At 58.9% G+C, this 69,745-nt stretch overlaps 1 protein-coding gene across 10 annotated transcripts; it reads right to left on the bottom strand.

Moving 5' to 3' along the window:
- Positions 1–47,069: 47,069 nt before the first annotated feature.
- Positions 47,070–68,239, bottom strand: FAM53A (family with sequence similarity 53 member A). 10 transcript variants are annotated; one of them, XM_064488876.1, is made up of 7 exons: positions 67,234–67,878; positions 58,837–59,047; positions 58,309–58,353; positions 57,959–58,208; positions 54,216–54,270; positions 52,173–52,867; positions 47,070–47,811 (listed from the first exon to the last, which is right to left on the bottom strand). In XM_064488876.1, the coding sequence occupies exons 4-7, from the start codon at positions 58,034–58,036 to the stop codon at positions 47,533–47,535; spliced, it is 1,107 nt and encodes a 368-aa protein (XP_064344946.1). In that variant the 5' UTR covers positions 58,037–58,208; positions 58,309–58,353; positions 58,837–59,047; positions 67,234–67,878; the 3' UTR covers positions 47,070–47,532. The 10 variants fall into 10 exon arrangements, with proteins under 10 accessions (XP_064344946.1, XP_064344944.1, XP_064344934.1 ...); XM_064488874.1 differs by having other exon boundaries at positions 58,935–59,047; XM_064488864.1 differs by adding an exon at positions 68,114–68,239 and having other exon boundaries at positions 57,959–59,047; positions 67,234–67,417.
- Between the last annotated feature and the right edge of the window lie 1,506 nt (positions 68,240–69,745).

Below are 69,745 nucleotides of genomic sequence, written 5' to 3'. Positions count from 1 at the left end.
TTGTGTACATGTGTCACATCTTCTTTATCCAGTCCTCTGTCAGTGGACAGTTAGGTTGCTTCCATGTCTTGGCTGTTGTAAATAGTGCTGCAGTGAACATGGGGGTGCGGGTGTCTTTTCGAATTAGAGTTCCCTCCAGACACATGCCCAGGAGTGGGACTGCTGGGTCACATGGTAAGTATTTTTGTTTTTTTAAGGAATCTCCATCATGTTTCCCATAGTAGCTACACCATTATTGTTTGTTCTTTTGGGGAAGTGAAGAAATCTTTTCCTACCCAAGGTCACAAAGACATTCTCTGATGTTTCCTCCTATAGTTTTACTGCTTACATGTAGGTCTCCAGCCTCTTATGCAAAGGTCCCCTCTGTACACGGCATGAGATAGGGGTCCCCTGTGTACATGGTGTGAGGTAGGGGTCCCCTCGCTTGTCTGCTGGTTACAAGCAGGTCACCAAGACTAGTCTGGGTTCAGGGCAGGAGACACAGACCCCACCTCTCGGTGGGAGAGTGTCAAGGTATTTGCAGAGCTGAGTTTTAAAAGCACAGTTCTTTTAAAAAAAAAAAAAAAAAAAAAAAAAAAAAAAAAAAACAACCTCCTTTCCCAAAGATGTCCTGTACCACCCTGGTCACAGATCGGCTGGCCACAAGCCTGTGGGTTTGTTTGGGGAGCTTATGTTTAGGGTTTGGGGTGTGTGCTTGTCTGGCCCACCGTTGTGCTGTTTTCTTCCCATGTCTTTGTATTTTAATAGCTGTAGGGATGCCCCAGGCTTTGTTCCTCCTTTCCAAAAAGGTCTAGGATGCTCTTGTATCATCCCTTTTTAATGTCAACTTAGTGTTTGTTACATTTCTCAAACACCTTTGATTTGAATCATATTTAGTTCATAGAGTAACTGCAGGAACACTGGCGTCTTCCTGATGTGAAGCCAGCCACCCACACACGCACGACAGAGTTCTCCTCTCACTCGTGCCTGTCGGCCGAGCTGGGGCTCCCAGGTTTCCGCATAAGTGTCCTGCGCGTTCCTCTTAGGGTGACTCGCAGGTGCTGCGCTGCTCCGCACTGCGGCAGCGGGGCCTTGCCTTCTGTGTTCTCCAGCTGGACAGCGCTGGCGCAGGGCAACACTAAAGATTTCTGTAAGGTAATTGTGATAGTTTTACAAACAGGCCCGCAGAGTCTTTGAGTCTCCTCCCCTCAAGACTTGGAGCTTGGCCGTCCTCCCCTGGCGTGTGGGGAGCGCTTAGCGACTCACTCCTGACTAGCCTGTGGCGGAAGCGGCAATGCAGCCCTGAGAGGAGACCACGGAAGGCCTTAGGCCACCCCTCCCCCTCCTCCTCTCTCCATCTTCCTCTCTGGTCACTGGCTTGGTGGGTGGCCAGCTGCCATGTCCTCTGGACAGTCAAGTAGCCGTGTGGACAGATCCACATAGTCAGGAAATAAAGCCTCCTACCAAAGCCAGCAGGGACCCGAGGTCCCCTGACGACAGCTAAGTGGTCCACCATTTTAGAAACAGATCCTCTGGCCCCAGTCAAACCTTCAGATGACGCCGCCACAGCCAATGCTTTGTCTCCCCCTCATGAGAGACTGACCCAGAAGCACCCAGCTAAATTGCTTCCAAATTCCTGATGCACAGAAGCTGGGAGATGACCAGTGTTTGTTGTTTTGAGCTGCTGGCTTTTGTGGTAACTTGTTATGCAGCAATTGGCAACTAACACAATGACCTTGAATCTGCCAGTTGTGCTAACTTCTCTTGATTCTCTAATGACTTCCCTGTTGGTTTTGTTAGGTTTTTCTTTGTAGGTAATCATATCGTCTGCATAAAATAGCAGTTTGTTTCTCCCTCCCCGATCCAGTGAACTTTTCTTTTTCATTATCTTATTCTATTCTTCTTGGTGATAGTTTGAGCAATAGAAATGTTACGTCCTTGTCATGTGTTTAACAAGAGATTTATTATCAGGCACTGACTCATGCAGGGGTGGAGGCTACAAGTCCCAAGAGCTCCACTCGGCGAGCGGAGACTGGGAGAGCCAGCGTGTCGTTCTGGCCCAGGATGGGGTGGGGTCAGCGGGCAGTGGTCAAACTTCCTGTCCCAGAGCTGGCAGGCTCAAGAACCAAGGTAAGGCAGATTTTCAGTTTGAGCCTGAAGGCAGGAAAAGACCAATATCCTAGCTCAAACAGTCAGGCAGGAGGACTTCTTGCTGACCCAGTAGTTTTGTTCTGTCCAGGTCTTTGGCTGATTGGGTGAGTCCTACCCACACTGGAGAGGGCAGCCTGCTTCACTCGGTCCACCAATTCCAGTGCTAATCTCACCCGGAAACACCCTCGCTGACACACCCAGAGTCATGTTTGACTACATGGGCACCCCGCAGCCTGGTCGGGTTGATGTGTAAAATCAACCATCACAGTGATCAGATCCTCTTTTTAGGGGGTGGAGTGGGAGGATCTGTTCAGACTATAACAGAATTCTTCTTCTTTAGTCCATTTATGAAGGCAATCACATTGATAGATTTTCTGATGTTGAACCATCTTTGCATTCCTTGAATAAAGCCATTTGATACATTTTTAAATATCAAAAAAATTTAATTATGCACTTGGGGTTAGTTACATTTTATTTATGATTTTTTAAAAGGCTTATAATTATCTTTTCTGATTTTGGAGTAAGTGTTTTACTAACCCACAAAATGAAGTGAGAGGCTTTATTTTCTATCCTCTGGAAGTGTTTTCATAAGAAATAATTTATCTTTCTTGAAGGTTTTTAGTGGGGATTTTTTTGTCTCCTATTTCAGGTTCTTTAATGGATTTTGGTCTGATTAAATTTTCTATTTACTCTGGTGTCAATTCCAGTATTTTATATATTTTTAGAAATTTATCAGTTTTATCTATATTCTGAATATATGTGTGGTCATTTGTAGTTTGCCTTTATTATTTTTTCAGTCTTTTTCCATTGTTCATCCTCTGTTTATCTTCTTTTTCTCTCTTCTCAGTCTTGACAGAAGTCTGCCTGTTCTATTATACTGATAAGAACTGATTCAGTTTTAGTTTTGTAAATATTTTCCGGCTTTTTAATGTTAAAAATGTTCTCTACTTCACTGATCTCTGCTCTTTGTTTCTATCTTATTTTTAGATATATACTTTAGTTTTTCTATAGCCTCGTGAGCTGGATGTTTAGCTCACTTATTTTCAATCATTCTATCTTCTAATAAATATATTTAAAGTCATAATTTTTCTTTAGTTGTTGCTTTAGGTACATCCCACAACTCATAACTTGCAGTACTTTAAATATTTTATATATTTAACTTATGATTTTCTCTTAACCCAAGGATTATTTAGGGTTTTTTCTTCCTGGACATCTGGAATTTTCTTCACTATTCTTTTCTTATTTATTTATTTATTTATTTATTTATTTATTTATTTATTTATTTTATTTGCATTACTGTCAGACAACACAGTCAGTATTATGTTGATTATTTGAAATTCATTACATTTTCTTTTTGTCTGTAGTTTTGGTGTCTTCCTCCAATTTTGGTGTTTGACAGCTTTTAGCCTCACCCCTCCCTCTTCCCTTTGTGTCTCATATCTGGACAAAATGACAAGAAAGCCTGGGTGCTCCCTCCTCTGATGCTGATGGAACATGCAGACCATGCAAGCCTCTGCCCACACATGGGAACTCTCACCCCAGCCCCAGCCCCTAACCTAATAAAAATATCTTTTCTTGGTCTCTCCTGATTTGCTTGGGAAGCCTACGCTGCTCTCCTCAGAAACATGAATTATTTAAGTAATCCAAACTTTTTCATACTCTCTTGGGGTGTGTGAGTGTGTGTGTGTGTGTGGCTTCTTCAGTCTCAATATTTGAACCAAATTTGGGGTAGGATCTGCCTGCCTCTGCAAGTAACCATAATGGTGGCCTACTACATAGCCTATTTTTGTGAATAATTACACACAAAAGAATTGACATTCTCCATGAGATATGTAGATTCATAGAGAAGCAATAGGTATAATTCAATTAATTTACTATACCATTCAGATTTAAATATCCATACTTACTTTTTGTGTATTTCATCTATCATTTTATAAGAGGAGTTTGTTCAAAGTTCCAACTCCCATAGTTTAGTCTTATATTTCTCCTGATAATTTTCTCAGTTGTAGTTTTATATTATTTTAAGATTATATTATTGAATAATACATATGTATGATCAATATATCTTCTTGATCTGTTGTTCCTTTGAATCAATGTCTAATATTCTTCTTTGTCCCTTATTATTTTTTTGGCCTTAATTCTATTTTGTCCAATATTAGAATTGCTACTCCATATTCCTTTTAGTATCTTTTTTTAATCCCTTGATTTCTCTTTCTTTCTCTTTCTTTCTTTCTTTCTTTCTTTCTTTCTTTCTTTCTTGTTTTTGTTTAGTTTTGTTTTTGTTGTTGTTGTGTGTGTGTGTCTACTTTATAATTGTGTATTTTATGAAATCTTGTAACCAGCATGTATTACTTTATAATTAAGTTTTTACAGTTTGTCAAATAAATCATGGGAGGAAACCACACAGAGAGCACTGTATTGTTACTGTTTTTTCACATGCATTTCCCAGGAGGAAACTCTTTTTTCTAAGAAGAGCCAGTTTTCCTCTCATAAGACTAAGACACTGCTTCATGCCCCGTGATGGCCAGTGTGGGAAGGAAACACTCTGCAGAGCTGTGCTCAGCAACCCTGGGTGGAGCTGCTCCATCCAAAGATGGAAATCTCCAGAATCTTTGAGGAATAACTCTATCTGCTAATGCTCAAACTCTGACAAACGGTTTCAAAGCTGGAGGCTCACAGACACCAGGTCATCCTCAAAGGTCAGCACATGGCATTCAGATGCTCACCTGTGTGCCTTTAGAGCCTGTTGACAAAGGCCCCATGTCCACAACATGCTGGCGCCCAGCAGCAGCTGTCAGCTAAGGGGAACCTGCTCAGGCACAGGGTCACCCGGAGGCTCTCCAGATCACAACAGCTGGGCTTCAGCTGTTGGAAGTCCTGCCTTTCATGGGTTGCTTTCAGGTGCATGGAGGCCAGGTGGGTGTTGCAGTGTCTGTCACAATCAGAGCCTCCTTGGGGGGCTGGCTGCTAGAGGCGGTATAGCTGCCACCCTGGCAGACCATGCTTCGTGTACTATAGGTGCTGCTCTGGTCTGTGGAGTGGAGAACCTTGCAGCAGCAACCCTTAAACCTCCTACCCAAAAACTGCTGTGTTGGGGGGGTCCTTAATATTCTTGTATTTCTCCTGGGATAGCCTGCCTCCAAGGGAGGCAGTGCCTGGAGCAAGGGCTGGGCAAGACCTCCTTTGGACAGAGAAGCTGCTTTAGAAGTTGAAAAGTCTGTTTTGGGGGGGCACTCTTGCTACCTGGGTGCCTGTTCCATCCCTTGATTTTTAACCTTTCTGTGCCTTTTCCTGTAAAATGTTCCTTCTTTAAGCAACATACTGCAGCATCTTGCTTCTCATCCCATTTATGAGTCTCTGCTTTCAGATCACTGAGTCTAACTCATTTACATTTATTGTACTCCTTTTATATTAGAGTTGATTTGTGCCATCTTGTGTGTTTTCTAATTTCTCTACTTGGTTTCTTTTTTTCTTTTCTTCTTTTCTACTTCTCCAAGGTTGCAAAGACCCTGCCTCTCCCTGCTCTCCATGCAGGCTGGTTCCTCTCTGGACACACTGTGGCCGCTGCTCTCAAGGATCTTTGACCCACCTAGAAAAGCCAGCCATCACTGCACTTGCCAGGAATGGAGCTGAGAGTGACCATGTGCCACAGGATGCCATTCCTGCATCAGGTGGGCTAGCAAGGATGTGGTGGTGGTCAGTCTTGTTTGCCAGGGCATCTGCAGTACAGTGCCCACACGCACACCTAAGGCCTCAGTTTGTATATCACAAGTGAACAAATGAATGAATGAGTCCTCATTCATTTTGGACATGCGACATGCCCTGAGGGCCTGTGTCCACCCCACTTGTGGCTCCTCCAGGTGTAGGTTCAGGGTCCATTCAGGGGCCTGGGAGTCCCTGGAGGAAAGAATGTGAACCCTCCAGAGGTGGCCAAGAAGGGGTCTCAGCAGAGGAAGGAACCAGCACCCTGGACGGGGACCGCAGCAGAGGGCACCCTGAGGCCACCATTGGGCTCTCCTTGTTCACAAGTGGGGATGCTTGGCCGGCAGCCCCCTGCTCCACACCCATCCCTGCCTGGGAGCCAGCACAGGTGTTCAGAGCCTCCCTCTGGGGTGCAGGACAGAAGGAGGGACAGTTAGATGGGAGAGCAGACATTTCAACCCGAGGCAGTTGGCCGTCCCCAGCCCCAGGCGTGAGCCTAGCACCGTTCGCTGGATGAAAAATGGTGCTATTTTTAAAGGGAGACGCAGCAAAGACCACTTCTATTTGTTTCTGTGGGGCTTCGTCTGGGCTGTGGTGCCTACGCATTAATGCTGCTCTCCAAGGAAGACAAACGGGAAAAAGCTGAGCCCTGAACCCACCTGATACCATCAAGCACCACAGGGAAGAAATGCTGCGTAATAACCTCTTGAAGGTTTCCTAAATTAATACCAAACTGATGACCCTCGGCGTATCGCCCCCATCAGCCACGTCCCAAGCCGTGCTGCCATCCATCTCCAGGACAGTGATGGCTCAGTGAGGCGGACTTGCCCCACATGCCCAGGGCGTGTCCAGCGTGGAGGAGAGACCACACAGACCGTCCCCAGACTGACCAGAGGGGAGAGGCCTGCCTGGTCCCGATTGGCCTTTTGCTCTTTCCCTGAATGCTCTCTCAGTGGGGGGCGGGGGGGGTGTCCTGGAGGGCTCCAAGCCACTTGGAGACAATTAGCCGTGTGACAGCCCCCAACACAGCACCTGTGCCCCTTGTGCTATACTTGGCCACGTTCTTCCCGCAGCCCCGCGTCACCCAAGTTCCTGCACCCCCGGGCCCAGCTCCCCTCACCAGACCCAGCCAGGCTGCAGCACCCAGACAGTCTAGAGGCCACAAGGTCAGAGGGGCAGGCAGGCACCAGCCACCAGTTCTCAGGCTGCCCAGAGGGAAGAGAGACCTGCAGCTGTAGAGACGCCTGAGGCAGAGGCAGAGCTCCCTCTGCCCTCACCCATGTCTGCGGTCAGGGCTGCCCTCCAGGGGCACCGGCCACAGCTGTCAGCCCAAGGGCTATGGGCCGGGGCCTGGCAAGAGCCCACCCTGCCCGAGGGGTTGGCCCGAGGCAGGCAGACAGAATGAAGGCTCAGAGCTGGTGCATCTGTGCAAGGTTGGCCCTCGGGTGGGGCTCTGCAGCTGGGAGGCGCCCAGGAGCCTGGACACCCTCCTGCCTGCCTCTGCACCCTGACCTCACGGGACCCCAGGGGGAAGCCAGGAAGATGATAATAGTAACCCAGAAAATGCAGACACCAGCAGCCTTCTCCAGCTACTGAGGTGCCCAGGCCACGCCCACATCATGCCAGCCCTGTCAGACACTCCTGCTCACTCTCTGCTAAACCAGGTGGCTCTGCAGAAGCCACCCCCATAGGCCAGGACCCAGGCCGGTCCGTGTAGTGAAGGTGAGTGAGTGCCCTGCCACCTGGGACCTGGGTCTCCAGGAGAGCTCATTGCCTCAGTCCCCGGCCTGGCAGTGTTCCCACCCTGAGCCCGCCCGGAGCACACATGAGGTAGAAACCGTAGGGGGACTTGAGTGGGAGCATTCCGGGGAGCGGGGAGGATGGCCAAGGGCTGAAAGAGGCTGCCGGCCCACCCTCCTGCCACCCCAAGGGTCAGGCCCTGCCTCCGGGCTCTCCCTGCCCTGGCCTGGCCCTGCCTCCTGGCACTCCCTGCCCTGGCCTGGCCTGGCCCTACCTCCGGGCACTCCCTGCCCTGGCCTGGCCCTGCCTCTGGGCTCTCCCTGCCCTGGCCAGGCCCTGCCTCCGGGCACTCCCTGCCCTGGCCTGGCCCTGGCCTGGCCCTGTCCTGGCCCTGCCTCCGGGCTCTCCCTGCCCTGCCTCCTGGCACTCCCTGCCTGGCCTGGCCCTGCCTCTGGGCTCTCCCTGCCCTGGCCTGGCCCTGGCCTCGTGGAAGCAGCTGTTGGGGAAGCTTCAGGAGGTCCGTTCTTCCTTCCAGTCCAGCTGGGAGCAGGTAGACAGGCTCTGCCAGGGCCGCTTGTCATCCCAAAGACACTGGCCCCAGGGGACCCAGGGCAGTCTGCATGCCACCCCCACCACCAAGGTCCTGGGAGAGCCTGGTTGGATGCAGAGGCCCAACTCAGAGGGCTGGGAGGGGCGGGCCAGGGGCACGGGTGCCCCATCCCATCCTGGCCCTGCACATGGTCATGACGCTGGTGGCGGCGGGTCTGCTGTCACACCTGTGTCTCACAGGGGCTGCTCCACAGGCAGGGGTCCCATCTGGGCCTGGCAGGGCAGTGAGGGAGGGAGTGGTGGGGACACAAGGGACCCTCACCAGACACCTGTGCCAGGCCTGTCAGTGGGCAGAGCCACATCAGCCCTGCCTTTGCCCCCAGGGTGTCCCCAGGTGGGCGGCACCCCTCAGTTCCGGCCTACCCCGCCTCCCCATCAGCACCCCCTCACCCACAAGAGGGAGGGAAGCCTCCCCTGTGGCCGAGGGCCGGCGCCTGCAGATGGCCCGGTGGGGGCTGCAAGGCGGCCCCCTTAGGGGTCTCCAAGGTTGCCCCTCGGCACCCCACCCCGCACCCTGGCCCGGCCCCCCTTGGTGGATCGATAGCTTTGGAAATCCAAAAAGAGCCCAAACAAAGCAGTGGGTTTGTAAGCACCCGGCTTGTATCAGCTGATAGATGGGCCGCTCTTTAAAGAACTTATCTCTCAGGGCTCGCGGGATGAGGGATGGTGCCATTCGTCCTGCCGGCGCGTCCGCACCAGCCAAGCCGGATCTATTTAAAAGATAGTGCGATACTGTCGACAGCAATAGACAGGGTAATTGCAGAGCGCCTGCCGGGGTATAAATTACACGGCTCTAAGTGGTGGAGTGGCCGCGGGAGAGTGGGGAAATTCCTGACAATTTACGTGTCCCTCTGCCCCACCGCCTGCTTATCACGGGCCAGCAGAAGAAACACGCTCCTGGTGAAAAAATTAAGTATTGATCAAATTAACAGTTTTTACTGATCTTTTTAAGGGAGAAAAGGAGTGCGACAATTAAACTTAGAAACAAAGACGGGCGGGATAACTCTCGACCCCAGCGTGGCAAAGTCGGTGACACCAACAAGCAGGAGACACGGTCTCGGCAGCACTGCCACCCCCGGAAATGTGCGGGACGGAGCGCACCCGGCTGGCAAGCCACCAACACTGCGGCCGCCCCAGGGCCCCGGGCGGGAGTGGAGGGCCTGGCCACGGGGGGTGCCTTGCACGGCCCCTCACAGTCCCCCTGCAGACCGGCAGAGCCAGGCGGGCAGCACAGTGAGAGGAACCTTTGCTGTCCCTGAGCCTTTCCGGGGCAGACGCCCCCCTCATTCCCTTGGGTGGGCAAACACAGGAAATTACAGGACTCAGCACAGCCTGGAAGGCTTCCTGGAGGCAGAGGTGAGCAGGCTGGTGGCTGGTCTGGAGGGGCAGACAGATGGGGTCGGGGTGAGGGAAGGAAGGGAAGGGATCCAGCACACCCCCTGCTCGGACGCAGCCCTCAGGCACCCTGGGGGCCAGGGCTCTGCTGAGCCAGTGACTCAGCTCCGGTTTCTGGCCTGAGAAGGAGGCCCCGCCCAGGCGGTGGAGGCTGTCGCTGCACAGCAGCCTCACACGCCCGCGGGTCTGACCACACAGTTAGGGAGGGGTGGGGTCCAGAAGGTTCTCGCCCCTTTCTCCAGCGTCCACTGTGGCATGGGAGGCCCTCGCTGGCAGGAGAACACTCTTCCTTCTGCAAGCGGCCCCGCCTCACCTCTGGGATGGAGGCGGCCTGGCCCCAGGAAGCCCAGCCGGGAGGAGCACGCAGGCGGCCACAGGACCCAGCACCTACTGGGGGTCAGAGGGCAGGACGGGGTCACAGAGTGGGGAAGACTGAGGGAGGAGTAGGGGTGGAGCAGGTCCACAGCCACCAGGCCCCGTCCTGGGCCAGGGGCGATGCGGCAGTTCGGTCCTTCTGGTCGGTCACCCCTGGAGCTCCCACCACAGGACGACCCACACAGCTGCGCCTCCCACAGCCTCTGGGGCGCTGCTGTACCCGGAGCCAATGGACATTTTAAGGGGCTGTTGGGGCAGGGCGGGGAGTCGGGTGGGGCTCTGGGAAATAGCTCACTGGTATAAATTAGTGGCACTGAGAGGCAGATAAATAAATGGCTCCTGTCAGACCCCAGCCTGGCACCAGCCCTTCACGACACCACAAGCTACTCAGGGCCCTGGAGTTCAACCTTCCACCCGGGAGGGAAGTGGGCCGCTCCCAGGGGCCGGCCCAGTCCCTACCCAGCCCAGCCAGACCGTGAAGGAGCTGAGAGGCCTCGGCTGGGCCCACGAGCGGCGCCCTCGGGAGCTGGCTCCTCTTCCCCTTTGACCTGTCAAAGAAGTGCCCCGCCCAGCGACGAGGCTGTTCCTCTGGCCACCCAACGCCGAGTGGGGCCCCCAGGCCTGGCTGTGGCTCTTGGGCCACTGTCAGTTGAGGCCAGGCTGAGCCCAGCAGGGGGCAGGAGTGGGCAGCTGTCCCCGTCTACTGCACCATCCCTGCTGATGTGGCACGTGAGGCCCCTGCTCCTGAGCCAGGTTCAAGGTGTACTTGGGGACAGACGGACAAGAGAAGGGAGGATGCCCAGTGGCTCAGGGCGCCTCTGGGCTACCCCTGGGCCACCCTTACAGGAGTCCCCAGGGCCACATCCCAGAAGCCATACCCTTGGGCCTCGTGGTGAGGGCCGCAGCCAAGGCCGCAGCAGCAGGGCGGGAGGGGACCCCATGCTCTCTATGCCCCCCTGTTCGGGCCTCGCCCCCTCACCCATGCTCCTCCCACTGGCCTGTCTGGCCTGACCAGGTCCCGGCTGCTCCCCACAGAAGACACAGCCCTACACTCCCCACCCATTTTCCCTGCCCAGCAAGGGGGTCCTGGGGGCGGCCTGGGCAGGATGGCCAAGAGTCTGCCCCTCATGGAAGGGAAGGGCTCCAGTGTGGCCTGGTGGAGCCCTCCCCACACTGGACGCCCGTAGGCCGGCCTCTCCCCGGGCCCCCTGGCTGCCTTGGCCTCAACCACCACCCATTGCCCACTCTGGGCTCCCACGCTGCCTCTGGGAAAGGGGTCCAGGGGCTTCAATGCACATGAGAGAGGCAGACGCCAGCAGGGATGGAGATAGAGGGGCCCAAGTTCCCCCCACCGTGACCGCAACGGCGCCCAAGCCCACGTTGTCCACCCTGGGGACCAGCCGCAGCAACCAGCCCAAAAGGCCCCCCTGCGTGGCCGAGGGAGCGGCCAGGCCTGGCCACACGCCTGCCCCCGTGGCGAGCTCCGCACAGAGGGGCCTGCAGCAGGTGGGACGAGGGGTTTGCTTTCCCTCTACATCTTTCCATGTTCGAATTTTTAAATACAACTGCTGTAAAACTACTTGTTTTTAGGTAAACTCTGATTTGGAGAAAATTACAGAAGCACGTGAACTTGTAAGAAACTGTACCAAGAGACCCCTCGTACCCTTTGCCCACTGAGCCCAGCACTGCCAGCACAGCCAGCACACCGGCTTCGAAAGCCGAGACCGACTCCCCAGACCATGCGTGCCCTTGAGGCCCCCCAGCCCCCCGCCCCAGGAGCACTGAGCCCACCTGCAGTTCACGCATCACCGAGCAGGTGCCGGAGGCCGAGGGAGAGACGCAGGCGGAGTGTGTCTCTGGACCCGGCTCATGCTGCCTGGCCCCCGGGTGCTCCCACCAACCTTCACACTTCCGTTCACAGGATATTGACCTTTCACCACCAAGGGACACCAGCTGTTCCCAGCCCTTCACCTGTGTTGCTTCTGCGATAACGCTTCTTTAAAAAGGAGAGACAGAGACAAAGGCAGACAGAGAGAGAGACAGAGACCAGCCAGTGGCCCTAGAAGATCTGTGCTGGGATCCGCCCTGGGCAGCAGTCTGCCATCAGCCGGGCACTCGGCCCAGCATCCATCACCCACACGAGGCCCAGAGCGGGCAGGGAGGCTCCTCCAAGAACGTCCACAGGCCCTGTGTAAAGCGGGCACCCCGCCGGCTTCCTGGGCCCTCGAGGTCCACTGGCCTCTGCATGGCCCCACGTCCAGCAATGCCCAGCTCCCGTGTGACATCAGCAGAACTGCAGCCAGGCCTGGGCCACTCAGGTCCAGTTAGGGGGTTGCTCAGTCCCTCTCCCATCTCCCTCCCCTCCTCTTCCCCTCACCCCTCTTCAGGCATCTCCCCACCACTCCTGCAGGGGCAGGGACTGGAGGTGGGCTTGCTAAACCCAAATCCGGCCTCGTCCCTTCTGCCACAGACCCCAGCTCACTGTTCTGGTGAGGCCACCCGTGAGGGCCGGGCCAGTGTCCTCCTCCAGCCCCACTCCTAACACTGTACTTCAACCAACCTGTCTGTTGCAGGAGTCTGGAGACCCTGCATGTGGCAGAGACTGGCTTGGTACTGATCATGGGGCCCACGTGGGGACTGCCCACCGGCTAGCCCTGACCCCAGCCCCGTCCTTGGAACTTCTGAGCAGGGCAGGTGTGGAGGAGGTGTGGGGCACTGCCCCCCGCCCAGGGCCTGTGCTCCTACAGAGACCCCAGCGTGCCCCCCTTGCCCTCCAGGACAGAGTGACCAGGGCAGTGCATGGCCAGCTGTCTCCAGCAAAGCCGAGGCTCTTGCGTGGCTGAAGAGGGCCAGCTCCTCGGCCCTGGGGCCCTCCAGCCCTGGGCCGTTCCTGCATCCGGCGGGGCGATGAAGGCAGGAAGGAGATGGAAGGAGATGGGGACACTCCCTAGTGAAGCTCCGAGATGTCAGTCCCATGGCCACCGGCCTGCCCACCGACCTCACAGAAAGAAGCCCCAGGGAGGGCGGCCGCATTCGGGCATGTCTGAGAGGCGTGGGAGCAGGCTCCCGGCAGCAGCCCCTGCCACCACCTCCCCGGCCCCCCGGGGTGCCGACGGGCCCTGACCCCAGGGCGCCCGGCTCCCATCCCTCAGACCCGAGGCTGGTGGGGCCTGATGCACCCCAGAGAGCGAGGGAGAGAAAAAACACTGGGAAAACCCACAGTGGGGGGGAGAGGGAGAGGGAGGCGCACGGAGAAGGTTCAGGCCTTGCATCCCCGGAGCCGATGTTTAAGCGTGAAGAACGGCTGCTGCCGGATCCTGCTGGAAAGCCCCTCCTGCGTTTGATGCCTTTTCTCTGCACAGTGATGTGTCTTTTAAAAAAGACCCCTGCTATATGTTACAAGAAGTGTATCTCTTTCACCGAGACAGAGCATTTTAATTCCCCGACACCTTTTAGTGATTGCTTCAATTTCCGAAGATTTTGATAAAATCATGCGGTTTAAGAGTCGCGGGCTGGAGCGCCCAGCGCGGCAGAACGTAATGAAATGCTCCTGTTTCATAGCCTTCATTTGACACAGCCCAGCTCCGGGGGCTAATAACGCCGCGTGATAAATGTCGGAGCCACGATTGTAAAAATATACTTGTAATTGGGTTAATATGCCTTAAAATACTGCCCATCACTTACCTTTCTTCCCTCTGTGGCACGCGTGGGGGTGCGTACGGGCACGGGGGTGCCTCTCCTTCCGCCCCTGCCCTGCTTCCTGCAGCAGGCCCTTCTCACCGAGAGAGAGGACCAGGGGCCTGGGGACAGAGGCAGCCGCCCAAACCCCACCTGGCCCTCGGCCGGGAGCAGGCACTCCACGCAGCAGGACACGTGGGGTAGGTGTCCTTCAGGCGGGGTGCCCTCTGTGCTCCGATGTCCCCAAGGACCGTAGCAAGCTCTCTGTGCCCGTGGGGTCTCAGAAGGGCTGGGGCAGCCCCCCTCACTCAGCCCCCGTGGGAGGCTCATGAGGCAAGAGGGAGCAGGCAGAGGTGGAGTCACGAGCCTGGCCGTATTCTCCAGCGGCTGAGACCCAGAACATGCCAGCTGGGTGTCCCCAGGGCCCAGACCATGGCCTGGCCGCCTCCGTGTCCTGTTAGTGGGCTCACTGCTCAGAGGGTGGGTGGGGGTGGGGGTGGATCTCTGGGTGGGAGGGTGGGTGGTGGAGGGCAGGAGGGTGTATGGATGGTACAGAGCAGGCAGGGTCGGCTGGTGCTGCAGCAGGCTGGGGGATCCCCTGTACGGAGTGTTGGGGGGCCTGCATTCAGACCAGGAGGGGCCCCCTGTCCCTCGGGCAGAGGCCTTCTCCCTGAGGGCTCATGCCCCCTCTGGGAGGGTCGGTTCTGCCCGGCCCCCAGCCTGCCGGCACACGGCCCTGCAGGCATTGCTCACTCCACCGGCCCTCTGCTCCCTGGCCCCAGAGGAAGCGGACAGGTGAGCTCTGAGCCCAGGTAGACTGGCAAGGACTGACTGGGGCACCCAAGGGGGTTCAAGGGCTCAGGCCGGCTTTGTGGGAAAGGGGCTCGCTGGTCAGTAGGGCAGGTGGGCAGGAGGGGCAGTCCCGGGCCACACAGCAGGGATGAGCGTGGCCAGAGTGAGGGTGAGAGGGGTCAGCAGAGCCAGACCTCTGCTGTCTCAGCACACCACCACCATCCCTGGGCCCCAAACAGGCCTTGGAAACTTCTGGATGCTCCAACCCTTGGGGGATGGGCTGACCAGCCAGGAACTCCCTGCCTGGCTTGCCCCCTAGACCTCAGAGGGTCGCTGATGGGCACACACGCCCACTTCATAGATGAGAAGACGGGGCCTAGAGAGGCCTAGCGAGTGACCTTGGCGACCAGAGCTGGGCAGGAAGGTGCGCTCAGAGCCCCACAGCAGGAGGCCAGCTCCAGAATGAGCTCTGAATGAAAAGAGTCGTGCAGGTGGCGCAACATTTGAAAAGACTGCTCTGGCCTCACCCTGGGGGCCCCCACCCCGCTCGCCGCCCTGCTCGCCGCCCCTCTGCCAGAACCACAGGCAGCCTCGGCCGGCACACACAGCCTGGCCCAGCTGGGAGGCCGTGCTCCTGGCACAAAGACGCCACAGACACACGTGCGCACACACCTCCCCCAACCCCTCATTGCAGAGCCCCAGCTCCGTTCCCACCGTGCACACCTACCTGCTCTCACCCAGGCCTCGGCCCCTACGATGTCCAGGGGTCCGCCTCCCGCCCAGCCCAGCCCAGCCCACCCCCACCCCCCCCACCCAAGCCTCCAAGCAGGGATGTTGCACATCTTCCCCTTCTTCAGCTAACTTCTGGGACCCCACGGTTTCCCACAGCACGCCCAGAAGGAGAAGCTCCAGGGGTCCCTGAAGCAAGGAGCCGGGAGTGGGTGGGGTGAGTAGGGCGGGCAGCGGGCAGGAAGCCAAGGTGAGGCCGCCTGGGGGGCACAAGGCACCAGGAGGGGCCCCACTGGGCCTCCTTAACCCAGGCCGGGCGGCCTCTAAGGCTACCCCTTCTGCCTACGTCTCATCGCTGCCCCCCGCCACCGACGCCACCCACCCCCTGAGAACAGCTCACAGGAAAACTCCCACCCGCCTCCCCAGACCACTGGGCACTGGTGGCCGGCCTCAGAGACCCCAGGTGGCCCAGGTGACACTCCTTCGATCCAGAAGGCTAGGCCCAGTCACTACAAGACGTGGACGATGTCAGCGGCCTGGCCAGGTGGTTGAGGCTGCACTGATCAGCTCCTCACTGGAGGTGAAGGGACGGTGAGGGTGGTGGGCTGGTTCCCAGCTGCAGGAGGCACACCCCATTGGGGTGTCAGGGGATTGGAGGGCGGGGGCAGAGAGGTGGGGAGGGACAGGTGCGTTACCCTAGAAAGGTCGGAGCCGGGGGAGGCGTGGGTCCTCTGCAGTGGGAGGCTGTGCCCTGGGGGTGGGAGGGCAGGGGCTGTGTGCTCACCTCACCCTCCCAGGAGCCCATGGGGGTGGCCCCTCGTGTGAACAGGCAGGCACGACAGCCACCCAGGCCGCAAGGAACAAGAAACACCACGTGGGCGGGCAGGACAGACAGACAGGGCGGGAGAGGAACGACCCCATCACCCGCCCCGCCCTGCCCAGCCCTGCATTGAGTCCAGGAGTCCTCCGTGAAGGATGTCGGGGCAGTGCTGGGTCTCCAGGTCCCAGTAGCGCTGGGGGCCAAGGCTGTCACCCACCAGCCGGGCGAGAAGGCCAAGTGCAGCCAAGCCGGGCAGCCCAGCCCCACCTGCCCTGCGGCCCCCGCCCCTGCCGTGCCCCTTCGGTTGTCACATCTTCCTGCCTCAGAAGCATCTACAAGTGTTATGCTAAGTCCTCCTGGAGCAGGGGGGCGTCAACAAGGCCCCTAGGGCCACTCCTGGGGCAGCCAGACAAGGGCCACCTGGGTCTCAGGGCTGCCTGTCCTCCGGGGCCAGAGACCCCTCCCAGCCCCGGGCCTCGCATGGGGCTGCCAGCCCAGCCTGGCCCCAGCTGCCACAAAGACACTGGGATTCCACCAAGCCTCTGGGGAGGGCTCCCCGGCCCCCCATCCACCTGTGCCAGTCTCCCAGCACAGCCAGCCAGGTGCAGGGGGCAGGGCCTGCTCGGGGTGGGGACCTGGGGCCAGGGGGCCTGCAAGACTTCAGTGTGGTGGGGGACACACAATTGGATGATTCCATCTTAAGAGCCAGCCTGGGAAGGCCTGGCTGGGGCCCAGCCCCTGGAACATCCACTAAGTGAAAGTGTGTTTGAGGGGGCAAGGGGAGCCCGGAGCCGCAGGGTGCAACCCACCCACGGGGGTGACCGCCTGGCTGTCGATTCCAGGGCCAGGAAGGAGGCGGCAGGCGGGGCCCCGGCCACACAAAGGCTGCGGCAGATGAAATGGTGTCTGCCTGCTTATGTGAAGAGTGATGAAACTTTAAATGAGTCGCTGACCTTTCTGGAATGACAGGTGACCCGAGCCATATCTGAGGTGTGTATCGAAAATTGCTGCTGCTGCCCGAAAAGAAACAATAAGACAGAAAATGCGGTTTGAAAAAATTGAACGGCTTCAACACCGAGGGGAGTGGGAGTGATTTCGGGCCATGGCTCAAGCCCACAGCTCTGCCCTCCCCCGGGGCTGGCAGGCCGGCCTCGCAGGACCCCCCAGGCTGCTCCGGCTCTGCCAACCCCCGGCCTCCCTGACCAGCTCCTGTTTCACAGGCTGGGTGCTCGGGGCAGAGGCAGTGTCCTCCCCAACAACCACGTCCACTGGAGCCCAGCTCCCCAAGGACAGGCTGGCACTGGGGAGCCCCTGTGCCTCAGTTTCCCCGAGTAGGACATGTGCCAGGAGTGCAACGCTGGGGCTGGGCAGAAAGTGGTGGGCAGAGCTGTGCGCTCGAGCCATGTCTCTGTCACATCTCAGGCAGAGGCGGCTCGAACCCAGACCTGCCTCACCTGTGAGTGCCACCCAGCCATGCAGCCCAGAAACGGATACCCTCCTCAGGGGAGCAGAGGGCCCCGCGGGGCCAGGGGCCACAGGCACAGTGGGCGGGAGGCTCTTCCCCCTGCATGGACCCTGGCCAGCCAGGGAGGCTGAGGCAGGCGCTGGCAGGTGGAAACTGGACGTCCCGGCGGGCAGGGCTGAGCCTAGACCCCCTCCCAGCGCGGTGCCCTCCCTCCCTGCGCCTCCTGAGCTGGCTGGGGCTCCCTGGAGCCAGGGAGCCAGCATCCAGCATCATCCCCAACTCCACCTCCTCCAGGAAGACCCCATTCTGCCAGCTGTCAGGGCAGGGTGAGGCCAGGCCTGGGGGTTCTGGCAGGGGAGGGTCTCCTGGAAGGGGCCCTGTGGTACCAGGAACCCTCTAGGGGCAGAAGGGCCGCAGCCTGGAATTCACTTGGACGAGGACACAGTGCTAGTGCGGTCAGGAGGGGTGAGTCCCCTGTGCCGAGCGGCCAGGAAGGCAGGGGCCCAGGAGGGAGGAGAGGCTTCGTCTGGGGAGAGAGAAGGTGTGGGCCGGTCCTGGGGTCGAGTGAGGCCTTCAGGGGAGGAAGCAGCTCCCCGAGGGGAGTGCATCCTGGCTGGACCTCAAGGAGACCCCATGAAGCACCAGACAGGCCCTAGAATCTCTGCCTGAAGCCTCACAGGGAGCAGCCCCCACAGCCCACACCACACCCTGGCCCTCTGTCCAGCCCCTGGGGTGAGACCATGTCTTCCTCCCACTGAACACACTCCTCTGGGCTCTGGGCGCAGGTCTGGTTCTCACCCGCCTCCCTGTCCCCTCAGCCAGACCTACCTCCTCCCGCGAGTATAGACAGCTCCCCCAGACCCGGTCTAGCCCCTCCCCTTCTCTATGCACATGCCCTCTGTGGGGTCCCTTGTCCGCTGCAGCGTGACAACCCTACACCTGCGGCACTCGCCACGGTTCTGCTCACAGACGCTCAGGTCAGGAGCTCGGACAAGGCCAGCAGGCTGGCTGACCTCCTGCCCCCATGTCTGACCTCAGCAGGAGACACTCAGAGGCTGGGCTGCCTCCCCCGTGTCCCCCCACACCTGTGCTCGACACTGGCCGTGGCCGGGACCTGCCAGCCGGGACCCACACGGCCTCTCCGAGTGCCCCGAAGGAGTGGCCTCCCTTTCAATTAACTTGGAAGCCACCCTGCGTCACATCCGTCTGCTTTGAGGGGTGGGAACACAGCCCCTCTCCTTGGGTAGGGCGTCCATGCCCACGGAAGGCCTCCTTGTGGCCACCTGGAAAGGTGACCCGGCAGTCCTACCCCAGAGCCTCACCCAGGGCAGCAGAGGCCAGGCTCGGCACATGCTCGTCCCCTCTGGGTCCAGGTGCGGGTCAGACTCCCTGGGGCAGCCTCTCGGGCAGCTCCAGCCTCCTCCCTGTGGACCCGTCCACCTGCCCCACATGGCAGGCACACAGACCCTCTCAGCTCCCAGTCAGCCCTCTGGTCGCCCCTTGTTTCTGTAAAATGCATCCTCTAAAGGGTTTCCTCACCTTACTTCCTCCTGTGAGCCTGCACTGCCCTTTCGTCCAAATCGAAAGTGTTTCCTCTTTTGGGGCAGCTTTACTGGGGCGAGGCTCCACCCACCCAGGGCTGTGACACCCAGACCTGGAGCCCCTGAAATCTGCGGCCCAGGTGACCCCTGGCCCAGGATGCCCTCCCGTCCTGCGGGCTCCAGGTCCTCGCTCCCGGTCCACCTCCAAGTCCCCGGGCCCTGACCCAGGAGCTGGGTCCAAGTTAACGTACAGACCTACCTGCATGCGCTTTCCTGAATTTTATCAGGATGTCATTCCCACGCCTTGCAGCTCACCCGTTTAAGCTCCGCATACGATGGCTTTGGTACGTCACACTAGCATTTGAATTGAGGTGAGGTCTATTTATTTATTTTTAGCAGAAGCGCTGGGGACCAAACCCTGGACCTCATGCACGCTAAGCCCACGCTCTGCCACTGAGCCACACCCTCCCCCTTGAGCTGAGCTAAGATACGTAATGTGGTGTCTACATCGTAACTGTTTTAGGTGTGCGCGTCGGGGCGTTACATACGTTCCCACCACTGCACAGCCAGCGCTGTTCGTCGCCAGGTCTCTTCTGTCACCTCCTCAGAAACTCTGGGCCTAGTCAACACGGACTCCCCATCCCCTCACCCCGGTTCCCACCATCCTGCTCTCTCCTCTGTGGAGCTGACTGCTTCAGACACCAGAGCAGAGCGTGTTCAGTGTTCATCCTTGCTGTAGCAGGTGTCAGAATTTCCTTCCTTTTTAAGCCTGAATAACATTCTGCCGTGTGGACGGACCACGTTCTTCCATCCATGGACACTTGAGAGGCTTCCACATCTTAGCTGTCTTGAAGGATGAGGCTGTAAACATGGGTGTGCAAGTATCTTGTTGAGACCCCACTTTTAATTCTTTTGAACACATACCCAGGGGTGGGATTGCAAGATCATATGGCAACAAAATTTTTAAATTTTTGAGGACCCTCCGTACTGTTTTCCTCAGTGGCTGCACCATTCTACATTCCCACCAACAGTGCACACAAGTCTCCAGTTTCTCCGAGTCCTCGTCAGCACCTAGTATTTTCTGGCTCTTCCATAGTGGCCGACCCCATGGGCGTGAGGGGGTAGCTCGTTGTGGTTTGATTTGCATTTGTTTCCGTTATTGTGGAAATGTGGACACAAACACAAACGTCGACAGGTCTGTGTCAAGGACCCCAGGGACCCATTGCCCCTCAAGTCACCAGTTCAGGAATCTGGTTTCATCTCTACCTCCCCTCGCCCCCAGGTCACCTAGAAGTGGGTTCTCCACACAAACCCTTTCATCCACTGTGTTTCAGGGCATATTTCTAAAAGATAAAGGGGCTTTGAACAAGACCACAGTGCACCATTCACCAAAAATGACCCGACCAACTCCCAGCAAACTGAACATCCTGGTCGTGCTGGTCCCCCGTGTCTGCGGGGTTTTCCTCCCAGCGTGTTGACATCAGGACCTCTGACCAGGCCTCTCCTGATGCACAAGCCACGGGGAAATCAAGTCACCCCTACTGTCATCCTCCAGGCACCTGGAGAACAATCCCACTCCCCACCCCACGCCCCGTCCCCTGTCCCCTCTGCCACAGGCTGGGACGGACCCTGGAAGGCTGGCCAGTGGCGGGGGAGGGTGGACGGAGAGAGGCCCCTGAGCTGGCCATGGGTGGGACTTGGCTGGTGGGGGAGGCAGGGGGCAGGTGGGCGGACGGCAGAGCAGGACTGGATGGGAAGACTGGGTGGTCGGCCAGGTTCCAGGGTGTGGTGCACTTGCCCCCACGCTCCACCTACAGTCTCCTGGAAGGCAGCAGAAGCCCCTGGTCACAGTCCCACGCCCAGGGTCTGGCAGCACCCTGCCCTGCCCTGAATCCCAGTCCCCTCCCAGCACTCACCTGGCCCGCTCGGCGCCCGGTGGCCTCCAGGAGGCGGGGATGTGCATCACCCGACGTCCTTCCCTGGCCCCCGCTCCTCGCCCGAGGGAGAGCCATTTGGACCTGCCCAAGCTGAACAATACAATATTTCTGTTGAGCTGTGAAGTTGATTAATAATTTGGAAATGAAATCAATACGCTCTGCTTTTCATTCCCCGAGTGTCCTGTGCAGAGGGACGCCACCCAGGCAGCTGCAGTCCCCGATGGGGCTGGGGTGGTGTGGCTGACGCAGACCTGCTGACCTGAATTCACCTTGAATTCTCTGCAGAAGCAGAAGCACCGCGGGCTGCAGACCCTTGGTGTCTCACCTCGGAGAAGGGCACCTGTCCCGCCTTCACCCCAGGGCCCCTGCAGGGATGGTATGTCCCTTGTCTGGGGTCCCAGTGGGCCTGGCCATCTCCCCTTGTCCCTCACTCCCACAGGGAGCCCTGGGTCTGCACCCACCCACCTCCCTCTCAGTCACTGAAGCCGCTGAGATGGGTGCTCAGCCACGTCCCCTGCAGCTTCCCTGGGCTTGTGGTCCCCCACGACCCCCCGATCATTGCTGCTGAGCTTCCTGGCTGCAGCACGCAGGGGCTGGGGCTGCTTCCACACTAGCTCCTCTGCCCTCCCCCAGGACCCCCCCAGTCCTGCCCACTGCCCACCCCCCAACCCCCGTGCACAGAGTTCAGGCGCAGCAGCCCCCACGCTGCTCCCAGGAAGCCCACTCCCCACCCGGCCTGCCAGCTCCTGTCTCGGGGTTAGAAGGGTGGCGTCGGTCCTGCAGATCCAGCCACCAGACCCAGAGCTGGCCCTGCAGGTTCATCCCAGGGCAGAGGGAGTGAGGGGATGAGTGAGCGAACAGAGTCTGCAGAGACACAAATGCTTCCAGGGTTCACGGGGGTGGTGACCTGAGGACACAGGGGAGCCCCAGTTTTAGGGGCCAGAGCAGCAAGGCACGCCCCAATGCTAGACAGGGGGAGGGGTCTAGGGGACCACAGAGAGTGCAGGGGGTGGGGGCAGGAGACTCAGAACAGGGAAGGGGCTTGGGCGGGCAGGAGGCCCCCAACGGGCTAGGGTAGGTCAGGGGATAGGGGGACAAATCCTGAAGACCCATCCCCAGGGCTCAGTGTATCAGGCCTTCAGCGTTCACAGTCAATGGTCAGTGAGGAGGCCACCCCACCGCCCCACCATCCACCCCCTCAGCTGTCCCAGAGCCCCGCCTGGACATGCCCTCCCAACTGCATGCACTCCGGCCATGTGGGCACAAGGCTGACGTCCTGCCCTGCCCTGCCCTGCCCTGCCCAGGCCTGCAGAGCTGCCCTCCGCTCCACTCCCCTGGAGCCTTGCTCCCGCAGCAGCAGCAGCGCCCAGCAGGCCCCTCTCAGGCCTCCCAGAGGTCGGAGCCCCTGCTCGGCCCCAGAGCATCGGCAGGGCTGCCGTCCTGGTCACTGTGACCAGCCCTGCGGCCCCTCCTGATGCCACCTGTGTGGCTTTGAGCTCTGCCTGTGACCTTGGGCAGGTCCCTGAGGCCCAGGCACCTTGCCTGGAATGTGGGGACACAGGACAGAGCCCCGGGCTTCTGGGTGAGCAGTCTGGCCCTCAGCCCGGCTAGGTGCGCGGTGCTTCCCTCACTGGGGCAACAGAGCGCACGCGCGCACGCACACACACACACTGTTCACTTGCTCAGACTGGGCCAGGTGTGGGGCTGTGGGGTCCAGCCCCTGGGCCCCCAGAGACCCTCTTGCTGGCAGACTCCACTCAGGGCCACCCCAGTCTGATGCCTTGACACCAGCGGTCAGGCCACTCCACCGTCTGCCCCAGAGACCAGCCCTTAGACCCAGGCACTGGCCACAAAGGGCAGCTCTGGCCTGGCCCCAGATGCCTTTTACCAGCTCCTAGGGTGGTGACCCACTGGCCTGGCCAGCACAGTGGCCAGTGCCTCTCCTGGGGGGCCCTGGGCGCACGAGAGGGCAGCAGCGGCCCTGGCTGTGTGCACCGCTCTGGGCCCTGGGACAGACGGGCCCCAAGGCCCGGGTGGGCACGGCTGCCCCGGGCAGAGCAGGTCCACCGTGGAGGCCTGGCTCCAGAGCCCAGCAGTCTCGCCTGCTCTGTGGACAGCAGGCCACTGTGGGGCGGTGAGGGCCCCGTGGCCGGCAGGCCGGCGGCATGCACGTGCAGAGAGGTGGGAGGCCGCCAGCCGCACTGTCTGTTCCAGCAGCTCCCCAGAAGCCGGAGTGCCTTGACCCACGCCGGGCGGGGGAGGCCGTTTTATAGGAGCCATTGACCGGGCGCATTGATCCCCGAGAATGTATCGCACAAATCATTTTGCACTAAACTGCGGAATCGATGGAGAAATCTCCCGGAAAATTTATATTAAAAGTCTCTGTTTGCCTAAATGAGTTCCCTGTGCCCCATATTGAATATTTGGCTGATGAATTGAATGGGTTTAAATTTGAACATTGCAGACCCATTAAAGAATGAATTCTTAAATCAAATCCTGCCATTTATGATTGAAATGAGATTTCCTCTGCGATGGACCAGCCGCTATATAAATCAGCTATGCGTTTTATACTGAACCATAAACAAGATATAATTCTTTTAAATACACAACAGGTGCCTTAAATCTTTTGATGCATCTTGTATTTATCTGAAGTGGGAATTGCTGTATTTACACCAGGTCGCGTGGGGCCTTGGATGGCATTGCCAGGGAAGGTAAAGGTCTCCATGCGTGGGCTCCCACCTCAAGACCCCTCCAGAGAAGCCCACCAGGGGCCAGGGAAGCCCAGCCCATGCGCCGGCCAACGCCCGCAGCCAGGGCCCCTCTCCGAGCGAGCTCAGCCCCTCTGACACTCTTGCACGGAGCACAGAGTCATGCCAATGTGCACACGTGAAAATATACACAGCATACATGTGCTCATGAGGCTGAGCGTGCTTGAGTGACTCGTATGTGTGCAGGCGGGCATGTGTGAACAAACGTGCACACACTAGCACTTGCACATGGCACCGGCACTTCACACACTCCCACCTGGACACCCATGAACACACATGAGCGCACAGCAGCCACAAGCACACATGCTCTCCTGCAGCACACACACCGGACACAAACTGTGCACAGCAGCACAAATCCGACAACACAGGAAAGCACACACTCACACGCACTCCCCTCGAGGCTCTCCCCAGGACCTGAGGGCTGAGGCCACGTGGGGCTCTCTCCCCACGTCGTGGTGCCTTCTCAGCGCTGTGGGCGCCAACCCACCTGGCCCAGTTCTGGGAGCAGAGAGAAGCCTCCCCATCATGGTTCCATGTCTGGCATCTACACACAGGTGCCTCCCAGCTCCCTGTAGCTCCCACCTTCCTGCACACCTACAAGTTCTCCAGGAGGAACCGGGCCAGGCACTAGGAAACTCTGAGTCATTGACGATGCCAGCAGGGCATCCAGGAAGGCTTCCTGGGGGAGGCAACCGTGGCACTGAGCCCAAGGTATGAGCAATCTCCCCTCCCCGGTTTAGGTTCCTGTCCAGCAGGCATGTCTTGCATGGACCACCCTTTCGAGAAACTCTCTCAGGCCTGTCTGTGCTGCTCGCCTCCATCCAGGCCCATGGGCAAGCCTCAAGGGCTCCTGGCCCTCAGCTGACCACTTGGGCTGGAGGGGGCTCTGAGGCCTGCCAGAAGCAGAGTCCCCTAAGGAAGGGGACCCGGTGATGTGAGTGTCTAGAAACGTCAGATGAGGAAGCTGAGGCTGGAAGGGAGGAAGGGTGGAGCCAGAGCTCCAGACTCTCATCCAGAGCCTGGAACCTCCCCCAGGAGGGGCGGCACTCGAAGTTCCTCCCGTCAGCCCCCCAGGCTGCACTGCTGCCCCCGGCTGCCACCCATTCTCTCCTGAGCCCACGCCCACCGGCCCCTGAGTCCTGGGGGTGCTGCATCCTGCCTGCCTGCCACCTTGGGCTGGTCGCCCTCTCCCAGGCCTCCCAGCCAGTCATCTGCAGACTCAGGGCCTCCCACTACCTTCCTAGCTCAGGCAGCATGCAAAGATCTAGGGGTTGAGGTCACATCAGCAAGTTTGGGGAACTGATGTGAAAAAGTTGGAGAACCCAACAGAATAAATGGTCAGGCAAATCACAGAGGGGAGAGCCAACAGGCTAGTGTGTTCATGAAGAGGTCGGCCCTGATAGGAGTCAGATAAATGCAAAATCAGACACACCTGGTGCCCCACGGAGTAAGGGCTTCAGAAGGTCAGCTCAGAGCCAGTGTTGGCAGAGCCCGGCCGGTGGCAGGCAGTCTACACAGCAGGTCCCGGAGCCCAGGGAAACGGGGCGCATGCAGACTCCCAGGGCCCACACGGCGAGGCTCCTGGGGGCCACAGATAGGCTCGTCCTCTGTGGAGCTAGGCCAGCCAGGCACCTGCCGCCAGGGGCTGGGGGAGCAGAAGATGCCCCCAGAGCACGAGCGGGAGCCCCAGGTTCACAGTGGATCTCAACCGCCAAGGTTCTGTGGGAAGCAGGGAACCACCGCCCAAGGCCACACATGAGCCGGAGCGGCCGTTCTCACCACTCACTACCTGAGGCTGTTTTGCTTGATCCAGTGTCACCGAGAGCGCAGAGTCCCTGAGTCCTCGAGTGCTGATCAGCCGCTCCGGGGAATCCGGGGTGGCTTCCCGCCAGCCTCTGGTCACAGCGTGGTCACCGATGGGTCAACATGGAACCCCGCTGCGTGCATCTTCCGTTCAGGGCCGCCTGCTGGACGCACACTGTTGACTCACCAGCACTGACCCCCCGGCCAGCGGCGCTGTCCCTGGTGCTGAACGGAGCTCACCCGATGCCGGAGCTCCTCTGCCAGGCACGGCCCAATCTCTTGCGCAGAACGCTGGGTGGAACGAGCACGAGGCTGGGGCCGATGTAAGCAGCAAAATCACTAGCCGAGAGCACAGGAGTGGAAACTCAGCACCGAACCGGCGGGAGGAGGACACGGTCACAGGTGAGTGGACGCAGGAAGGCCAGGCCTCGGTTTCTAATGCTCAGCACACAGCCACAGGTGACCTCGAAGGTGTCGTGAGGGTGGACCGTGGGGACAGTGCATCTTTGCAAAGGCAGGACCGAGGAATACTGAAGACCAGCCCTCCATCCAGAAGCAGCGCCTTGCCCTGTCCACAGAGCCACCCACACAAAAAGACACAGGTGGCAGGCGGCAGGCTGGGAGGAGCAGGGGAGAGGGCTGGGGGCCGATGTTTCAGGGATGTTCATCTGTTGTTTTAACGGAGACCAGCTGACCGAGACTCAAGGCTCAGACTGCTGGGGTGCCAGCCATCGGGCCCAGGCTCCTGGGCCTGCCGTCCACCCTCCTTGGGGCCCAGGGCCTGGAGGCTTCCCACCCAGCCCCCAGGAAGCCAGGGAGAACCTCAGAGCCTGGGCCACAAACTGCAACTCAAGGCCTTCTGTTACTAAAGGGAAGGTGAGCCTGGCTATCCTTGACAAAGGGGCTTCCAGACCGAGCAGGGGCCTCCAGAACGTGCGAGCTGGCTGAGCGCCAGGAGGGAAGGTGGAGGGAGTGGTTCAAAGGTGTTCATTACTTTCCTCTTGTGTTTAATTTAATACCCAGATATAACACCCAAGCACCTGAGTTCTGATGTGTAATCATCTCAATATCACCATTTTCTAAGTTGCCCTAATGACTGGGCTTCTGTTTCCTCTTTGAATCAATGGATATTTAAGGGAGAAAGGAAGAGATCACATTTTCAGATGGTGCCAGGATGCTCAGCCGTTTCAGCTGCTGCGCGTGACTCTCAGCACTGTTCCACCGCAGCCAGAGGCTGCGGACGGAGTCACCCCTGTGGGAGGACTTGACTGAGATTTGCCTCATGGGCCATTAGACACCTGTTTTTAAGAAGTTTCCCTAATTGCTTAGCATAAGGGTCTTCTGAATGTAGAGGAGGAAGTCTGGTGCACACACACAAGCGCATGTCAAGTTACCTCTGGATAGCTTTACTCAAACCCTATGCACACGAGGGGACTTCTATACCCTGGTCTGTTCAAAGACTTTCCTTACAACTGTGTCCCCGTTGCCTTTGCTTTGCTGTTGGAAGGTTTTCCTCTAAAACACTTCATATTGCTACACATTTGCCACATGAAAGTTTCCCCTCTGATCTCTTTACTGTGCGGTTCACTGCTTGTCAATGTAAATTTACTTTTTCTCCGTTTTCACGCTTTCTACATCTAATCTTACTTGATCGGTGGACATTTGTAAAGGCCACAGACACTCCTGCTCAGGACGCGGCTCCCACCTCCCCTCCCTGGAGTGTGGGCTGGATGTGGTGACCGACTCCTCAGAGAGCAAAAGACAGGGACGGCCTCCTGCCCCTGCAGGGGCCCACGTGGAAGGGAGCCCCCCACCAACTCGAGCCTTCAGATGGCACGGCCCCTGCCCACAGCCCGACCTCGTGAGAGGCCTGAGCCAGAACCTAGGCTGCTCCCAGACCCCAGACTCACAGAAGCCGTGAAGTAGTGGATGTTGGTTTTTCAAGCTGCTCAGATTGGGGGAGATCCTTTACACAGAAAAAGATAATGAGTCCAGCTTGACAGCATTATTTGCACCCGACCACCCTTCCTGGCTCAGTATTTACCTGGCGTGGTTTCACCCTCCTTCCTCTGTGACCTCTCCACGGTGTGAAGGTCAGGATCCCAGCAGGAAGCAGGTGGCAGCCCAGCCCACCGGGAGGACCAGGGCCAGGGCCACACACAGGCGTGGGGGCAGCCGTGGGGGCCGAGGGGGGCTCCCAGCTCGGGCTCCCTCCTGCAACTGCACGCAGCGCTGACTTCATTCACAGTCACAGCCATTTTCACAGGGCGTGTAGCTCACTTACCTTTATTGTTGTAGCGTGTGTTTGCAGTATGCTTTCACACTTGCTTCCTGCTCTCTCTGCTCATATCCCTGGCTTAGGAGTTAGTTCTCTTTGTTTTTCTCTCATTCATGATTTTTAAAGTAAACAGGCACCCTGTGCTTTTAAATGTATTTGCATTAAAAACACGAACTTGAGGCCAGGGGACCGAGGCTGAGGCCAGGCCAGCACGACCGAGAGCAGAGGCCCACCTTCCACCCCCGGCCGCGCCGCTGGGGTGAGGACGTGTCTCCAATCCCCATGCCACACGCCGAGCCTCACCCAGACCTCACTGCCCAGCCCCACCGACATCCTCCTGCACTGGCCATGGCCCCTGGGGGCCCCGCCGTGAGTGGACATCACCAAGGGCAGGGCAGGGACGTCCTGCGCACTTTTGAAGCAGAATTACAATGGAGAGGAGACTGCTGGCCAGCAGGTCATTCCACCCGGAAGCCCTGAAAACAGAAGCCCAGGGACCCAGGGGCAAGCGCGTAAGAGCTCTGTCCTCGGGTGCCGTCACTGCTGCTAAAATCAAAGAGTAGCTGAACCCAGAAAAAAACCATCTCTCCGTTTCTTGGTTATTCTTATTTTGATTCATCCCTCAGGAGGACACCTCTCAGTGATTCTAAAGGAAGGACGTAGTGGGAGGGGTGGCCTCAGAGCCTCCGTGTTTGAGGATGTAGTTCAGTATCTTTGTTACCGAAAACAGCTCTGCCTAGGAGGACCACAGAATGCTGTTTCCAAATCTTATAGCTTATTCCCTGATGAAATTCTTTAAGCAGAAAACCCTCCCCGACTAGGGTCCTCTAAGCCTGCCCCAGAGGCACGCACCTTCAGGGCCGGCTGGACCTGCAGACGAGGATGACATCACTTCCAGGATTTGCCATAAAAGCCTGGCCTCCATCCTGGGACCATCTCTGCCCTCCTCCCCCCTGAACTGGCCCCTCACCTTGGGGGGCTGCTGCCAGGCACCAGGGGGGGCCCAGGGGAGGGGGTTGGAAGTGGATCCCCACCCAGCCCGGTGGAGCCATCAGCTGAGACCACAGCCCACAGCCGGACTACAACCTTGTGAGCCCTCGAGCCGGAGGCCCCCAGGTAAGCCACACACAGACTACCGGCCCTCAGAAGTACGGGATGGTAAATAGCTGCTGTTTTAACCAAGCAAGTTTGAGAGCATTTGTTATACAGCAATAGATAATTAATACAGCAAGGAACCCAGAAAACCACTCCTAGAACCAACAAACGGACCTGGCGTGACACAAGGAAATGCACAAAACCCGATTTTTTTTCTGTAAGCTGCTAGTAAACAATTAAAAGTGAAACTTTAAAATCTATTTAAATTAGCGCTAAAAATAAAATACAAAATACATGGGCATAAACTTAACAAAATGTGTGTGACTGCCACACCAGTAACAGGGAAATTAGAGGCGCAGCGGAGACACAGACCGCATCTCTGGGTTGGAGACTCAGCCCCGCTGGGACGGACGTGCTCCCAGACTGGTGCACGAGTCAACACAAGCCAGTCAAAACACCAGCAGCCTTTTTTGTAAAACTTGCTTGAACGTGGCCTACAATTTTTGAAAGGAAGGGAAACTGGAAGGCTCACATAGGGATCTCAGGACTTACTGTAAAGCTGCAGGAGCACTAGTGGATAGACAGACAGCAGGACAGGACAGTGAGTCCAGAAGTAGACATGTAGACACGTGGTCTGTTTATTTTTTTTAATATTTTATTTATTATTGTATTATTTAATTATTTTACTCTGGCAGTGGGGGAGGTAATTAGGTTTATTTATTTTTTTAGGGGAGGTTCTGGGGATTGAACCCAGGACCTCCTGCATGCTAAGTATGCTCTCTACCACTTAAGCTATACCCTCCCCCCTTATTTTTGACAAGACATCAACTCTCGTTAATGGAGGAAGGAAACGTTTTCCAAAAACAGGGCTGGGACCAGCAGATCATCATATGGGGAAGAGGCGGACCGCCATCATGCTGCCCTGACCCATCCTTCCACAAGGTCAGAGACACGAGGGGGCCTGGCAAGGCCTCACGGGCCCCCACCCACTGCCACCGCTCTTCACCCTCTGAACTCCCAGCTCCCTGGTGTAGATGGTTCCCCCACCCACAACCCGCCCACCGTGGGTGAGCAGCAGGGAGGGACCTGCCCAGGGCACCATCCAGCGGGCTCCAGAGGCAGCACCCCCAGGTGAGGAAACGGAACAAGGGGGAGACAGGGGAACCCCATGCAGTAGGGCCGGGACCACTGTCCGGGCAGCTGGACCCTGGGGTGCCGAGGCCCCGTGACTGTTAGAGGGTGTGGGGTGAGGGATGCGGTGAGGGCAGGACCCAGGGCGGGGCGGTGCAGGTAGAGGGCCAGCCATGCGAGGCTGGCTGGGCCTCTGCACAGGGTTCCTGGCCCTCGTGTGACCTCTGGCGGGGGGAGAAGGGGGCTGCTTCCTCTGAGGCGCGTGCTCCTCCTGCCCCCATGCTGCTGGCTCTGCTGTTTTCCCCGCAGCTCTCTGGGCCACCCACCCTGCCCATCTGCTGCAGTCCAGACCCTTCTCAGCACCTCTGGCCCTAACCTCTGGGGCCACACGGGGTGGCCACCCCACCCCCATCCCAAATCTGAGTGAAGTTCTTTCTCACAGATTCAAATTCTGCTCCTACATTTTGTGTGTTTGTACCAACTGGGGCCCCACAGCAGCAGGCCTGCGTTAGGATCAGGAAGAAGGGTTTACCGAGGGGGGACCCACCGCCAAGATGCAGAGGAGTAGGGGTTGCCCAGCTCAGGGCCCTGCGGGAGGCAGCAGGGAACACTGAAGAGCAGAGCGCCCTTCGGCAGGATGAGCCCCGGCAGGCGAGCTGGGCGGAGAGGCCCAAGAGGACCCTGGGGCAGGCCCAGCAGCCCCACATCCCTCTCCCTCCAGCCGGCTTCCAGCTCAGCGCCACATCCTTTCATACTCTCCTCCCCATCACCCCAGCACCGTCTCTTGTCTCTCGTCTCCATGTCCCTTACATTATACCAAAAACCAAATCAATGCCTCATAAAGGGTCACTTTATTTTCCCATAATAGATCATTGCCGAGCCTACTTGTCTACTGCTGTTGGATAAACGTCCCACAGGGTCCTCCCTGAGCCATCCTCTCACTCTGTCTGTCCCAGAACAAGGGAGGCCTCTCTGGGAGCTGCTTCCACATACGGTGGGTTCTCCTTAGTCCCGGCCTCGGTCAGGGATTGTGCTGGCTGCATACACACCACCACCACCAAGAAACCGGGGCTGAGTCTGGGCTCCACAGTCATTCAGAGACCCAGGTACCTCTGTCCTTCTGCTCCACCTCCTTGCACATGGCTTCCCACTTCAAGATCATCTCATGGTTCACATGGCTGCCAGAGCCCCAGCCATCACACATCTGTTCAGGAAGCGGGAAAAAAGAAATGCAAAGAACAAGGGTGCTTTTCCCAGGTGAGTCAGCTAGTTTTAAGGAGCCTTCCCAAAGCTCTGTCCAGCACTTTTACTCACATCTCGTCAGCCAGAACTTTGTCACATGGCCACAACCAGCTGTAAGGAATATCGGGGAAAAGGGTCCAGGGAGGGTGTCCGGCTTAGCCAGGACAAGCGAGGGCCCAGCAACTTGGGGAAGGGAGCCCTGTGGGGCAAGTCTGCCCCTCACCCAGCAAAGAGCAGGTACAGGGGCCAGGATGAGCCCCACAGAGTCCCAGCCAAGGACCAGGACCAGGACCAGGACCAGCCGCTCCCTCCCAGACGTGGACAGACTCCATACCCTCTCCTTGGTTATCCCCAGGCCCCACCTCTGCTGCTCCAAGAACCCAGGAGGCTCTTCTGGGACCAGCAGGGCTCACGGATTGGAGCAGACATCTGGTTTCCCACGGTCTCAGTCATGGCACCCAGGGGCAAGGTCTGGCCAACCCAGTGGGCTCAGGACACCAGACCAGCCTTGGGTTGCACGGTCCACCCCACATGACGGTCAAAGCTAGGGCCTGGGTGCCTGGGCCAGGGCAGATCTGGCTGGAGTGGCCCTTCAACGGGGGTTCCCTGTTAGCCCCACCACCTCTTTCCACCGGGCCCCTCGCCCCTGGCCCAGGCCCTACTCCCTGACCCAGTGGGCCCACAGGGCGGCCCTGCAGATCACAGACACTCCGCCCCATGCTGGCCCAGCCTGGACACCAGTCCTCGGGGTCTCCTCCACAGCCCATAGCACATTTCTGAGCAGAAAAGCCTCCCAGCGCCCCTGCCCAGGGCTGAGGGCCCAGGGAGGGGCCGGACGGGAGCTCCCACCTCGCCCCGCAGGGCAGCACCCGGCAGGAGGGGCCTGGTAAGCAGGAGCAGGTGGAGAGGCCCACACGGGGGCCCAGGGTGCCCGGAGGGACTCACGCTTTGCCTGCACCAGCTTCTCTGCTCTTCCCCCAAACCAAAGAGGGGGCACCACGTCACCCACTGTACCGATGGGGAAACTGAGACATAGGGCACGAGCCAGGCTCCATGCCCTGCAGCTAGACAGCCTTCTGCATGGCCACTGCCCTGCCCTGAGAAGCACAGGTAAGGCAAGTCCATCTTGGAACTGGTGTGACCGGGATGGGGACATGCAGCTGCAGGCGGATCCCCGCCTCCCTCACTGGCTCAGGGGCACCGGCCAAGCTCTCCGGGATGTGCTGATTAGCGCTGGCCAGGGACAAGGCCCCCAGCCGGCCGCCCCACCGAGGGGCTGCTGTGGGTGCCAGCAAGGGTGGGCTTCTCTGTCCCTCCAGGGACAGCGGCTGGAGGTCCGGCCCCACTTCCCTGGGGATGTGCCCTCCTGTCCGTCAGTTCTCAGGAGTCCACTTGGCCGCCCACCTTCCCCAGCGCCCAGGCCCAGCTGGCCCCTCCCGCGGCGGGTGGCGGCTGCGCCAGTGACCTTGTGATAACCCGAGTGCCATCCGTCAGCGGCCGGCCGCCAGGCTCCGGAACACTGCGGCAGCTCATCTGAATTCAAATTACCCTGGGAGACGCGCGCGGTGCCAGCCATAACTCAGCACGGCGGGAGGAGCGGGCCGCCCGCAGATTGGACATTACCATACATTCCTGGGGCGTCGGACAGGGCTGCTAATGAAAATATCAATCAAAAACTCAGCTGACTTAATGGTCAATTTAAATTAATTAATTGGGGAGGAGAGAAAAGTCGAGGGGGCAGCACTGACGGGCTCCGACTCTGCCGGGCGGTGAGCAGCTGGGTGCCCGGCTGGGCGCCACCCGGGCCCGGGAGACAGGGCATCCCCTCCCAGGGACCCCCAGGACATCCGAGGGCCCCTACCTGGGAAGGGGTGCGAGGCCCGGCATTCCTGCCTCAGGAGCTCCCAGCCAGCTGCGGGGCAGCCTGCCCGACTGTCCAGCTTCGCTGTCCACAAGGACATCGGTCACTCCTGCCAGGTCCCCCCCCGGGTCGCTGAGGAGCAGAAAAGCCCTGTGCCTTGCAGGATAGGGGGGAGGGGGCAGGTAGGGTGACGACCACCCTCCACTCAGGTCTCCGCCTGGATGCCTGCTCGCCCAGCCAGGCCTCATCTCCTCGCCCGTGAAAGGGGATGGAGGCATCCACCGCCCAGGGTGCTGCAGGCCGGGCGCCCCCAGGCCCCTCGGCCCCTCGGGAGGGTCAGTAAATGGTCCTCAGCACACAGACAGAGAGGGCAGGTCCCCAGAGGGTGGCCCCACACATCTGACTACGCGAGTGGCCCAAGACCCGCCCCAGAGGAGGCTCCGGAAGACCTGGCCCAGGGTCCCGGCATAAGCAGAGACTCAGCCTCTGCTTCACATTCCTCCCACAAGGTAGCTGTCCCTGCAGACCAACCCTTCCCCCAGGCCTCCAGGTGACAGGTGCCCAAGGGCAGGGGCCGGCCGGGCAGCTGTGGTTCGGCCTCGAGTGGCCCCCAGAGGGCAGAGCAAGACCCCGCAAGGCTGAGGGAGGAGGGATAACAGGTCACTGGCAGCCCCCACCTGGGCCGATTCCACCTCCAAGTCCTGAGGCCAAAATCAGGACGTGGGCGGCCCCCAGTGTGGGGCCGAGTCCCAGAGCTTCACCGTTAGTCAGACTAGCAGAGCTGGCTCCTATGTGGATGGGCCCTCGGCCCTTGGACAGCAGAGGCTGGGGGCAGGGGTGGGCAGGACCCCACGGGCAGCAAGGAGGCTGTTGGTGCCAAGTTCACGTGAGTCAAGAGGAGTGGGGTGTCAGGCGGGTCAGGGTGGGGCTTGGGGGTTGGGGGTCCTGCCCTCCCTTTTGTGGGTGGGCACCTCAGAGTTGGGGATTTGGGACCAGTGGGGGCTGTGGCTGGGCTTTGGGCTCAGGTGGGGTTTGGGGTCAGCGCTGGGGCACCATGTGCTGAGACTGGGGTTCCGGGGAGGCCGTGGTGTCCATCACTGGGAGGGAAGAGAGTGGGGCCACGTCTGCCCTTGGGCTGTTAGGCCCCAAGCTCCCGAGGGTCTGCCCACCCGGTTGTTACCTCTGGTCCTGCCAGGCCTTCTGCTCAGGGCCTGGCCAGGAAGCCCACCCCAGCCTGCCCAGGTCCCCATAGGCCAGGCCTGGGGGAGGCCCCGGGGGTACAGGGCCCGCCTGGCCCAGCAGGTGCAGGGGACACAGCTCTGCCAGGCACCAGGGGTACAGGGTCCGCCTGGCCCAGCAGTGGCGGGGACACAGCTCTACTCCTCAAGCCTGGAGCGCTGCGGCTGATCTGGCCAGACCCTGCGGAAGCCTCAGCAGCAGCGAAGGCCCGCGGGGAAAGAGCGGGAGTTGGCAGAGGGAGCCCAGGCAAGGGGGCCTCAGGCCCCCACCCCTCCAGCGCTGGTCCCTGCAGTCACTCCTGCTCCCAGGGTTTCACTCAGCAGCTGGCTCCTCCCAAGGCCATGCCTCAAGTCCGTAGGAGCCTGGGGCTTAATCTCAATTTCCCAGAACCCCTTGGAACCCACCCACTGAAGAATGACTCCCTGGGGGATTCGGGCTGTGTGAGCTGTGTGGGCTCGGGCAAGTCCCTGACCCTCTCTGGACTCAGGGACCCATCTGTACATTGCAGTGTCCAATGACCTGGGCCACACCCACAGCTCCCCTTGCCCTTCCCAACCCGGAGCCCCCACACCCATGACAAGCCCCTGGAGGGCTGGGCCTCCCTGGGGTGGGGCACCTCGTCCTGTCCGCATCCCCCAGCACTCTTCTGGGAGTGCCCTTGAACCCCTCCCAGGACCCAGCTCTGACTGGTAAGAGGAAGGAGCCACCAGAGGCCCAGAGGGCCCAGGAGTGGGTGGGGCCGACAGGGGACACCATCACCACCACCTCTGGGCCCCAGAATCTGCACCCCTGCCCAGGGCTGCAGACCACTGCAGGCCTGCCCACCCCTAGGAAGGCTGCTGTGTCAGCCACTGTGGGGGCGATCTTTGCTGCCACCCAGTGGCCACCAGGGGCAGTGCGGGTAGAGCCACAGGGTGCGACACCAGGGGCCTCCTGGAACCGGCCAGCAGAAGCAGAGCCCCACTCTGGGCCTGGACTGTGCGCCCCAGAGACCCAGCCAGAGAGCACCTGGGGCCACTGAGGGTCTAGGCAGAGCAGTCAGTGCCTCAGTTTGGCCTGGCTCTCCAGCTTTGGGGAGAAGGGATCATCATTTCTCCGACTCCTGCCCGTGGGAGCTGACCGCCCCGCGAGGCCCAGACCCCAGCCCCTCATCACTGGGAACACTTCATGCCTCCGTGCACTCAACTGACACTTGGCATCGGCTTCAAGCTGAGAAACAGGAGGCCTCGATCCGAGCGCCGGGCTCTCGGAGCAGAAGCCCCTGCCCAGCCTGCGGGGCCACGTGGCGGAGCGCACGCACAGCTGCTGCCCCTCCAGCCCTCGGGCCCCAGTCCACAACCTCAGGAGGGCGGGAGGGAGGTGCCCCTCCCGGCCCCAGCCCTCGACCCCGGCTGTTCTGGCCTCACCCGCATCTGGGCCTGAGGGGCTGGGATGTCACCGAGTGAGCATCTCAAGGGCCCTGCTGGCTGCAGGACCCCAAAGGGACTAAGCCCGCCACACCATCAGCCCCTCCCTCTCAGTGGCCCCTTTGTGCAGACATCCTGACTCCAGTCAGGACCACCTCCAGCCTCACCCACAGCCCCTGCTGTGTGGCCTTGGCCCGGCGTGGATGGCCACCTGGGGCCTGGCACACAGCGGGCCTACGGCAGCAGAAGCCCAGTGCTCAGGGCAGGCCCTGCCCACGCCCAGCTTTTGTGGGAACATGCTGGGGGGCTCCCCAGATGGAGTAGCAGGCCCTCAGGAAGGGGGACCCAGCCCTGAACCCCAGCCAGTCCCAGGGCTATCCTCACACAGCAAACCCACCTGGGTCCCCAAGGCAGTTCTAAGCACCAGGCCCCAGCACACGCAGGGACCACCACATAGGGGCAACCAGCACAGCCGTTGGACACCCTGCCCCGATCAGCCCACCTCACCCTCACAACCCAGGTTCATTCAGAGGAGATGGCCATGCTGGGAAGTGGAGCCAGGCCCTGGGGCCTGTGTGAGGGCCCCCCTCCCCCATGCCACCCACAGCCCCCACAAGAAGGGAGGGGCCTTGGTGTACGTTAATGAATGGGTCGCCCTGCCCACTCACCTGCCAGGCTGATGATGGGCTGTAACTGGACACCAGCACCACGTGCAGGGCTTCAACCGTCCCAGGCTGAGCTGCACCATGCAGTCAGTGCACAGCAGACTGGCCACACTCCCAGGAGGCCGGCAGAACGGGCATCCAGCCCCACTGGATAGACATTACATTGGGGCCCAAAGAACTGGGGCTCCAGCCCTTGTCCAAGACCCTGCGTCCAGCCAGGCACTGGTGGTAGGGCTGGGTGCCAGGGCGCACAGGGCACGGACTAGGGGGTAGCAGACTCTGTGAAGCACCAGGGTCAGTATCTCCTTTTGTGAGCCTGACAGCCCCCAGCTCCCTCTTGCCTCTGCCATCTGACACTCCACTTCAGAGGCAACAGTGGGCTGGGCGTGGCCCAGGGGCCATAGGCTGCTGGCCTTTGGTCACGACTCCCACCTCCTGGGTTCAAGCCCAGTGTGGGCTGCACCCAGTGGCAGAGGAGACAAGAGGCACTTCCAAGATCAGGCTTCCGAGACAGTGCCTCTGCCTTGGGAGCTCGGGGCTGGCTGGCCCACCCACAGGAGTCGGCTGAGTGCCCACTTCCTCAGAGAGGCCTTGGCAGAAGGAATGAGGAAACATATGCCCTGCAGTCCGGGTGGGACATATGTGGGGACACCATGGCCACTGACTGCACACATCAGAGCTGTCCACAACCAGTGGGTACAATGAGCCTGCCCACACACAACAGGACAGAAAGCCAGGAGGGCAGGGCAGTGCCAGGGCCACAGAGCACTGGTGTGGGGGTGCGGGAGGTAAAGACCTGTGTGAGTTTCAGACTTTGCAAGGCAAGGCCTCGTCATGACAGCTGGGTGCCCATTTGCAGAGCAGAAACAGAACTCACAGCATCGCAGCCGGGAGGAGGCAGCAGGAGGCACAGAATCCAGTGACAGAAGACTGACAGTGAGTGAGACACACCAAGCACTCCAGGTAAAGTGGAAAGGGGAATTAAGAGAACCACTCCAGTCGGTTCACCAAAGGCCTGACAGCCAAGGCTGCAGAAAGATTCAAAGCAGAATGTCACAAAAACATACACCTGGTCAGAGTGCAGAGGACGTCAGAGCCCTTGGCGCCTGAAGAGAACACGCATCACACTTACAGCCAGGGGTGCCGGAAGGGCAGCGTCTGCAGGGAATTTTCAGGAACTGACGTCCACGTAAGATGAGGCTTTCCTAGTGGGCACCTGGGGTGGGCGCCTGGCTGGCACAGTGGGTCCTCCCCCACGGACCAGGGGAGGCAATGGGCTTGGTCCACAGTCCAAACTACCACACGTCTAATGTGTTTGGAGCTGGAGGCCCAGAGGGCAGGAGAGAGAAGACTGCAGAACAAAGTCTAACAACCCGTCGAGTTCACAAGCTGGCTGAAACAGCAGCAACCAAGCACGATAAATATGAAGAAAAACCACTCCTAGGTATGTCACGGCCAACTCCTGAAAACCAAAAATAAAGCACAAATCTCAAAAGCCGCCAGGGAGGAAAAAAAAGAAAAAAAGACACATTACATCCAGAGAGGCAACAATAAACTCACTTCTGATCACTCACCGGAAACTATGCCAGCCGGAAGACAATGGAACGGCATCTTTAAAGAAGGAGACGAACTAGAATTCCACGTCTGGCAAAACTGCGCTTCCACAGTCAAGGCAAAATGAAGATATTTTCAGACAAATGACAGCTGAGTCATCAGACTCAACTACAAGACCTGCTAAAAGGGGGTTTTCAGGCTGGAGTGACATCCAGCAGAAGCTCAGGTCTACTGGATGGCATCAAAAATGGAACCGCGGCCGCCGAAAGGTGTTACAGCTAGATTAATGTCACACAAAACAGAACTTAATCAAAACTATCACTAGAGATAAAGAGGGTCAATTTGTAATTATGAAAGATTCAATTCAACAGAAATAGATCATCAACCTGAACGCACCTACAAAAACCACAAGGAGAAACAGCCCGTCAGCCACTGTCAACTCCTACACGGCTGTCACTACTCGGTGTCTCAGGAGACGAAATATTCAATAAGGATGTAGAAGATTTGTGCAATTAGCCTAGGTCTTACACACATATACAGAATGCTACAAACATCTGCAGAATGTATGTTCTTTCCAAGCACAGGTGGAGTATCTAGGAAAAGTGGCTGTATGTCAGGCCATAGACTTTGAGCAAATTTCCTGCCTTAATGCAAGGGAGTTAAATGTCAGCAACAGAACAGAAAACAAACTCCACGGGCACGATCCCAGCCCACCAGGATTGACAGCCACCCAGAACAAGTGTCGGTTCGTGGGGAGCCTGGACGCCTTGTGCGCTGCTGGTGGGAACACGAAACGGCGCCGCTGCTGTGGAAACCAGTAGGTGGTTACTCAAAAATTTAAACAGAGAATTACTACAGGATGCAGCTGTTCCATCTCTGGGTATGTACTCAAAAGAATTGAAAGCAGGGTCTCAAAGAGGTATCTGTAACCCCATGTGCGTAGCAGCATTGTTCACAACAGGCAAAGGGTAGAAGAAACACAAGTGTCCACCCACACAGTGGAACATTATTCAGCCTGGAAAACGAGGGACATTCTGACACCTGCTACAGCGCAGATTAACCTTGAAGGGTGTTATGCTGAGCAAAATAAGCCAGGCACAAAAACCCAAACACTGTCTCATTCCTCTTACAGGCAGTCCCTAGAGGAGTCAAATCCATAGAGACAGAAAGTAGGGTGGTGGGTTCCAGGGCTGGGGGAATGGGGAGTCAGTGTAACGGGGACACTGTCATTTGGGAAGATGGAGAAGCTCTGTGCACGAGTGGTGGTGACGGCTGCACAGCAGTGTGAATGCACTTAATGCCACTGAGCTGCACACTTAGAAATGGTTAACATGGTAAGTTTTGTTATATGTACTTTACTGCCATTTAAAAAAATGGAGATGGAGTCTTTAAAGAGGTGAATAATGTAAAGTGAAGTCTTTAGGGGGAGCCCTGATCCAATCTGACTGGTGTCCCTATGAGAAGAGGAGATTAGGACACAGACACACACAGAGGGATGGCCGCATGGGGACACAGGGAGGAGATGGCCATTACACTCCCAGGAGAACACGCCTGCCCACTCGTGGGGCTGGAGCTTGCCGCCTCCAGGCCTGGTTTCCCCCCAGCCCTCGATTCCTTGTCTTCATGGTTCAGGGAGGACCTGGGGCCACAGGACGACCCCTCTGCCCACACAGGAATCCCCAACAAGCCACTCCCAGGCCACCCATGGGTGGGCCTCCAAGATGTGGTTGTGGCCTATTAATCCAGACCCAAACAAGGGGTATGAGACCAGGGGTGTCCCCCTGGGCACCTCAGGGGAACCAGCTCCAGGGTGAGGAGGCAGCAGTGCCCCGACCTCCCCCAGAGGCTCAGAAGGCAGTGGACAAACTGAAAAGAGGACGAGGCCTGAGTCCTCTCCCAGACGTCCTTGACCGTGCAGCACTCACCCGGGTCAGAAACCACAGAACATCCCCACATGCGTGCACGTGTGTGCATGCGTGTACACACCTGCACCTCCATACACACACTCACACATGTGTATGACCACATGAGGGCAGGCATACAGATGTGCAGCGCTCACACACACACACGTGGGCCCACAGGTGTGCACACATGTGCATGCACTCAGGTACACGTTTGCGCACACATGCCTCGCTCTGTCCCAAACATAAAACATTTCCAGCCTAGTTATTTAAACCAATGCAATGAACCTAAAAATCGTCAAAAGGATCTAAAAAAGAAGCCAGGCGATGTGGAAATTCCCAGCAACTCTCCTGAATCACCCCTGGGTCAGAGAGCAAATAAAAGTGGCCGTGACAGACGATTTTACAGCTGCTGGGAGAGGGGCTGCACGTCCGCGGAGGCGGCTTCAGGAGGAGCTGGCGGAGAATTCACAGCCTTAAATGTTTTTATTACTGAGCAAGAGAGACTGGAAATAAATGAACTAAACATTCGACACAAGGAGGGAAAACAGAACAATAAAGTGAATCCACGGGAGGCAGGAGGGGGTTGCAGATAAAGGCGGATTAATGGATTGGAAACAAGAAAAATGGGGGAACTTGTCAGTAAATCCAAGAGCTGGCTCCTCAAAATAAATAAATACAATCAACAAACCTCTGCCCGGTCTAATCAGTAGAGCTCGCGAACACGGGCAGCGCGAGGGCTGAGGACAGGGCGCTAGGGCGCCAGGATGACAAGTGCCGAGTTAACACGCTGGATATTCTTGATGAAACTGACAATTTCCTAAGGCAATATAGATGACCTGAATCAACTTACAAAGGGTTTACAAAGCTATACCCACAACTGCAGAGCGACAGAAAGAGGCATGTGATGGGGGTCACTTCCCCTCCCACTCGATCCCGGGACAGAAGCCCACAGTTGGGAGGTCCAGGGCTGTGGGCACCACGGGAGGGTGGCCCAGCTGAGCATGGGGGCCAAGGTCGGGGGCAAGGTCAGGGGCGTGAGGGGCTCAGCACCTGCGGGCTGGTGGCCCCTGTGAGGGAACCAGGGCCTCCCCCAGGGCTGGGCAGAGGGCTGGGTGGAGGCCGGGGGAGCCGGGCTCTGCTCGCCCTGGATCCTCACCACCCTGCACGTTGACCCTGACTGCCTCTGAGCTCCATACCCCACCCCCATCCCTCCACGGCGTCCAGAGAGACGGGGAACCCAGAGAGAGACAGAGGCCAGTGGCCGGCCAGCAGCAGGGTCCCCGGCCCTGTCTGGCCTCACACGGTGCTCGGGGCACATTTTCTCCCCCTGGCATATTGTGTAAGACTTGCCCACAGTGGTCCGGAGCAGGTGTGGTCTCTGCGGGAAGATGGCCGCTGCTCAGTGGCTGCAGGCCCACCGCTGGGCCCTGACCTCTGGCGCCAGTTTCTGGCACTGCTTCCCTGGGAACCTGCTCGCTCGCCAGGCTTGCTGACGACGCCCTCACTCTCTGCAACCTCCGCGGAGTCCGCGGTGTGGGGCCCTGCCTGCTCCCTCTGGCTCCTCCCTCGGGCTGCGTCAGCTCCGCTCATTCATGCTCCTGTTTTGTTCTTTCCTTCTTCTTTGGCTTTATTCTTTCTTTTAACCATTGTTAACTTATGTATTTATTTTACAATATAATTTTCAAACTGAAGTGTGGTTGATGTACAATATTCTATGTTACAGGCATACTGCATAGCGACTCACAGATTTTTAAAGGCTATACTCCATTTATGCCGACCACGCCCTGTTGGCCGTATTCCCCACGTTGTGCGTACACCCTGGCAGCTTATTTCACACCTGGTAGTTTGTGCCTCTTAGTGCTCCGCCTCCATCTTGCCCCTCCCCCTCCCTCTCCCCACTGGGCACCACTCGCTCCTTCTCTGCATCTGTGAGTCCGTTTCTCTTCTGTTATGTTCACTGGTTTGTTGTATTTTTTTAGACTCCACATGTAAGTGATATCTTACAGTGTTTGTCTTTCTCTGTCTGACTTATTTCACTAAGCATAATGCCCTCCAGGTCCATCCATGCTGTACGTCGTAAGCAAACACAACATTGTAAATCAACTGCACTTCAATTAAAAAGCAAACAAAAAACCAACCCATTTAAAATATGGGCAGAAGAACTGAACAGACATTTTTCCAAAAGAAGAAATGCAGATGGCCAACGGGAACATGAAAAGTTGCTCAACATCACTTATATCAGAAATTCAAATCAAAATCACAGTGAGACGTCATCTCAAACCTGTCAGAATGGCCATCATCAAAAAGAACACAAATAACAAATGTCGGCCAGGATGTGGAGAAAAGGGAAGCCTTGTACACTGGTGGTGGGAATGAAAATTGGTGCAGCCACTATGGAAAACAATATGGAGGTTTCTCAAAAAACTAAAAATAGAACCACCATATGGCCCAGCAACTCCACTCCTGGGCATATATCCAAGAAAGACAAAAACATTAACTCGGAAAGATACATACACTCTGCTATTAACAACAGCATTATTTATAATTACCAGGATATGGAAGCATCCTAAGTGCACATCAGTAGATGATTGGGTAAAGAAGATGTAGCACATATACACAATGGAATATAACTCACCTACGAAAAAGAGGATATTTTGCCATCTGCGGCCTTCATTCACTTTTTTTTTGCACTTCAAAAACCAGAAATTTATAACTGGCATAAACATTTCCATTGCATCAAAAACAACAAAATGCCTAGAAATAAACTTAACCAAGTAGGTTACCTATACTCTGAAAACTGTAAAACATTGGTGAAGGAAATTGAAGATGATACAAAGAAATGGGAAGACATCTTGTGCTCTTGGATTGGAAGAACCAACATTAGCAAAATTGCCATTGGCTTTATTCTTTCATTCCCCGAATTCGGTGGTCAGAAAACAACCCCTGAAATGTGACTGCTGGGAGCACAGGATGGATTTAACCCTTCTGGGGGAAGGACAATATTCAACAGAGACCGTCTGTGGCCCTCAAAATCCAAAATGTTTACTATCTGGCTGTTGCAAGAGGAAGTTTGCTGACCTTTGTTGAATTTCTTAAATTATATGCTCAGCTCATTAATTTTCACTTTTTTCCTAACATAATCACACAGGGGTATAAATCCCCTCCCCCAGTCACAGCCTCAGATGTATTCGGCAAGTTTAATTTGAAGCATTTTCATTGTCATTCTGTTCTAAGTATTTTCTAACTTGTGATTTCTTCTTTGACCGTGAGTTGTTTGTTTGTTTGTTTGTTTGTTTGTTTGTTTTAGTGGAGGTACTGGGAATCAAACCCAGGGCCTCCGCATGCTAAGCGTGAGCTCTACCACTGAGCTGCACCCTCCCCTGCACCCCCACACCCCCACATAAAGTGTATTTTTGAAATTTCTAAACATACGAGGCTTTGTGTGCTTCCTTTTTGTTTCCGAGTTGTGTTAAGAAAATATGATCCATATGATATAAATTCCTTGAAATCAATTGACATTCTCTTTCTGGCCCATTAATGGTTGATTTTGTACTGGGAATTAGTGCAATTTCCCAATTGTCAGGAGCTGCATTTCACAGACGTCCGTTAGCTGGAGCTCACTAACCAGAGCGATCAAATCTTCTATATCCATATTGCGTTCTTTTGAACAATTAACTACTATGGGAGGATTAGCAAAAAATCTCCAAGGATGGTGGGTCAGTGAATTTCCGCTTGTAATTTTGTCAGTTTTTGCTGCAGCAAGTGACTGGGAAGTTACACATGTGGCTTTCCCACCCACTCACAGAAGAGCTTAGCCCATTTTTCCCATTATGCTTCCTGGTACGTTATTTTGACCCCCTCCCCTCTCACTCTTGACCCTCGAGCCCCACCCCCAGGCTGCTCCTGCCTCAGGGCCTTTGCACTGGCTGTTTCTACTGCATGAACATTTTGCCCGGACGCCCTCCCTCTCTCACCTCCTCAAGCCTACAGCAGGGCCCAGCACCCAGGAATCGGTCAGTCAACAGCTACTGAACGAGCAGGTGCATGGCTTCCTGAGACCCAGTTTCTGGCTTTTCTACAGAGGGATCTGTGTCTGCCAGGCTTGCACCAGGAGTCAGGAGGTCACAAGGACGAGACTCCTGCCCACAGGTTCAGGGTCCTCCAGGCAGTCCCCCTCCACCCAGAGGCCAGACAGGCAAGGGAGGCCCAGGAAGAGGGGCTAATTCATGCTTTCACTGAAGATGAGGTCTCCGACCCGTCCACTGGGCGGGGTCCACTGGGCGGGGTGGCAGCAGTACAGGGCTGCCGCTGCCCTTGGTCACTTGGCTCCCGCCTGGAGGGAAGCGGGCGGTCTGTGTGGTCCAAGCACTGGCACTCGGGCAGAGGTGGCCAGAGAGAACTCAGGATGAGGAGGGAGATGGTGGGAGCGGGGGGGCTATCTCCTATCACTGGCTTCAGCATTGCCTTTGGTGGCCCAGGGCCCAGGCCACCCCCATCCCTTCCCTGAAGCCACCTGGCGGAGGGAACAGCAGGTGCACGATTAGTCAGGACAGAAGCCAGAGAAGGCCCAGCGCACAGGGCAGCAGAGAGAGGCAGCCAGCACGGTGGCAGGGGTCCCGGGTCCATCCCTGAGGGGCTGCCTTCCAGGCCTGGTCTGCAGAGGCCCCTTGACATTTCTAGACAGTGGGGGACAGAGGGGACCAGCATAGGTAGGGAGCAGGTACTACAGGGTTGGCCCAGGCAGCCCAGGGTAGGGCCAGTCCTGGAGGATGGGGGTCTCTGGGGGAGGATGAGGGGGGTGTAGTGGATGCTGGCTAGGACAAGGGGTGCTGTGGGCAAGTGGAGGGGGCTGCCGTCCAGCCTCCTCCCGGCCTCAGCCCCCTCCCCCTCAGGAGCCCTCTGGAGACCCTGCCCCGGGGACCTGAAGTGTGGGACACCTGAGGAGAGGGGGCAGGGTCCAGGGGAGAGGAGGCCTCAAGGCAGCCCTGAGGGGAGCAGCCCGGGCCGCCTGGAGCCCTAGGGGCAGCTGTCTCGGGAGGGACCCCACCCACTCCCCAAGGCCGACGTGCCAGCCCTCCAGCACTTCTGCCTGGCCAGGTCTGCTCCAACGCGGAGGACCCTGCAGGGGACTGGCGCTGAGAAGATGCCTAGGGATGGAGCCCCAGGCCCCCTCGCAGACCCTGCCCAGTCCCACCCACACACCCACCACCCCAGAGGGCCCTGGGGTCGCCTGCCTTCCCCCAGTTCAGGGGGAAGGGCTTCCACCAACACCTGGCCCACCCAGCGCTAGAGCAGCCCCCAGGCGCCCACACCACGTGGCCGCAGTGAAAGGGCTCCGGGAGCCGCCTCCCGCCTGCGTGCTCAGCCCCGGCCCGGGGCGAGGCTCACCCCAGGCAGCCATGTGGCCACGGCTGGGGAAGGCAGACTCGACTGCACCTGTCCAGGGTTAGGTGAGTGACGCGGGGACCCGGCCCAAGTTGGGCACCCACGTCTCAGGGGATGGAAAGCCCTGGGCCTGCCTTGGGGGCAGCCAGTACCGGGGTGAGCAGGTTACGGGGACTTACCTCGGAGAACCAAGGAGACAGGGAGCTGCAGTTCTCACCTGGGCTCCCAAAATGCCCCTCCGAGGCCACTCAGACCTGTAGGGCCGACTCCAAGTGGCCTGGAGCGAACCACCCCCTCACCGGCCCAGCTGGACAGGGACTTGAGGAGCCCACCCCTCCCCACCTCCCCTGCCCTCTGCGTCCCCCGTGTCCTGCCACAGACCACTCAGGCCAGGGTCTCTGTCCATCCCCCGCCTAGAAGCCACCCCCGGAGGGCCCTCCAGCCAGCCCCACGCCACTACCACGATGACCTCCAAGGCCCCGTCCCACCCCCTGGGGCTGTGCAGGCCGTCCTGTCCGAGGGGCCCTGCCTCCGTGTGCTTTGTGGCTCCCCACCCCACAGCCCAGAGCAAACCACGGGGCGCTGACTGCTGACTCACACAGGTAACCACTCGGAGTCTGTCTCCAGAAGTTCAACCCCAAACATAACTTCCCAGTGTAGACCCTGGCAGTGGTGTTAGGAGTTCAGCACAGGGGACGCAGGGTCCCAAACCCCCAGCCCCCAGGGAAGGCTGTCTGCACGGGTTCCCAGGCTCCCTCGGGGCCCCACCACCACGTGTGGCTAGGTGGTGGCTCTGGGAAGGCAAGTGACACTTTCAGGTGCTAGGCTCCTTTGCATCTCAGGTGGCCCCGCTGGCTCCTGCCCCACATGAGACTTGCTCTGGGCTGAAGGGTCCCACAGCCCGGGGCATCAGCAGAGCCGGCTCTCCCCAGACACCACCTGGAAGGCCCCTGGGCTCACGTTGGCACCACGGAGGGGCCTGGCTCCCAGTCCCGGAGCACCCGGCTCTGCTGCACCTTACTTTTGATCTTCCCTCTTTCAACCAAACCTGGAGACCTTCCAAAACCCCACTGTCCAGGCAACATCCCAGATGGGCCCCGCCACGGTGGCGGGGAGCCTCTGAGTGGTCTGTTCCAGCACCGGGCAAGAGGCCCTTTCTGCACCCGTCTGTTGCACAGACGTCAATCCCCTGCTTCCTCAAAAGGACCAGGAGTTCAGGACGGCCTGAACCACGCACTCTGACGAGAGCCACAGCTTAGGTTTTAAAAGAAAGAACACTTTGATGTTAATCGGAAAAGAAACCATCATGGCCACTTCAGTTCTGCAAGTAAATGTGTCAGACGAGGTACCGCTGAATTTTATCCGAGCGGCATAAGGTTGGCCAGTGCCCTGCAGGGCGGCCTGACATCTCAGGAGGTGGCCACCTGGCGCTGAGGCAGGAGGTGCGTCGTAAGACCCTGCTCCTACCTGGCAGGGGAGTGTCGGAGGGAGGGGGCCAACCGAGAAAGAACTCCGCTCCCAGCTCCGCCTGCCTTGGACCCAAGTCCAAACCAGTCAGAAGGCACTTTCACTAATGACAGGGACCTGCGAAAATTTTCTCGGGGAATAAAATCAAGAAAATATCTCCAAGGATTATAAATGTTTTCTTTCACTATCATAAACGCCTTCTTAAACCTTAGATCAATGTCTTTGGTAGAAATCTTACGATGTTATGAAATTAGGAATGAAAAAAAGGAGACCCTACGTTCTGTCCTCTGCAGGGCCGAGGCTCAACCAAGCTGCCCCCACAACTCAGGAGATAAAAGTTAGAAGCAAAAGCCATATGTGCAAAGCAAATGCCTTTTATTGAAGTGACAGAGTGGGGTGGCCAGGGCCACCACCCTCAAGGCCTGTCCCAAGTCCTCAGCACAGAGAGCACTGACCCCGGCCGGCAGCCCGCGCCGCAGCCCTGCTCCTTACAGCAGGAGGAGCGGGCAGTGTAGGCCAGGGGTTCAGCACGCGGGGGACAGGTTTCCCACGGCTACACCACACACAGGCACTTCACAGCAGGCAGTTTACAAAAGGAACACAACCCCAGGCTGGGGTCTGCACGCAGACTCCAGTTAACAGAATGCCCTTTCGAAAATTCTTGTCAAAATAGAGACGCTTTCTCAGAACTGTAAAAGCCATAAAAATGCAAAATACTTCTTTAGGAGAGACTGCATCAAAGTGACACCTCGTGTCCGAAAAGCACGTTCATGGGGAAGAAACGGAGCGCCAGCCCCCACACCACTCCCCCTGCCCGACGCTCAGTTATTCTCGATCTGCTCCAGGTCCAGCTCACGGCTGCGGTCCAGAGGGAAGGCACCCTCCTCCCCAGCACTGTCCCAGTCACTAGGGTCCCCACCACTCCAGCCCTCACCCTCGGCGGCCACCCACTCCGGTGAGGCCCTCGGGCTAAGGCCGGCGGGCCGGGGCTGCAGGCCGTGGGGGTCACGTGGGGAGGACACGGCCGTCTTCACTCGGGCGTCATCCTCGTCCTCGTCTTCGTAATCAAGGGAGCAAAGGCTTTTTGAATTTTTTAAAGTCTGCAACAGAAAAGACACAGGCTTAAAGCACCTCCAGGAGGCCACAGGGGAGGCAGCATCCCAACGACCCTGAGAGGGGTCCCCAAGTTCACACAAGGCGTCCTCGGTCCCCTGGGTGTCAGCCGCACTCCCTCCCTCCCTGGGGGCTGCCTTCTCAGGGTCCCGCCCACCCCCATCCCTGCCTTGCCGGGTGGCTGGCCAGGCCTGCACTGTCCACTGCCTCATTCGGACCCAGGGCACCAGGGGGTGGGGGCCTGACACCCAGCGCAGCCCCAGATGCCAGGGACTCAAGTGTGGAGCTGTACCCACAAGCCCAGCAAGTACTCAGGGGAGGACTGGCCAGAGGCCCCCGGACCACGCCCAGTGTGGCCCCCACTTAGCAAACCACGCAACACCCACCTCCAAGGCCTCAGGTGGAACCCTGCAGGGCCCCCAAGCCCCTCCAGGCCAGTCCCCCTCTCTGGGCTCCCAGCCTCCCCAGGCAGGGTAGGAAGAGGCTTCTCTGCAGAACTGGGCCCCAAAGGAAACGCCAAGAGACACAGACTCAGGGGCCCCAGGCCCCCACGAAAAGCTCACGGCCGAAGAGCGACAGTGAAGGGCACGGGGGCTGACTGGCACTTTGGTCCTGTCAGGAACCCCAGCAGACACCCCCATGCTGCCGAACACCTGGGGAGCCCCTCTTGTGCGAGAGCGGCAGGGTAAACCCAAAGAGGAGATCTGAAGGAAACACGCGACGCGGGAAGAAAAAACATCCTGAAAACCAAGTCACCAACATCCAGAGGTAAGATCCTCACCCTGAATGAGAGGAAGGGACACAGGAAGAAAGAAAGTCAGGGACCCCATCTGGAGGCTGAGGCTCCCAGAGGTGGACCGAAGAAAACAGGGAGAGGCCGAGGGGGCTGCGCACCTGCCCCGAAGCCACCTCCCAAGCGACGCGAGAACCCGCGGGCCCGACAGACCCCTGGGGACCCGGCACGACCGACAAAAATGCACGCAAAGTCTGCCGTCACGAGGCACCAGAACCTGCAGGACAGAGAGGGGCTGGGAACAAAGGACCAGGCGGACACGCGGGGGCCTGGAAGCCAGGGCCAGCATCTGCGAGCCCGGAGAGGCTGGGCCCCCAGGGCCAGCTCCCGACTCAGGCAGCAGGAGGGAACAAACACGCTCAGGGACACGCGAGGCCTCCGAATCCACATCCTCACTTCCCTTCTCAAGAAGCCATCCTCTGAATGAGACGGTGACCAGGAAGTTGGCTGCCTGGGCCTTGGGGACTGGTGCCTCGAGGCTCCCCTCCCACCCCGCAGCAGCCCCACATGGTCACAGCCTCCCTCAGGCCCAGGACAAGGGGTCAGGCCACTTCTGGGCCTGTGGGACCTGCTCACAGCGCCCTCCCTGCACCCTGCCGCGGGCTGCCCCACAAACAGTGGACAGACGAGCAGGACAAGGGGCCTCCCCTCCACCCACCCGCTCACACTCCAGGGACGCCTTAGTCACTGGTGGCCAACGACCTGATGGACTGCACCCACGTAATGAAGCCTCCATAAAACCCTGTAAATGGCGGGATTCTAGGGTGCTGGGAGGTGGGGCTGCCTGGAGAAGGCGTGGAAGTTCCGCCCCCTCCCCACGCCCCGCCCTCCGCATCTCTTCCAGCTGGCTGCTCCAGAGTGGTAGCCTTTAGAGTAAACAGGTGTCAGCAAGGCGGTGCTTTCCCGAGTTCTGTGAGCTGTTACAGCGGATTAGGGAACCCCTGATTTACAGCTGGTCGGCGGGAAGTGCAGGAGGCCGGGGACTCGGGCCTAGTGCCCAAGGTGAGGCTGTCTGTGGGGCTGAGCCTCACCCTGCAGGGTCTGCACTGACGCCAGGCAGTTAAGTGTCAGAACTGAATTGAATTGTCGGACACCCAGCTGGTGTCTGCAGAGAACTGGAGACGTGTGTGCGGTGGGGAAAACCCACACGTCAGGTGTGAGAGGTGGTGTGAGTCAACACAGACCACAGTAGTGTCCCCTGACCCACCAAAGAACTGTCACTCAAATGCTCAGTTTCAGGAGGCCGCGAGCTGGGAGCTGGTGAGGGACAGAGGGGCTGCCAGCCTGACCGAGGGGCAGGGCTGGAAACTGGCCTCTGCATCCGCCCAGACCTGGTCCCCATCCCCTAGAAAGATGATCAGAACTGACAGAAGAAGTTTTTCACAAAAGACTCTTTTAAACAGTCAATTTTGTGATTTGCTCACAAGGTTTCTATCTGCACACATTCGATCATTTCACATCAGGGATAAAAAAGACAAGTACAGAGGCCCTGAGAAATACAACGAGCAATTTGTTCCCAAAACTGAAACCTTAAATAAACCATATCCCAGAAATACACAGTTTGAAACAAACCGAAACAAAAGGAAACCCTGAACGTGTGGGCTGTTTAAATCCACACACACCCCGGGCCCCGGTGGCTTTTCAGTGGGTTCCACCAAACCTGACACGCAAAGGAGCCTGGCGGTGGCCCCTCCGGCCCAGCCCCAGTCTTCAGGTGCCTGCAGCCCGGCTGCCAGCGTGGCTGCCACCTCGCAGTGACCCTCAGCAGAACCAGCGGGCCTGAGCTGCTCCTGGGGGCCTGACCCTGGGGAACACAGCACAAACGGTGCTGTTTGTCACGTGGCCGCAGATGGCTGACCTACTATCTCATACTCTCATTCGAGACACCGCTCTGCTGGGGGTCAGGGTGGAATCAGTCAGAGGCGGGTTAGGACGACGTCTTGGTAGCACAGGGGTCATCAGGAGCCCGGCAGGACGACTGCAGAAGGAAGGAGAGACGCATCAGGACCACCAAGCCTGGGGATCACGTGACAGGTCTGTCCCTTTGGGGAGGCAGGCGTCTCAGTCCTGCCTGGCCGGGCCCCCAACTCCCGTTTCTAGTTTGAGGGCCAGTGTGACCCCCAAACCTCTTCCTACGTCCCAGCTGCCGGCTCCTCCACGCTCTTCCCCCAGCCTCTCTGCAGAGCGGCCTCTCCGAGGCAGAAGGTGGTCACGGCCATCGTTGGCCCAGAATTCCACAAGGGCAGAACCGCCCACCCCAGCAGAGGGCAGGGGACACGAGAACCAGGATCCTGATCCTTGCAGCTGTCCACACAGCACACACACAGTCACACACATACACATACGCCCTATGCAGATACACACTTGCACACGTGGGGGCTGGGGGCTGCAACCCCCTGGAAGGTACGGCACTCAGAAGCAGCAGCCCCTCGGCCCTCAGCTGCCCCACACCGCATGTGCCTGCATCACCCCTGCTGCCCGCTGGGCCCACGGCTCACTCCAGCCCATCACCCTACAACTGCCCCTTCCTGCCCCAGGGGTCGGGACGTCCACTCCAGCAAAGAACCACCCAATAGCGAGGCTTCCCCCGGCTCTGTTCCTCCTGCCCACTCTGCAGTCCTCTCCCACAGTCCTGCCCCCTCAGGGCCCACAGACCCTCACCGGGCACTGGGAAGTGGGGGGTGCCTGTGGGGCTCATGAACTGCTTTCCTCTGTGCCATCTGGTTTCAGGGACACCCACCTTCACCGCAAAGCTCAGAACACTTCCTTCCTAAACCCCAGCTCTGCAGAAGTTTCCCAGCCAGCAAGTCTGGGTGGGCAGCCCTCTCCCAACCACTGGGAAGAATCTTCAGGAAACTCACCAGTCAAGAAAGGCAAGGCTGATGGTTCTGTCAAGAGCACCGTGCAGCCTGACTCCGTCTGCATGCTGTCTGACGACGGTGACCCCAACCCATCTGCAAGGTCCTGCTCGCCCTCACCCGCCCCCGACCAGGACCCCCGCGCAGCCACCCCATGCGATGCGGGGAGCACGGGCGTCCATTTCTCACACCCAGGACTTGCTTCCTCAGCCCACCTCCCCCCAAGAAGGTCCCGCCCTCTCCCTGCAAAACCCAGGGCCGGTACTCGAGAAACCGGCTCTTTCCTCTAAGTCTGCTTTAAACGGCCCACTGTCAGCAAACAACGAGGCACAGAGGCGCAGGCGGTGTCACCCGGACACCAGAATCCTCAACCTGGTCCGCAACCCAAACTCAGAACACCACTTTTCCTGAGAGGCGTCGGTGGAGGAGAAGCCTGGGGTCAGACGGTGCCCGCTCAGCCTTGGGTACCCGGACGTCTCCTCACGACCCAAACTATCTCCTCCCTGAAAGGGGCAGTTCAGGCTCCCACTCCCCCCAGGTTTGTGCGGCAAGGGTGCCGGCGCAGAGGACGGGGCGCAACCCCCCGCTGCCACCGCCCACGCGAGCGCAGAGAGCACGGCCCCCGCCCCGCCCCACCTCGCCCCAGAACCGCCCTGCGGCGGCGGCGGCGGCGCCCAGAGGGCCGAGGAAGCCTCACCCGGGTCATTTTCAGGAAGTCCAGGGACGGGCGCGGCCAGCGGTCCTCCTCGCGCCTGCGCTTCAGCCGGCTCTTCCCGCCCGCGCGCACGCACGGCTGCGAGCGGCACCGGAGCAGGCCCCGCCTGCGGCCCAGCTGGGGCGTGGACGTGGGCGAGCTGCCGGCCGAGGGCGGGGCCGCGCCCGCCGCCACCAGGTGCTCCTGCGATAGGGACAGGCGGCGTCGCGCGGGCAGCGCCCAAGGGCCCGCGGGTCGCCAGGCCGGGCCTAAGCTGCCGTCGCCCAAATCCAAGAAGCCGCTGCTGGCCGAGGCCGGCCGGGGTGCGGGGGGCGAGGTGGGGCCGGCCGCAGGCAGGGCGTGGCCCGGCGACCAGGCGCTCCGGGATGGGCCGGCGCTCGGGCTGCCCTGCAGCGTGGCGCTCCCGCCGCTGTGGCACCGCCTCTTGGAGACCGGAGTCCAGACCCTGGAGCCGCCCGGGCGCCACGGGGAACGGCAGCGCGCCAGCTCATCCGGCTCCGACAGGGACCGACAGTGTCGCTTGGTGGGCGGTGCCGAGGGCGGCCCCCCAGGCTCCCTGAGGTCCCGGGCGCTCACGGCGCCCAGGCTGCTGGGCGAGAAGGGGACGGTGGGGCCCGCGGCCGCCTGGCTTCCGACGGGCGGTCCTCGGCTGACGACCTTCCAGGGGTGCTTGTCTTCTGGGGAAACACGAAGGAGAGACGGGTGAGGGGGGCCCAGGCACATCCTCCTCGCACCCGCGGCCCCTGCCTGGCCTTGGGGTGCGCCCAGATCAGCTCACAGGCGCCGAGGGGGCTCTTCGCACCGCGCCGGGAGTAGCGAATTCCTCCCTTCTCCCCGCCCTGCGCAGCCACAGCGCACACCGCGGTGGGGATCCCGCTGGGACAGAGACCCTGACACTGCGGCCTCCGCTTCCTCGCCATTGAACCTCAGGGGCGTGAGGGTCAGACGAGGCCGAGCATCCAGGAGTCAACAGTTGATGGTCGCACATGACGGCACCTGAGTGAACGGGGCAGCCTGGGAGCAGGTCTGGGGCTGGTGGAAGTCCAGATCCCCTGCTAACCTGGCCCAGAGGGTGTCCAGCAGCCCTGTGCTGGCCACTGCTGTGTGTCACCACCAGATGAGGGGCCTTGGCACAGAGGCCAGAGGACCCTGGGAGGAGACCAGGCCCGGGCAGGGAGACGCACGAACAAAGGCCCCAGGGTGACCCTGGGGTCGAAGAAGGCTCGGTCAGTCAGAGGGGAGAGCAGAGCTCTGTGGGCCTGGGGGCAGCCCAAGGGGCTCTGAGCCCGGACTGGCCCCCTGTGGGAGAGAGACATGGCACTCAGGGCCAGGAGCGGGGCCCACACCTCCTCCTCCCATCTGGTCACTGGAGAGCTTAGGGAAGCCTTCACCGAGCAGCCCAGAGAGCAGCTAGTACAGCATCACCACAACTGTGAGCAGGGCTGCAGGGGAGGACCTGGACGCAACTCAGGCTGTCCCACCTGAAATCACCCCACTCTGACGATGGACACCAGCCACAGAGGATCACAGGAGCCAGTATTTCTCACACTCACTCTCACAGACTCACACTCAGGCAGCTAGGCCTCCTGGCCCACATGAGGGGCGTGCACTGGAGGGAGGGGGGCGCCCCAGACCCACACCCTCCAGGCACAGAGGTCCCCCTACACCCACCGCTGACTGCGTGTGCTCCGCATACACTGCCTGACACCGTCCTGTTCCCGCCCTTCGGCGACTGCAGGACCCCATCTGAAAGGAGGCCCTTTCAGCTCGGCCCTGCCAGGCACCTTCCAGAAAGGGTACAGCAGCCCCAGACCCCACCCACTTTGCTGCCCAGAGGAGAGGCCTGGCCAGGCCCGGACGGCAGGCCAGCGGAGTGGGAGGACGGCTGCGGGGCCACCTGCCGCAGCGTAGCCAGGCTATACAGGCAGCCTCCCGTGCCCCTCCGCCCAGCAGACTGGTGCCCCCGGCTCAGGGTCCAAGGCCACAGCAGCCCAGGAAGACCTGCTGGGGCTTTTCAACACTTACTGTTGGTCTCAAAAGGGAACAAGCAGCCAGTTGAGCTCACGTTCTCGGCAGAACACTGAAGGTGAAAAGAAGGAAGTTTCAGTACTGTGGACTCACGCGTGCTGATTCAGAAACGGTTCAGGCGGGTGTTTTTCTCACCACAATCAACTGCACTTTCCCAGCACTGTCTTTTGTGATGAGTAAAAAGAACAGCACGGACCCTGGAATATGTCTTTCTCTTAATCAAGATTCTTAGAAGCATAACGATGTTCACCGAGTAAAGGCCATAAAAAGGCCCCCAGCATACTCACTGGCGCCAGGACCGTCCTGCTCTTCGGGAAGCCCTCCGCCCGTGGTGCCCACACGGCCGACCCCTCCGTCTGGCGAGCGGCCAGCTGCAGGGCGCAGCGGCCCACGGGGCCCTGCCCGAGCCCACGCAGCTCTCTTCTTGGCCATAATCTGCCCATCAATTGAAGGGGCTGCGTGCAGCTGCGGGCCACTCAACACCTGTCTGTCTGTCTGCTTTCTCGCGCTCTCCTGACCTCGCGTGCGGTCACGGCCGCTCACCTTTTCCTGCCCCTCAAGTCCTCTCCATCACAACAAGACTCTCAGTCATGGAGTCTAGCTTCTCAGGGACAGTTTCATTGGATTTCCAAAGTCATGATAAAAAAAGGAAATCTTTTGTTGCTTCTCATAAAATAAGTTAAAAGCTAGGTCATCGCTCAGAAAAAAGAGGCCTGCCAACAGTCAGGCTGGGCAGAGCAGAGACCTTGTCGCACAGGATTTCAAGAGCCTGGCTCCAGCGTGGGCACCTGGTGACCATGAGGTTCTCCACCAGAGAGCCCCAGTCAGATGGAGCCGATGAAAAAGCAGCTCTGTCAAGGAACAGAAAGCCCGCGGTGAACACGGAGCCCACAACGCCGTGGAAATCCACACCTTTGTTGCTGCAAACCCGCCTAGCCCTGGGGGTATCAGCCCTCCCCTGGGCTACCCTCCCAACACGAGCACCAGGGACCATGTTCTCATGTACAGCGTAGCCCACCCCCCTCAGGCTGCGTCCCCAGCAGGTAGCAGCGTCCTACCAAAGTGGGGCACACACCTAGCAGGCGCCCACTGGGCCAGCTCAAATGGTGCCACACAGGAGCCCAGGTTCCAACATAGAGCTACACAGGCAAGGGCCATGTAGGACAGCCCAGGACCCCTGGTTTTGGACGGAGCCACACTGAGAGCAGAGCAGGGCTGGCCCTGGCCTCCGTGGAAGGATGGCCGCTGGGCTGTGTGCTGGCGACTCCCAGGACCAGTCTACACGACACCTCGTGCGAAGGAGCCCCGACAGACGAGGTGGCCTCTGCACACTCGCTGGAGACACGCAGGAGCTGAGGCCACAGGTTCACGTTGAGGCAGGCCTGGCCCACCACACTCAATGAGGCTCCATCTCTGTCTACGTGCAGGGCACAGCCAAGCGGAAGGGCTGAGGCTGGTCAAACCAGGCCTTGAGTCCAGCTCCCCTGACCAGCTTGCGACCAGGGCAGGTCAGCTCCTCTCTGTGAGCCTGGAATACCCCACCTAGGACAGGAGTGACCATGGAACACACACGGCAGGGTTGCTGCTAGGGTTACATAAGAACACAGGAACCCTCCATGCTCCGTGATGGAGAAAAGACGTTTCTGGAAAGGGTGTGGGGCCGACCACACATCCACACAAAAAGACAAGGAAAGTCCGACCCTGACCTGCTTCATCCCACACGTGAACTTCAGTTCAGAGAGTGCAGGCTTCAAGCTAAGGGCAAAACGGCAGCACTTCCTGAAGAAAGCATAAGAGAGTATCTTCCAGACTCAGGTTAGCAAAGACGTCATAAGTGGGATACAGAAAACACTCACATGGATACATTCGTCTACACTAAAATTTAGAATTTCTTTTCATCAAAAGACACCATTAAGAGAATGACAAGGCAAACCATAGGATAGGAGGAAAGATATGCAGAACACACATCCGAAGAAAGACTCAGAGCCAGAATATATAAAGAGTTCCCACAAACCAATAAGAAGTGCACACCACCCACAGGAAAAAGGAGCAAAAGGACACCAAAAACGACACACTACCGTCAGTAAGCACAGGAAATGGTGCCGACCTCACTGGTCAAGGCCGTGAGGTCAGAGCCGCAAGGAGACACCACACCTGACCGGAAGAAAGTACAGGCTGAGGTGCTGCTGACGGACACCGCTGGGCAGACCTTCCCCACAAGTGGAAGCAGACGTCCCAAAACAGCTGGCACGTAAATGCCATCAGTGGCACTGTTCTTAACAGCCAGTTGTGGACACAGCCCAAGTGTCTGTCCAGCAAACAGGGCAAAGGAACAACCACCGAAGCACCAGCCACATGGCAGATTCCAGAAGCGTTCGCGTCGAGAGGAGAAGCCAGACTCCAAGAGCAGGTGCTGCGCCACGGCACTTCTGTAACGTTCCAGGACCCGCCAAGCCACGTGGGGCCACGGGGACTTCCCGGGGCAACGGAGACGTGTGGTGTGGCAGGGACGAAGTTACTGTGTACCCAGCTGGCAAAGGTCACCCACTCAACACCAAACACAATCTGCACACGTCACTGTATGCAAATTATACCTCACTGGAAAAATCTCCCTTAAACTTAAGAGTTTTGAAAGCTGAGCTTTGCACCAACCCCAAGTCTGGACCTGTGCACACGGGCACGCCAGAGGCACACACCGCACGTGACCCTCCCTGACCTCGCCCCTGCCCCCTCGCCCCTCCACCCCGCACCCTTTGGAGGCCGCACGGCGGCCGCTGGCCCCAGCCCCACTCCCCACCCTGCAGCAAAGTTGGCAGCTATCCTGACCCGGATTGTGGCCTCTGCTCTGGCCCCGCCCTCACTGAGAATGGACGCCAAGCACCTGTCCCCACAGGGCCCCTGGCACAGGCACCCTGTGAGACCCTTCCCCAGGCTCCACCCGGCTCACCACCCACCGCTTCGGCGCCACCAAAATCCAGCCCTGCGTCACTTCTCAACACCCTCTACCCACTCTGCTTCTCCCAGCACGCCACAGCGACCCCCCAGGCACCCTGCTCACCGTCTGCCTCCCCTCAACACCCCCAGCATCCAGAACAGCCCCATCCCTGCTCTCGGGGAGCCTCGAGCCCGAAATCAAACAGGTGAGAGAGGTGACGGGGAGTCCTTGCTCCAAGACACAATCGTTTGTGTATTTCACTACGTAAGTGATTCCTGGTCTTCAAGAGGTGAACGTCAGGAAGAGCAGGTGCTATGAACAAAGGCTGTGCGCCCACGCGTGGTGCCGAGACCACGCGGGCCCGCCGGCAAGCCTCCCCAGGAGTTCGGTGAACACCCACGGTACACGTGGGGCTTGTCTTCCAAACACGTGTGTCCTAGAGACTCGTGGGGCTTTCACCAGAGTAAAATCCTCTCCGTCACCATGGGCAGAATTACAGGTCAGAGTTTTCTCGTCATGGTCTCTTTATAAAGAGAACTGCCTGTGGCCCCCTTCCTCGTGGACCATGGGTGACACACAGGCCAAGGGCTGGGCGCAGGCGCCTGGGGCCAGGCCCCCAGCATCAGGCAGGTACAGAGACTCCGCTGCCTTCCTCTGGGCCTATGATCCAACCAGATGGGGCTGGTGGCCTGAAGGTCACAGTAACATGACCCTAGAAAGTGGCTCCCTGGCCTCCCCCATGTCCCTCCACCTGGCTGAGGCCCAGCTTGGGCAGCGTCCCCCAACCCCGGGGTGGGCAGCTTACCGGGCCAGCATCGTAGCTCTTGTGGGTGAGGTCGTCCAGGCTTTGGTTCTGCAGCTTCTCAGTGATGAGGGTGACCATGGTCCAGGGCCTGTGTTCTCTGTCCACACCAGCAGGCCCTGGGGTTCTGCAACATCGGGCTTCAGGAGGCCCAGGCCGTTGCAAGGTTTGAGCCAACCCGCCAGGCCGCGTTTGTTTTAAAAATCAGTGATCCATTCCCAAGGGCTCCTCAGAGCTTCATGTCTGGTTTTTGCTGAAGAGAAATTGTCACAAGTGACTACGCGCAAAACCACTCGGCCAAGGCCACACTCACCTGCCGGCTCCACGCGTGCAAATGTTCCTGGTCTTCCTACCTGACAAAGGCCCTCCCGCTTTAAAACTGCCACTGGAGTCCTCTCCTGGAAAATGGAACGAAAGCAGGGGTCTGGCTGACAGGCGCAGGTGAACGCTCACGTGAGAACCAACACGGAGGTCTTCCCCACCCCTGCTCCAAACAGCGGGGAGGAGGCCCTGCGACGCCTCGGAAGCTAGAAAGCCGCTGGGAAGCGGACCTTCAGCCAGCACTGGGGACGCCCGAGGGACCACCTGGACCCACCTGGCTGCTGACCGCCGGCCACTGGCTGCAGCAACTAAACACCCCTCCCCAACTCCAGCCAGCCAGGCCAGGGCCCCGCCCCCAACTCAAGGTGGGGTTTCCTCCCAGGAGGGGAACCGGGGGATGCAGGTCTGCAGCAGGCCCAGCGGGCGGTGATGCAGGGAGGGGCACTGGCCTTACCAGGGACAGAGGGGCCCGCACAGGACCCAGCTCCCCACAGAGACCAACAGGGAGAGTCCCCAAGTCTGCATGCAGCTGGTCACCCCACCGCCACACACAGCCTCACCCCTCCCTGGTGGCCCTGCTGCCTGTGAGCAGCTGCCAAGGGCCACCAGCCCAGGAAGCTGTAGACAGACGCCACACAGACAGGAAAACCCCAGCAACCTGGAGACACAGGCACCGGAGGACGAAGCCTTCAGCAGCGTGCTCAGTCCCACCTCAGAGGGGAAGGTGGTGTGCCTACAGAACACGGTCAGAGCACCCTGCACAGGGAACACCTAGAGAGAAAGGAAAAGAGCTCTTGGAGATGAAACTCGAGCAGTGAGGGGACCTCCGGAACCTTCAGTTTAGGTTCCTAACTGCCACCAGAGGCCTCCTCGGGCCCAGCAGGCTGTCCAAGGCAGAGGGCATGCGGCAGGCGCCAGGTCCCACCTCAAACTGACCGTCCCCCTCTGGGCAGCATCACTGCCCCCAAGCCCCGGTGTGGATGAGGACAGAACCCTGCCGTGACCCCTGCCAGGACCTCAGGGAGCACTCAGCGTCCTGAAATGCATTAGCAAAACAGACCGGCAGATCCGGGAGGAACCTGTACGACGCTTCCACAGATGCTAAGAAGACACAGCACACCTTCCATTCCCAAAACACACACGTGCACTCTCAGCTGGCATCGACAGGCCTCCTCAGCGTGGCTCTGAAACACCAGGCCTGAGGCCAGCATCCTCCCAGGTGGGGAAACGGAGGTGTTCCAGAAAACACAGGGGCAGGACAGAGCACCCACGGTCACACCGCACCTCGGCGCATGCCGGGCAGACGCAGGAAGGCATGGGGCCCCCCTGTCAGCAGGAGCGTGTGGACCCACAGGTGGCGTGCACCCCAACCACAGGCCCCATCCACAGTAGGGGAATATTCGAGGCCAGGAGAGGCACTTGCTGTCAGCACTGTCCATGGCCACGTCCCCTGGTCTGAAGCCCGTCCACGAGCTCTTCAGCACCTGGTGTGCTCAGCACTGACAGCACTCCCGGGGCCCCACCGTCTGGACAGGGGCACAGCAGGGACGCCAAGGCTCAGACAGGAGGGCCAGGGCCAGCCAGCTCCCCAGAGGGGCAGCTCTGTACCATGAGGGGCTCTACTTCAACATGTTTGGAACCAGGGAGACGAATCACAGGGGGCCACACGGCACCGCCAGCCACAGACACACCACCAGCCCAAGTCAGTGGGCAGGGCCAGCCAGGCCATGGAATGGCACCCACAGCTCAGCCAGGTTCTTCCTGCCTCTGCACACACCCACTTGGGCCCCGCACAGGAGAGGGGCGTTACAAGGGCCCCTTCAGCCCGACGTGGGACAGGCCAGCCCACAACGGCCACGCACTGCCCCCAACAGATGGTGAGGGGGCAGCGTCCTCTTCTGCCCTCTGCCCACCGTGCCAGCTCCTCAGGGTCTCTGAGACCCTCCTGTGACGCCCCCTCCTGAGTCAACATAATCCTAGAAAGGTGACAGCAATCACAACAAAATTTGAAAAAATTATAAAACAAGTAGTATTTTACTTTCAAAACAAGCCCACATCCTTGGAGGCCTGGCTGATTTCCAGGCTCAGGGCGGGGAAGAACCAGCAGAGGCTGGAGCACCTCCAGGTGCCAGAGGTCCAGGACAGGTGCAGAAAGTGCTGACAGGGCCCGGGAGCCAAGGAGAAGGGGCAGCACGTGGGTCGTACTCCACAGGGAAAATGAGACCCACGAATCCACTCAGATGTAAGTAACTGAAAAAATAGAGAAGCGGGGGAGGGGAGGCTCTCCCTGTGGGTATGATGCCAACTCAGAAAGGTGGATGGAATGACAGTGTGTTTTTAATCACCATCTGACAAACATCCCATGATGTTTCAGGCAAGATTCATCAATGAAGCTAACACCGGGGGGTGGAAGGAGGAGAAGCAGGTATCACACAGCCCCAGAGCATCTCCCGGCAAGACGCTCCTTCATCACAAAGGGAGGTGCTGACTGCACAGCAGAGAGGCCTGACGGCACCGAGCGGCCGGGGCGGGCATGGCCAGTCCCAGACAAAGTGGCACTGGGGACACGCTGGTCAGCACACAGCAGCCCTCCCACACCCCAGATTCCTGCCTGAAACGGAGACCCTGAATTAGCTGTGAGGAAAGTCAGACAAGCAAGGTAAGCTGCGCAAAGCATCAGCAGCAGTCAGCAGCGGCAGGGCCGTTGAAAAAGACAAGCGTGGAGGCCCCGCCCCGCCCACGACACAGGAGGACACGGCGGCCAACGCGTCATGGGGTCCTGGGTCTGTGACAGGGCTCAAGGGGACAGTGGCCAAAGCCTGCATGGGCACTGGGGTCAGACCCAGCACTAGCCTTGTGTGTCCTGATCCGACCCCGACACTGCTCCACGTCAGGGGGGACGCTAGGGGGGACGCGCGGCCCTAAAGCAGCGCACAGCCAGGTGGAATGGCCCTCCCACGACCACGGAAGAAGTGCAGGGAAATGCAACAGAACCGCTTAACGCAAACACAGGCTGGCCAGCGGGCAGACAGGTGCCCCGTACCAGGCATGGCAGCTGCGGGAACATGACCACGTGGAGAGGACCCCTGCCCACCAGCTGCAGCCCCTTCCGAGGGGGTAGGGGCTGGGGCTGCGTGGAAGAGAACCGGACCCTCGTGTGCAGCACTGTGATCTCCCTCCCAGAGCAGGGGCGCACCACTCGCGGTGACGATCACAGATTCACAACCCCGTGCACCAGCTCCCCGGGGCTGCCACCACAGAGCTCCCAAATCCGCTTCCTCCCAGTTCTGAGGCCAGAAGTCAGAAGTCAAGGGGGTCAGCAGGATGGTTCCTGGGGCTCCGAGGGGGCACCCCTGTCCCTCCCCAGCTTCCGGAGGGAGCCGTGGCCGGCAGTCCTTGGTGTCCCTTGGTTGTGCCAGCATCCCCATGCCAGCCTCCGCCCCCACTGCACACGGCCTTCTCCCTGGGTGTCCTGTCTCTCCATCTCTTCTTATAAGGACACCAGTGACTGGACTGAGGTCCACCCTAGCCCAGTATGACTTTATCTTGATTTTTACATCTCAGCCACATCTGCAGAGACCCTGTTTCCAAATACGGTCATATTCTCAGGTCCCAACACAAGGCCAGGCCGGCTCCCCTCACAGGAGATGCAACGACCAGGACGGACGGTCAGTAACGCACAGCCCGTCCCTGCTCCAGACGCAGCGTGATGAGCCCAGGATGGGCAGCTCAGGACAGCGTCCCAGCCCCGGGGTCATGCTGCCAGCTGGTGGCAGGTGCAAAGAAGGACAGGAGCAGGACCCCGTTCCTGGCAGGGCAGCCCCCAGGAGGGGTGGCAATGAAGCCAACACTGGAAGCTGAGGAGATACCAGGAGAGAGGCGCAAAGCCAGGCCTGGGTGCCAAGGGGGATGCAGATGCCAGTCGTGAAAAAACTGACCGGCCCTGCTGACCGGGAGGGGAGGGGAGGGGAAGGAAAGGGGCTCTATCCCACAAGCCACTGCATGGACTGAGGAAGGCCGGGCAGCTGGGGCTCCTCACGGCCTCCGGGAGCACAGGTGGCCTCCGACTCCCACCACAGCCCCTGCACAGGAAGCAGCCCTCTGAGATCCGACGCGCACGCACCAGACCACCCCCACGGGCCCCAGGGAACCCTCTTCCTGTGTCAGGTGAACCCACGCCAGAGGAAGCAGGATAAAGGACTCAGCTCCACTTTTCCTGCGATAAGAACTTCAAACACATCATCCTCACCTCCAAGGATGCTGGTCCTTCTCTGCAACCAAGCCAGCCATTGTGTGGCTGACCTCCCCTGGCTCTTCCCCTCTCCTCCACCCCTGTGAGGCTCAAGCCACCTCCGCCATCCCGGGTGGGTGCAGTCACTAGGCTGTTCCTTCCCATCCACTCGGCCTCAACAGAAAGCAACCACAGGGTTCCAGCCCCCAGGGGCAACTGGTGGCCGCAGGACAGAGGCCAGAATCATCACACTGGCCCCCAGGCCCCCAAGGCCTAACCCTCCTGCTCACCTGGTCCCAACCCACCTCTGCACTCAGCACGCAGGCCACACAGGGCGTCCTCCCGGCCCAGGCATGTCATGCAGGCAGCAGGCGCCCCGCACGCTGCGCGGGGATGAGCCCGAGCACAGGCCAGCCTGGGCGGCGAGGACCTCTCGCTGGCTGCTCTGGCCACGCCCACTCCCTGGACTCCACCCTCCAAGAGGGCACCAAAGTGGGCTTTGTTTTTCTGTTTTTTCATTTCCATTTATTAACAGAGTCAGATGCAGCGCTCATAAAGCCGTAGTGAGTGTCCCGGGGCAGCCGGTCAAGCACCACAAGCGGTGCCAAAACACGGTCTCCTGGCTCTGGGGGCCGAGCTCCCTCTGGGGGCGCAGGCAGGTCTGCTCCAGGCTCTGTCCTGGCTGCTCGCCACTCCCTCGCCTGTGAGGGCATCCCTCCCCATGACTGTGTCCAAAGTCCCCGTTACAAGGACACCAAGCATTTGGGATCGGGGCCCCCACTCCAGTGTGAATTCAGTTTAACTACCTGCCTCTGCAACAGCCCTACTTCCAAGGCCCTGAGGCTTAGGGTTTCAACGTGCGAATTTTTAGGGGACACAAGTCAAACCACAAGGCACATCCCTTCCATTGTGGCAACGCGTTGTTTTAAAAACCAATGCCACTGCGTTTCTGTACCACACAGAAGGCCAGCACCCACCCCCTCCCCAGCCCTGCCCTCAGTATCTGTTACGTCCACACTTAGCAGTGCACGTGCACAGCTGTCCTCGATGGTTCCATTTCACACATTACCTACAGACTCTGTGGAGCAGCATGGCGCAGGTCTCCAAGCCTCCCGCTAGGTCATCACTGACAACACGCTGTCACTGTGAACGGTCCTCCAGCTGAGACACACAGGGGAGGCTGGTTCCCAAGGTGAGTAACTCCCTCCTCCTCCTCCTCCGCGCAGTTTCTGCCCAACACACTCTTCCCACCAACCCGTCGAAGGAGTTGTAACTCGACAAGCAAGCCTCGTTTGGCCAGAGCCATCGGGACGGCCTGCAGCCCTTACGCTCCTGGACCAGGCACAGGCCAGCCTGGGGAGGGATGCCTCCCCCAGGTCCAAGTGCAGCCAGCAGCTGGGCTGGGCCTCGCCCTCCGCTTGCGGCTCCCAGAGCAGGGGGCCCGGCGGGCGTGTAATGCCTGCACCCCTTCTCTCCTCCCTGGATGCCAGCCGGGCTCCCCAAATCTTCCCTCTCCCAGAGTTGGGAAGTGTGCAGGGGCCTTGGGCAGGGTCTTCTGAAGGGGGAAACTGAGCCACCGAGGCCTCAGAGATGTGCTGGCTTCATCGATGAATCCGCCAGCCCCCTTTCCCAGGTCTGTTTCTAGAACAGCCAGCCCTCCCAGGCCTCCACCTCTGCTACTTTCCTGTTGCTGCTGAACTGCTGCCACGACCGGCCCTGGACGTCGTCCTCCAATGACGCTTGTTTCTGTACCTCCTGTTTAGCCACCACGTTCAGAGGCGTCCGCACCTCTGAACGCCCTGAGCCTCGGCCCGCGCTCCTCTAAGGCTGAACCCACCACAGGGCTCTCCTCCTCACAGCTTTCCCATCCCGGCCAGCCCAGCCCAGCTCCCTCGCTGGTCTCTGCTTTCGGGCCGGAGGTTCCTGTGTGCCGATCACCTTGCTCTCCATTCCTGCTAAGAGAGGGTTTCTCGAGGCCAAGACTCGAGGCTGCCTGGCCCTTGGGGTGGTGAGTGAGGACCTGCAGTTCAGTGAATCTGTGCGGACACGGAGGCTCCAACAGCGGCAGCCTTGGGGCACGGGCAGAGCCACCTCCACACGTAGCCTCTCTCTGCCACCCAAGCCAGACCCCGCCACCGGCTGCGAATCGGACACCAGACTCAAGCCTGAGCTCTGGACGGGCCACTCCAGCTCCTGCTGGCTGGCTTCTGACCCACGAAGTGGGGAGAAACTCTCCAGTACCCACTTAGCTGTTGGGCCAGGGCCCACCCCAGCACACACGGAAGGCCAAAGCCAGGCGGTTTCAGACATGAAAGCCTCAGGTTCCGGCGGTTTTCACAAAAAAGAAGTGTGAAGCCCACCAGCACCTCAAGGCTGAGAACATCCCAAGTTCCAGGAGCGTTGTAGCTAACACAGTGCAACCTCGCAGCTAACACAGCGGCACCAACTCCAGCTTCTCTGACTTTTCTTTTTATTTAGTTTTCTCTCAAAGAGCACTTAAACAGAAACTCATAACCTGGTTGAACATTAGTTATTAACTAGCAATCGCTGGTGCAGGGTTTTTAGCACATGACTGCAGACGCTCTGGCACGCCCCCCATGAGAAGGTGGAGTTTAATTGCCCCTTGACCAGATGCAAAGTGACTTCCAGGTGCCACAAAGGCCTGGTCCTTTTTGGGATACGCCTCGAAGATGCCATGCTGCAGGCAGCCCCACTGTTCACATCTTCCCAGCCCAGGAACCCAACACAGAGTGAGGATGTCCCAGAGGAGACACTTAGCCCCAGCCCCCATCTGACCAAGCTGCACGAGGCTGCTCCAAATTCCAGGCCCCGAAATCCTGAGCAGTAATAAATGATCATCGTTGTCTGAAGCCACCAGTTTTGGAGTTCATTTGTTACACTGCCATAGTAACCAAAACAGGGACACTTAGCAAAGCAAACGGAGCCAAATGCCCCTTTCTCGCTGTTGGAGTGGGTCACAGTCACCAGTCCTGCGTTACAGCAGGCTGGGAAGAAGGGGGGGGGTGGCCATGTCCCCAAGATCAACACCAGCCACACAGGTGAGGTTACTGCAGCCTGCCAAAATTGCTTGACCACTTCCCACTGGTGGCATGCAGGTACGACTCCACTTGAGGGGCTCAGTACCTTCTCTAACAGAACACAGTAGGTGCCACACTCAGTGATCCCTAGAAAAGCCCAAGGCAGAGACAGCCCTGTGCACAGGACCATGGAAGTCTTTTTGAGAAGACTTTGAAACAAGAAAATAAGACAAAAATCACATGTCCTAACTAACCAACATCTTACTAATGTTAAAACCCACAACTAGAGGGTTTAGACAACAGGACTATTAATTTAAAAGTGCCCAGAAACCATGTTTGAACCGTTATCTCTGCAAGCCAACAAAGGAAAAGAAACTCAAATCTTAAAAAGGAGATTTTCGTCATTACGTCTCTCCTAGTGCGTGGAGACTGCACCCAAAAACTTCCTTCTGAGAAAGGACACAAGGTGGGCTCTGATTGGCTGCACAGAAGACCCAGGGTCGGACCCGGGCTGGCCTGCTCAGAGCTGGGCTCTCCCAGGCCAGTGACCTCACCTCTCTGGGGAAGAACCACCCACCTCATGAGGCTGCAAGGACTCAGACTAAGGAAGATGCAGGAAAGTGCTGGGTCCCTGGCACACACGTTAAATTAGGACCACTTATAACAAATGCTGAAATGACTGTGAAAGTCAATTTTCCTTTGAAAAATACTATGGCAGAAAAAGTCAAAAAGGTTTATATAAAATTTTAATTTGCTTTTAAAAAAAAGTTTTTGAGTGTTTCAAATGCACCTGTAAAAAAATACCTGTTCTCCTGGTCCTTTCACCTCCCAGCAAACAAACAGCAGCCTGTTCCCTGTGCACACTGTGCAGATGAGCAGATGTCTCTATGACTAGGGAAGGTCCTGATGTGCCCACTTACAAAGAAGAAAAAGACAACAACGTTGGCATCCTCTCCAGTACATGTTTCCAGTAGCTACAAGAACAGTGCTCCCCTTTGTGGCTCCAAATTCAAAGTCAAGAAAATGTAAGGGTCCACCAAAGGGCATGCCTGTTACGGTGGCTCTTGTTCACCCTCCTGAGAGCCTTAAAGTGGCACCACAGAGCACACAAGAGGGACTGAGCTCCAGAACAAAGTCTAAGTTCCCTGCACAGTGAGCCACGGGAGGAGGCCAGTTTAAAGAAAAGCCACTGCTTCTAAACAATTGCTGTTTCAATTTCAAGTTGGGGGCAATTTCGAGTTGTCAAAATTGAGACAAACTCTTCCCCTGCTTTCTACCATCAGAGTGCGAGGCTGGGCTTCCCTGTCGGGACCTGCTTTGATGGGGACACACTCAAGAGACAGTGAGGTCACAGCTGAAGAAACAGAATCTATATGCTCAAGTTAAATTCTTGAAATGTTGTGAAACTGAAGTGCAGTCTTGAAGCCAAGCTAATCCACCCTGAAAGCTTTCAATGCTGAGAGATCATTATAAACTCAACTAAGCAATGAGTCAAGTTTGACTTTTTAAAAAAAAATGTATTTTGACATTAGGGAAGTTTAGAGTCCAGCAGAAGTAGCCTAAGATAAAATGCAAACACTTCAGCCAATTTAACATAGACTAACACATTTCAGATCTGCAGCTGTACTCAGAGTGAGAGAAAATGAAGTAGAAATAAAGTAAAAACACACACTATCCACCTAACGCACCTTTCTCCACCGACAGGAAGTCTTAAGACTCAAACCTCTCGTCTATGCAGAGAACGCAGCTTCGGAATCGACTTCCAATCACCTTCCACAGGTTGTTGGGGGGTCCGGCCTCCCCTCGTCGTGTGGGCCCACCTTTGGGGCTTCGTCAGGGCACAGCTTATCACATCAGACTTCCTGTTTCTCGCTGCAAGATGACAAGACACATGAGCCCCAAGAACCGCTGGAGCCGCGCGTCTCGGCACCGGAACGACAACAGCTCGCAAAGGCGACACCCAAAGTCGGTTCAGCAAGTGGCAGCGCGCCCGAGGCGCGGCCCCTCACAGTCAAAGGGTGCGTGGAGTGCACGGGGGCCCCGGGTGCGCAGGTTCTCGGGGAGCGCAGGGGGCCCCGGGGTGCGCAGGGTCTCGTGGCATAGGGAACCCGGGACGCAGGGCTCTTGGGACGCAGGGGGCCCAGGGTTCCGCGCGGCTCCTGGGGCGCAGGAGTCTCGAGACCTGGGACTCTTGGGGCGCGCACGGGGCCCCGGGCTGCGCGGGGTCTCGGGGCGCAGGGGGTCCTGGGCGCGGGGGGCCCGGGGCCTGAGCCGGCCCGGGGGTCGTGCGCGCGGCAGGAGTCCCAACCCCGGGTCGCGAGCCCCCGGGTCCCCGCGCCCTCAGTGACCCGCCCGCCGCGCTCTCCGGGTCCAGCGGCGAAAACGCTCGGCACCGGCACCGACGCGGGTGGAAAAGCATCGGGCCGCGCGGGCCGGGCCCGGCGCGCTGACGGGAGCGGGCACCGTCCAGCCCAAGTTCACGCGCGGCCCCGCGCCGGGGCGCGCACGCACAACCCCGGACGCGCGCACGCAAGGACGGGCGCTTCGCGGGCCACGCCGGGCCGGTACCTGAGCGCGGCGGAGGGGGGGCTGAGCGAGGGAGGCGCTGGCCCTCAGCCGCGCTCCTCCCTCCAAGGACAACGCGCCCCAGCCGCGGCGAACAGGACCGCGGCGGCGCCCCGCCCCCGACACAGGCCCCGCCCCGCGCCACGGCCCCTCCCATTAGCTGGCCCGCGCCTGCCGTCCCTCAGCCGCGCCGCTCCGCCCGCCGGGGACAGGGCCTGTGCCGCGGGGGCGGGACTGCTGCCGGCGGGCGGGCGGGCCGTGTGCCGACGGAGGGGCGGGCCGGCCGGGAGCGGGCCTCGAGCAGATGGGCGGGACTTGCGCAGACCGCGTTTCTGAGGCGGGTAGGCGAACAGCGCGTGCGCCGGGGTGGCCCCGCCCCCGGGGTCGGAGCCCGACTCGCCTGCGGGCCTGCGGGCGCTGGGCGTGACGTCGCTCTCCTGGCTGCGAAGGCGGGCGGAGGCGGCGACTCAAGGCTGGTGGGGGCGACTGGCGCGGGGGACGCTGGGCTCAGAGCTGGGTGGCTTGGCCAGCGCCAAGGGCTTGGCCCAGCCGGCGGTTCCGGGCCCCACTTCGCGCACCATCCGGCCCGGAACCCTAACTCGCCGTCGCCGCCGACCCCGCCCTGCCTGTAATTCGCTGTGTGACCTTGGGCAGGTCGCTCGCCCTCTCGGGTCTCCCTGAGGCTCGGCCCAGTGACGGGCAGGGCGGCGGGTGCCCAGAGTCCGTGGTCCAGGGCTACTGGCAGGAGAGAAGGGTGGGCACTTGTTCGTCTGAGCACCGTGGTCCGGCTGTGGCCGGACCTCTTGGGGGCGGTCTCCGGGAGGTGAGGCTGGCGGTCAGCGGACTGGCCTTTGGAAGGGGCCCTGCCTCCCCTGCCAGCATTCCATCCTCGGGGGATGAAATGAGCGCCTGACCCAGGATGCTAGCTTCTGGCCGTACCCCGCTCCACTGGCCCCCGCAGCGGACACCGCCCTGCTACCCCCACCTCACGGGGCAGCCCCGAGGCCGGACGTCTCGTCCGCGGCTGTCTTCATGGGTTTGTTTCAGACGAGATAGCTCATTTAAAGGGTGCAGGCAGGGGAACGTGAGCAGGGTCACTGGGGCTGGGAGAGGCCTTAGGGACCATGTGGTCCAGAGCGCTCTCATTTGAGTCCCCAGACCCTGAGGTTTGTGGGGGAGGTGGGAAGGGGTCAGATTGGGAAGAGCAGCCTGGCACCTGTGTGCTCACTCTCCGCATGGGGGCAAGGGCTGGACTTGAAGTGGGGGCTTCAAGCTGGCCAGGCCCTGAGGTCAGACAAATGCTTAATGCATCAGGTGGTACCGCTTGAGAGGAGGAGAGGGACCAGATGGGGTGAGGGCTCTTTTAGGTCGAAAAGGGAGTGACACTGGGAAGAAACCCCAAGGAGGTGAGAGCATAGCCTCCTGGGCATCCTTGGGTTTGGGTGTTAGGGGAGACACCAGGGATGCAGCCCCCAAATGCCAGGCCAGGGCCTCCATGCAGGTTCTGGGCCTGGTGAGGCTGGTCCTATAAAGACTTCAGAGCCAAGCCAAGCCAGCTGTCACTGTGACTGGTGGGAAGAAGTCTCCCTGCAGCCTCCTGTAAGAGCTGGAGGCCAGCGTGGCTGGTGCAGGGAG

The sequence above is a fragment of the Camelus dromedarius genome, chromosome 1 (assembly GCF_036321535.1).
Source record: "Camelus dromedarius isolate mCamDro1 chromosome 1, mCamDro1.pat, whole genome shotgun sequence".
In the NCBI taxonomy this organism is placed as follows: domain Eukaryota; kingdom Metazoa; phylum Chordata; class Mammalia; order Artiodactyla; family Camelidae; genus Camelus; species Camelus dromedarius.
The sequence above is the reverse complement of the archived record's forward strand: the minus strand, read 5'-3'. Positions and strand labels throughout refer to the sequence as shown.

Coding starts and splice junctions, on each gene's coding strand:
- FAM53A (XM_064488864.1), bottom strand. CDS start 58,036: ATGGTCACCCTCATCACTGAGAAGCTGCAGAACCAAAGCCTGGACGAC. Junction 52,868..54,215: donor GTTCCCTTTTGAGACCAACA/GTAAGTGTTGAA, acceptor GTGTTTCCCCAG/AAGACAAGCACCCCTGGAAG. Junction 47,812..52,172: donor ACTTCCTGAAAATGACCCGG/GTGAGGCTTCCT, acceptor TTTCTGTTGCAG/ACTTTAAAAAATTCAAAAAG.